The sequence below is a fragment of the Denticeps clupeoides genome, chromosome 2, assembly GCF_900700375.1.
Source record: "Denticeps clupeoides chromosome 2, fDenClu1.1, whole genome shotgun sequence".
Classification (NCBI taxonomy): Eukaryota; Metazoa; Chordata; class Actinopteri; order Clupeiformes; family Denticipitidae; genus Denticeps; species Denticeps clupeoides.
In genome coordinates, this window is record NC_041708.1 from 37,900,967 (window position 1) to 37,972,426 (window position 71,460).

The 71,460-nt window shown below is 45.0% G+C and overlaps 3 protein-coding genes across 3 annotated transcripts; 1 reads left to right on the forward strand and 2 right to left on the reverse strand.

The window, feature by feature from the left end:
* Positions 1-1,787: 1,787 nt before the first annotated feature.
* On the reverse strand, positions 1,788-29,202 carry LOC114774860 (dynein heavy chain 9, axonemal-like). Its single transcript, XM_028966429.1, is given in 69 exon segments — positions 1,788-2,015; positions 2,172-2,561; positions 2,709-2,891; positions 3,145-3,315; positions 3,525-3,716; positions 3,869-4,060; positions 4,175-4,387; positions 4,632-4,759; positions 5,071-5,219; positions 5,592-5,785; positions 5,912-6,034; positions 6,123-6,293; positions 6,518-6,658; positions 6,880-7,044; positions 7,333-7,537; positions 7,742-7,864; positions 7,955-8,190; positions 8,653-8,841; positions 9,032-9,151; positions 9,257-9,682; positions 9,974-10,234; positions 10,326-10,559; positions 10,836-10,997; positions 11,133-11,275; positions 11,448-11,571; positions 11,938-12,100; positions 12,188-12,384; positions 12,473-12,634; positions 13,005-13,244; positions 13,605-13,707; positions 14,135-14,300; positions 14,397-14,604; positions 14,917-15,090; positions 15,206-15,380; positions 15,822-15,969; positions 16,439-16,547; positions 16,705-16,832; positions 16,978-17,188; positions 17,756-18,043; positions 18,326-18,464; positions 18,538-18,695; positions 18,951-19,055; positions 19,191-19,347; positions 19,470-19,630; positions 19,820-20,059; positions 20,189-20,314; positions 20,449-20,601; positions 20,737-20,863; positions 21,059-21,189; positions 21,287-22,157; positions 22,504-22,670; positions 22,789-23,011; positions 23,180-23,595; positions 23,721-23,917; positions 23,997-24,132; positions 24,237-24,478; positions 24,691-24,943; positions 25,087-25,213; positions 25,685-25,753; positions 25,846-25,960; positions 26,255-26,405; positions 26,557-26,673; positions 26,756-26,923; positions 27,014-27,247; positions 27,578-27,789; positions 27,873-28,003; positions 28,155-28,313; positions 28,394-28,569; positions 28,831-29,202. Coding segments are annotated over 69 exon segments (13,368 nt in total).
* A 20,719-nt stretch (positions 29,203-49,921) lies between these two features.
* On the reverse strand, positions 49,922-60,103 carry kbtbd2 (kelch repeat and BTB (POZ) domain containing 2). The gene is made up of 4 exons (XM_028970807.1): positions 59,996-60,103; positions 57,415-57,953; positions 51,777-51,942; positions 49,922-51,676 (listed from the first exon to the last, which is right to left on the reverse strand). The coding sequence occupies exons 2-4, from the start codon at positions 57,585-57,587 to the stop codon at positions 50,120-50,122; spliced, it is 1,896 nt and encodes a 631-aa protein (XP_028826640.1). The 5' UTR covers positions 57,588-57,953; positions 59,996-60,103; the 3' UTR covers positions 49,922-50,119.
* On the forward strand, positions 58,690-64,367 carry LOC114774876 (uncharacterized). Its single transcript, XM_028966430.1, has 4 exons — positions 58,690-58,841; positions 62,285-62,416; positions 62,490-64,004; positions 64,087-64,367. The coding sequence occupies exons 2-4, from the start codon at positions 62,365-62,367 to the stop codon at positions 64,266-64,268; spliced, it is 1,749 nt and encodes a 582-aa protein (XP_028822263.1). The 5' UTR covers positions 58,690-58,841; positions 62,285-62,364; the 3' UTR covers positions 64,269-64,367.
* The last annotated feature ends 7,093 nt before the right edge of the window (positions 64,368-71,460 follow it).

Sequence of the window (71,460 nt, forward strand, 5' to 3'; positions counted from 1 at the left end):
GAAAAGATTCTGTCCTTTTGCTGCGACCTTCTGTGAAAAGGTTAAATGTTTTGGTCGTTCCCTACTTTGCCACAATCACCACACAATGTTGTCTGCTGCAGGTGATTTTAGAGCCTTTTTGATATGAGATTTTAACTTTGAATGCTCTGCATGCTGTTGTATTTGTATTATCAATTTAAACCCGTTAATGGAAATGGAAACCCGTTTCCAGTCGCCACTCATTTTGTTGCACACGTCTTCTTCTTCTTCTGCTTCCAATGCGCTCATATTGTTCATGTAGTGTGAGCTACACAGAGTGCGCGCATAAATCCTGAGATTTTTTTTATCTTGCAATTTATTTGTGCAGTTTAAGCTGACCGGAAACAACCAGGAAAAATTGCACAGTGTATTCCCAGCTGAAACAAGGAAGAGTGGAAATGTTGAGGAAGCAACAAATCTTCAAAAAATCATAGCAACTGGTGAGATAAGTAACTAAAAAACACATCTATATTTGTACTGTCTGTGTGGGACAAGTCCATTGTCTCGTAGAGAAGTGCTTGTTTCTTGATCCCACAAGCACCACTGTCAGCCTGTCTGCTGGACCGGAGGACCCAGACCCAAAGTAAAGCTTATTAACTTTCCACCCCAGCAGCTCACAAAGTGAAAGTTAATGCTGTGAGATACATCCCTTTTTCCAACGAGACATCAGACATAAAACATTAGACATGAGACATAAAACATCAGACATAAAACATTAGACATGAGACATAAAACATCAGACATAAATCAAATCAGATCTGCAGAAGAAGGGCTTTTTTCCAACCATGCCATCCTTATGCCAGTGTTGTTAATATTGGCACCTCACCCATTTCCCACCTTCGATGCCACCATGTGCCCCCTTCACATTTCTGTCTGCTCCCTTATATTTGCCTGTCTAGAACCAGCCCTGACCAACAAAGATGGTCCAAATATATACTTTAATCCCCAGAGTAGATGGAAATGGAGGAGTGCAGATACCGACTAAGCACCAAATTAACCTGATTTTAACCTGTCTTTGTAAAAGGTCTAAGCTCGGGCTCATCAACATTCAGAACAAACCATAATGCAGACTCAGTTGCTGATTCTTGTAATTATTATATGTTTTTTATGAAATATTCTGTTAAAATAAGCGGAAAATTATAATAATACTAATTATGCTTTTAATAAAGCCCCTTGCAGACTCGTTAATAGAATGGAGACTGTGCAGCTTCTCAATCCGGGGGTTTGGGACCAAGACTAAAATATCTACATCTCTTGTCCTTTCCTAATGATAAATAAAATAATTAAGGTCTGGAACCTTGATAGACCCTTACCTGTGAAGACCAGCAAAATAGCCAGGTTATTTGCAATGTCAAATATTTGACACATTATAGACTAAATCATAATAAAAAAAACAAAAACACCAATTTTTGTGAATGCAATAAAACTTTAATAAACATAAGGCATTCAAAACATCATAACTTAAACATAAGATAAGAGACATCAGTCATAAAATAGGAGACATCAGTCATAAAATAGGAGACATCAGTCAAAAAACATGAGACATCAGTCATAAAACATGAGACATCAGACATAAAACGAGACATGAGACATACAACATGAGACATAAAACATGAGACATACAACATGAGACATATGACATGAGACATCAGACATAAAACATGAGACATCAGACATAAAACATGAGACATCAGACGTAAAACATGAGACATGAGACATCAGACATAAAACATGAGACATCAGATATAAAACATGAGACATAAAACAAATCAGGTCTGCAGAAGAAGGGCTACTCCTGACAGTGTCCACTTGGATGGGCTTTCTTTGGTCTTCAGGTTGAAAGTCCAGACGTAGGTGGGCCCACGCTGTCTGGTCTTGTAGACAGGACACGGGTAGACATTGCGGCTGTCTTGCTTATCTGCAGGGACGGCCTTTAAGAGGATGACCGGAACTGCTGGGGTCAGCTCCTTCAGACGGGAGTCCATAATTACCCCTGCCTACGCAGAGCAGAAGCAAGAACATATTATTATTAAAGGATTCTGCTGCTCTACTAATACAAGTTCACCAAAAGTTAACAAAGAAAATGATTCATTAAGGAAAATATTCAAGACATGAAGTGACTCTGATTGGTCAATAAAAGACTGTGTGTGTACCTGAGTGTCCCAGCGAGCTCCCTCCATGAAAAGGCCGTGTATGTAGGCGCCATCTCTGGGTGGGATGCCGACGTCCTCCTTGCTCATTTTGGTGACATCACAGTACAGGGCCATGTTGTCCAGCGCCCACTCATTGCGGCGCGCCGTGGACTGCATGATGGCTGTGAGAAAGCTCTGTGGGTTGAAAAGTCCACCCAGCCAGACAGATGAAGGCAGCTGGAAGTCCGAGGACCAGGCTTTCAGTTGTTCAATGCGGTTCAAGAGGTCGGCCATCCAGAGGCCCAGGCTGAGTGTGGACGGGTACGCCCAGCGAGTCCAGGAGTCAGGTACCTGGTCCAGGTATAGAGCGTTCTGCAGGGTCTCCATGTCGCTGGTCATAGTCAGCTCTCCCTGAAACATCAGCACAGTTTTAGTGGGCACAGTTTAACTAGGTATCTACCACAAGTATCTGACATGGGAGTTCCGGGTGTCTATGGATACGTTTACTCAGGTAGACATTTCAATCGTACTGTACAATTTTGAAGATAAGATACTGACCTTCAGTCCCAGGTTCAAGTCTCGGAGGGACTGTTTCATCTCCTGTGTGAGGATATTCATGCGCTCACACTCCTGCAGAGCGACCACAACAAACGGGCCTCGCTCTTCCACCTTCCCGTACAGCTCAGTCAAGTTGAACGCTTCGGGAAGCTTTTGCAGAATCTCCTCCAGCAATGTACGCACCTGGACGGAAACACAGCTCGTTTAATCTCATTATATCTTCATGCAATTCACACATATGTTCATGTCTGTTGTGAGGGCTCTATGCTCATCATGTTTATATTGTCTTGAAAGCTCGATCCTCATTCTCATTGTTGTGCATGACGTAGATGTGTATATTAATATTTCTACGTATTCTATTTTATTCATATTTATATGTATTCTATCTGCACCATGGCCCAGGAAGTTTCATACCACTTGACTTAAGTAGGCTTACCTTTTCTTCACGAGTGGTACCAGCGCCCTCGCCAGAGCCCCCATCTCGTGGCTGCATCTCCAGCAATGTGCGAAATAAGATGTCAGAGGTCTGCATCAGGAAGCCAATCTCTGCGTTGGGGTGGAGTCCGCACAGGTAGGGTGACTCGGCAGGAAGATTATCGTCAATGTACTAAAGGAGGACACACAAAACATCTACATTTTACATAGTGTTACAAGTGAAATCATGATTACTGTTGGTTGGTGGTTAACAAAATGAGAATATGCTGGTTGATAGCCGAATGTGGTGTATGGTAACCACACCCAACCAGATGACCCTTAGAGTTATAAGTTACAAAACCCATGTCCCATGATTCACTATTTGAGTCACGTGTGAGATACCTGATGGTAGGCAATGAAATCCAAGCTTTGGGGCAGGAGGAATTCAGGGGCAATGAACAGTTCCCCATCCATCATCTCAGGTCTGATATATTCCTCCAGGTAGGTGCAGCAGAGCCTGCGGTCCCAGTCGTCGTTGATGTGTCCACCGTACATAATCTCTCCAAAAAGATAGCGCAGTTCATTAAAAGGTACCTGCATTCAGACATAAGGACAGAATAGACATGATTTTACTATTTAAATTAAGCTGACCAGACATGGAATTTCAAGTGTTCATGCAGTCTGGAATGAAAGGAGAGTTAAAAGGGAAATAATAGGTCCACAGGTCAAACTCAAGCATCCTTTACCTTAGCGTTTGCCTCCAGGTAGTTGCGCAGAACATTGATGGAGATGGTAAGGTCACCCACGTTGAATGGGTAGCTCCGGTTCCAGCCCTGCGGTCCAAACTTCCGCCGTTCAGCCACCACAGCGTGGAAGTAGCAGAGAGAAAAGAGGATCTGGCTGAACTCGTTCTTCCGGGAGCACGATTCCAGGGTTTCCTAAATGTGAGACAGGGGGCGAAATGTTGAAAATGTGGCCATTTTACTCATCTTAAAGGGTTTATAGTGTTAATAAGCACAGCATGCTTAGCACAGCTGATTATGTTTGCTGACCTGACTGAAGTTGTCCAGAGCTTTATGCAGGTTGGCGTAAATGCCTGTGGGGGGTTCGTTGGTAATCTTAATGGAGTTTTCTAAGATGCCCTGTGGGATGAAGGAGGAAGGCTCTGCGCTGATGAAAACACGTAGGTTGGGGTGGCTAGACGCGGCCTGTTGGTCCAACTTCTTCTCCAGAGTGCTCAACCAGCGTGACACCAGATGGATGTTCTGAGGTTGGAGGAAAAACACAATTAACTCAAAAGCCAAGTGAAAGGAACAGTGATTGTTTTTGTCATTGTGATGCACAACAAGCACAGCACACAGTGCACACAACGAAATGTGAATTTAACCCATAACCTTGCGAGCACTGGGCAGCCATGAAAGGTGCCGGGGAGCACCGTGTGAGGACGGTACTTTGATTAAGGTGGCCTCAGTGACACCTTGGCAGTTGAGGATCTGAGGAGTTCCTTACCTGTATAATGACCCAGTGACCCTCCTTAGCAGCCAGGTCCAGTGCTTGCTCTGCAACCACCTCCTGACCCTGACCCAGAGACACGTTGTGGAAGTTTCTATTGTCAAACGTGAAGCCCAGCTGACGGCCTAAAGAAACAGAAATAAACATTCAGCAAAACACGCAGACACAAACACAGACAAGCAAGGACAGGGGCTTATGTAGGCTCTATGGAAATAGTTAATTATTATTAATGTTATTACTATTGTTAATATTTTATTATATATTTATGTGCTACACTAAAATGCCAAACTCATCTATAATCGACTGGAATTATGCAACATCACTATAACAGCCAGATCCCAATAACCAGTAACTATCAGAGGTTCAAAGCCTCTAATTTTGTTGTCCAGGCAACTGTACAATGACAACACCAACATTGCTGTCGGGGGAGACTTACCATGCTTCTCCACATCTTTAAGGGGGTCCACACCCGGAGACAGGATGAAGAACATAGGAGTGGCTGGCCCTGATTCCTCATACGACACCGCAAAATCCAGGGCACGACCACTCACATACTGACTGCCCAGAGACTCCTCAACAAAATCCCTGCAGAGACAGAGAAACAGCCATGAATGAGCACGGACATTTCCAGAAAGGAACAGAGAACATTTCACAGTTAAGGATTTCTGCTAAGGGCCCTAATTTCAAGTAACACCGTCATAAGCACAATGTCATACATTGAAAGAGGGAAGACGGCAGCGCTACACGGTAGGAGCAAAACCTCAATACGGTTTCACATGTAAACCTTTTTTTTTTTTTTTTTTATCCCACAAGAAAATTTTGCGCTCAACATACTACTCACATAACACTGCATACAGAATATGTATCTCAAAGCATAATTTTTCTAATTAGGAGTCACAAAGGTCCTACAGAGTACAGGAGATTAATGTTACTGCATAGAATAAAAGCATAAAGTACCTCACGGCGTAGGTCATCCTGTCAGGCCGCAGGGCCCGCATCATACAGAGCTTCTGCAGGCCGGACTTGCTTTTCCACTCCGGGGGGAAACCCTCTCTCTCCGGACATTCCGAATCAACAATCTCTTTCCAGCGCTTCGGGGAGCTCTCAATGTCAGTGTCCAGGTTCTTGAACACATCCATAGAAGACAGAGCCTGAGGTGGGGAGAGGATAAATAACGTTACCATTAATATTTTGAAGAACTAATTTCAGGATTATACAGAAAGTATTGAATGTATCTAACTAACATAAGCTTGACTAAAACAGCTTAATTTTCATACCTTGATTCCACCCCAACAATAATCAGACAGGAAGTCCACAGGGGAGGACACACCAGCTTGCACAGGGAAGCGCAGCAGAAAGTCCAGCTCAGAGGGGCTAATCACTTTATTCAACAGCAGAATCTGCATGGAAGAAGAGAGCAGAATTTAGCAGATGCTTCACTGTGTGGGACACATTGTGTGCTAGATGTAACCGAGAATGCAGGCTCACCTGGAAGGCCAGCTGGGCGGTGTAGGTGAGCTTGTCACACTCAAACAGGCCACGGGTTGTGTACTGGAATGCCGACAAGGTGATGGTGTCAATGAGGTTGGTTACTCGCCGTTGCAGGACTGCATCTGGAGTTGACTTCTCCACTGCCTTCTGAAACACTACACTGAAAGCCTGAAATATACAAGCACACAAGAGACACAGACAGGAAGTGCCATCAGATGCTGTTAATTTGGAGGAAAGCAGTAAGGTGACAACGTAACCCTAGATTATAATATGAATTAGGAGAATATTTTAGTTGCAGTGCCTCTTTTACAGATTAATTCTGTAACAAAGCATAATATCATGCAATCTGCATTATTTGTTCAAATGGAGCAAACAAATCATGAGCACGTTACCTTCAGAGAGAATTGGTACATTGGGTGGATTTTGCTGAGGTCATTCATGATGAAATACAACACGGAGGCTCTGGCAGCCACCGGCCGGTAGAGTTCTCGTGCGTTGTTGATCTCGGCCTCCATCACCTTAGCCTCTTTAACCTGGAACAACCAACATCCACATAAAATCAGCACTACATTCACTACATACACAGATGTGGGCAAGATGCCTCTCGGTTAAACAGTATTATTCCTGCACATAGATGATGCAGAGTTCACATAGATGAGTTCAAGTAGGAACAAAAACTTAGCAATGGGCAATAAAGATGAAATATTCATTCCTATGCACTTATTCCAAATGAAAAAATTTAAAACATGCTTACTTTCTCCTCCGTTTCTGCTGCCGTCCGTTTAGTTGTTTCAAGGTTCTCGACTAGCTCTGTGTCGCCCAGGAAGTTTCCAGAAGCAGAGGAGAGGCGGGAGAGCAGGCTGTCCTCCAGAGACTTCAGCTCGATTTTAAACCCATTCTGTTGCTTTGTCAGGTTTGACTAATAACACAGAAAATGGAAAATTGACAAATGAAGACAAAAGTCTTTTCATAATACAAGCAGACCAACAAAAAAAAACAGTCAACAATAGTGTGTGCTCATAATTGTCATAATTTCTGCCATTTGTCCCTTGTGGTGCTTATTAAGAGTATATTTCCTAGTTCCTTATAATAGGACTTTCTTAGAAAGTGTTCTATGGATATACTGCCCCCTATGTGGAGAGTGTTTCATGTTATTGAGCTGAGGGATCTTCAGTGATTTTTGCAGTGTGGGTGGTGGCTCTCTCACCTTTTGCTCTTCCAGGTCAGGCCGTTCCATGCTGACCACAGCAGCTAGGAGCTGGTCCTCCAGGCCATCTCGTGTCACTGTGAAGTTAACAAGTGTGCACTGGGCCTGCAGCTCAGGCTGATAATGAGGGTTGGCCAGCTTGGTGTGAAGAATTAGTCGGAACTTGGGGTTGTACTCACACTCCTTATCTCCAATTTTGATGCACCTTGAAATAAATGGGAAAACAGATCAGCAACCATGTTTTTAGTGTCTCATATGGTTTGATATACCCTGATCTATGTTCATAGGCATGTAATGTTATACGTAAAGACTGTACTGACCGTACAAAGTGTCAATACAATGGTCAACAAAAATTAAATGTATTATCTTATTAAATGATCACAAAAAGGATGTTTTTAAGGCTTCATACCTGCCCTTCTTGATCGTTTCTCGACCCAGTAATGGGCCAAGGACGGGATCGACTGTTTCTTCCAAATTTTCAATGAGAACAACTTCCCCTGCAGCCACTGCTTTCTCAATAGACTCCAAATATCTACAAATCCAACAGAAAATAATACAAATGAATAAATATACCATAAAAAACAGAAATAACTTTATATTAAATACATAACAGGATGCCTACCCGCGCTGTCCAATCTGAACAATGCGAAGCTGGTCCCCATATTTGGTTTTAATCCATTTGATTCCCTGCAGCTGGGGGTCCACCATCAGTGGCCAACGCTCGCAGCTGCTCAGGATGGTGGCATTTTCTGTGGACATGCGATCTGCAGGCAAGCCCTCGTTTTGCCATGCTGCCATGACTGCATCGTCTGTTAGCATGGTGAGGGGGTCCAGCTCTTCAGTCACTGGAATTGGCACCTAACAAATGTTGGATGGTCAGAGGTTATTCCACAATACTTTATCATGCACATAGCAAACATCTCAGAATTTATAAGATGGATCAATAAAACATCTTTTTACATGTACAGACAGGGAATGAGTTGAACATCTATGAAACCCAATGAACAATTTACAGATCTCTTATAACTGTGAATAGTATTCTCTAACTATTTACTCAAACTAAAATCAAACTGGAGTCTGGAACATTTGAGAAAATGTGGCAGCCATACTCCATGTACCATGCCATACAATGCATGTCAACCAAGCGCTACTTTAAGACATGCCAACTCTGAAAAGGTTGTATTTAATCCAAAAGGAATTTGTATGATTTGTGATGCTAATGTGTGCATGTGTTCCACATTCCATATTCATATTCAGAATGCTGAGGTGGTACATGAACCCCAGGCATTTCCCCATGTGAACGGTGTGAGGCTGACGAACCTGCAGCTGGTTCAGGTAGGGTCTCCAGCTCTGCTCCATCAGCTGCTGTCGGTAGTGCTTGGTGAAATAGCCAAGGTAGGACACAAAAGCAGTGATGAGCAGGACGTCACCACACAACATCTTCTCCTGCTGCTGCAGACTATCCACTGAGTCCGTCCAACGCACATTCTCAGAGGCCAGGCCGTCCACCTGTAAAAAAGGCAAATTGTGGTTATAGATCTCATTCTAACTGACATACATGATGTTGTATTTATATAACTCATACACAGTGTGTGAAATTGCGAATAGAAGTTTAGCTATTTATGTTTTTGTTTAAAGCTAGGCATTGGAAATTCTATATCTTTCTAATGTGAACATGCATTGTATACGTGGCACACACCAGGCGGTTGGCGAGGGAAATGGTATTCTGGGTATCTTCAGCCTCTTTCTGGCACTGCTGCTTGTCTGCTGTAGCTTTTTCAAACTTCTCTTGCAATTTGGCCAGGTTCTCATTAAGGAGCTGTCGGTAGAGAAAGGATTCAACAGTTATTAGTGTCAAAGTAAATGAATTACAGGCATGTCTACATTGCTCAGCTGAAGGAAGATGGGGTTGGAATTCACTTACGTTGACCTTAGCCTTGATATGGGCAAGTTTCTCCTGGGCAGATGCCAGATCTGAATTGGCCTGTTTCAAGGCCTTCCTCTTGGGCTCCACCTCACAGTAGACCTCATAATACTTGACAATGTTGATCACCCAAGAGCAGAGGCCAGCAGCAGCGTTGGACTTTGATGCCACCAGTTCAGGCTTGAACTCTGCATCATCCAGGTATGGCTAGATGCTCTTCAGGCAGTTCTCATGGATGTTCTCTTTGTTGAAGTTCACCAGAGAGTCGAGGAATGAGTCCACCTTTGCCATCATGGCCTTGGCGGACTTCCAGCTGCGGTCCTTGGGTACTTTGCCACCAGGTGCCATCAGGACCATAACAGCAGCAGTGACATTGGTCACAGCTGCCACGGGCGATCCGAACGATTTCAGCTCTGTCAGATTGTTCTGTAGAGAGAGTTTTAAAATGTTAGCATCAGATTCTTGTACTTATTCTTCTATTTTTTAATTCACAGCAATGTATCTCACAGCAATAACCAGCAATGTTGGTTTCACATATTTACTCTTAATCAACTAGAGCAAGGTGCACACACCTATGGGCAATTCAGAGCATGCAACTCCACTATAGTCCTACTAACTGCACCATGTTGCCACCACGTTAATTTTATCTACATATGCATGCAAGCCAAATACGTTTTTTTGTGTGGTTCATTAGTCTGTGAGTTCAGCACTCGGTACCTTATTCAGAGTGTTAAGGGCCTCCTGTGCTGCAATCAGCGCTGGCTCCGCTTTGGCCAGGTCCTCCTCACAGTCCTTCGCCTTCCTCTGTACTACCAAGTTGATGTTGGCTACTTTCTGCTCCTCTTCATTTGCAACTGCTTTCTCATGGTCCACTTTATCTTTTTCCACACCAACCTCCAGGATCAGCCTATCAGCATCCTCATTCTTGATCTTCAGTACTTCCTCCTGTGCTGCCAGCTTGTCCTTAAGGGCATCCACCTAGAAACAAGGACACAAATCAGAGCTTGAAAGAAGTTACGTTACATTTTGTGTAAAGGACTTGAGTTGAACCTGAATTGAGAGGACTCACCTGGGCGGAGGTACTTTTAAGCTTCTCAAGTCCATTGCCCAGCCTCTCCATATTGCTGGTCAACATTTTCCTCTTCATAGCCAGCAGGTTCTGGTACAGTTTGATTTGCTCCAGGAAGGACTTGGGTGTTGTGTAGTTGTAGCGCCGTTCATCTGACAGGAAATTCTTGGAGGCTTGGTTCACGCTGACGTGAACATGGGCCATGAACTTGCTGACCGAGACCCTCACTTATGGCTACACCAAGAGAAATGTGTGTTAGAAGCAACCAATTATTGAACATTTTTGAACATTCTAGCATATATTAAGACATTTTATGACCCAGTAGCTGCTAAGTACTTAAAATGGTTTTGTAGCTGTTCAACCCACCTTACTTGCATTAGAAATGGGCAGCTAAGCTAGGAAGCAGCTAGTGTAGAAGCTTTTCTACAACTGCTGCTGTATTTAGAGTCTGGTATATTTACTATAAAACACATTTATAAAGAAATCATGTCTCAGATAAGATGGCCTCACCTCAATGTTCTCCACTTCCTGCAGGAAGCGAAGGCTGACAGACTCCAGCGCCTCCTGCGGCCACTCATGAAACCAGTCAATGGCTGTGCAATTGACCAAAGCGGGGAACTTCCTGCCGCGCACCCTGAGGGTGGAGCCCACGGGAGAGAAGCAAAGCACCACCTGCAAACAGATTAGTGGCATTGGTATTCTTTTCCAAAATCAAATGGGGCAGTTTAGGCAAAAATATGAAGAGCAAGAAATGTTGTTTAAATCTAATTCAGATTCTAAGATCGCAAATGTTCAACAAAAGATTACCTTGATATTTTGTCTGACTCGATCAATGAAGAAATTCCAGCAGTTCTCACGGGTGTCGGCCAACCCCACGCCTCGAATTTCCTTCCTCATGCTGCTAATTATGTTCTCCACTTCATCATCGGGGAACAGGTCAGGGATCTCTCCTGTGTTTGGGAAGAGGAACATTGTCACAACAGGAGAACAGTGGTTGTGGGGACATTCTACCAGTCAACTTAACATGTACAGCTGTAGAATAGAGCATGAAAGGAGATGATAGCATCTCTGGTATATCTCCTGGTATAGATGTTAATAACCAGGTCTATATTAAAAGCTTACCTGATGCTAAAAGATCATTTATCAGGACAAGGAATTTCTCATCCGCAACCTGTGCATCCGTCATCACGAACACCGTGCCAATATTCTTTACTCCGGCCTTGAAGCATATCAAGTTCAAATCAGCCTGAAGAAAAAAAAAAAAAAAAAACGCGAATGTCAGACCCTGACATCTGCAACCCTTCCCCACGTTCACCTGGGACTTCAGTAGAAGTGTATGAACAAACTGAACTGCACGAGATTCAATAAACTGAAATCACTGTTAAATGAAATGTACTTTCAGGCTGTGCTGCAGTCAGTGATGAAAAATTGAAAAAACATGAAAAATTTAGTGTTTCTTTTCTTATGGCAGCCATTCCCATTCACAATATGACAAATATGAATGTGGAACAAATATCAATAGTTTGTAGCAGAATGCACTCACATTGAATGAAAACCACCATGCGAGCTCACAGTGGCGTTAAAAGTTAGATGGATTAAGGAAATGACTAACCTTGAGGTCTGGGATGCCGTAGCCCTTTTTTAGTGTGAGCTGGAATACTTCCAGGTTGCTGATGAATGCAGCGAGCCTGGTCAAACTCTGCTTCCCGCTCCCTCCCACTCCCACCAGCAGTGCGTTTCCACGGGGAGATTCAAGGATCCGGCTGATCCGGCAGCTACAGAGGAGAGACATTGAGAACATTAGGCTACCAGCATTTAAATACCATCATTCACCAGTCGTCAACATTGCAATGTCTCCTTACATGTGGCACATGGCGTCCTCAAACAGCACCAGGTTCAGGGCAGCATTAATCTCGTTGTAGCGGCTCAGGGCCTCAAGCATCGTTTTGTTCAGGACCTCCAACGATTGCACGGGCATGTACTTGGGGTTGTCAAGGCCCATAGCAAAGTGGCAGTACATATTAAAGCGCTGTGCCTCCTCCACTACCTCGTCCATGCCCTGCAGCAAAAGAGATTAAAAATGCAGTAATCGTCAGTGAGTCTGTGATTCCTTGGACTAATGATGCAAGCTAATGGTTTGCACTCACCTCAAAAAACTGTTTCACCATTTCTGCCTGTAGCTTGTCAAAGGTGGAGAAGTCCTTCTCTTCAACCATCTTATCTTGGTATACCCTGTTCGACTCATGCAGGTAAATTTTCAGCAGATCCTGCGGGGCCTTCAGACACTCGTGGGTGCAAAAAAGGATGCCCTGAAGCCAAAGAAATCAGACAATGGTCATGATCAAAGGTAAGGTAAGCCTAAGCCAAAAGGTTCTAGAGAACAATCACATGAATACCTACAAAACTACGTATCCAATGTCAAATCATGCAAACATTCACATCTGTCAACAAACTTCTGCTTTCAAGTACACTAATACTGGGACACATGTTATTATGTTCCATTCAAACCCATTTGTATAAAACTAAGCACTAGCTATAAAGTATGTATAAAGAGCTATGAAGCGCTTAGTGAATTCAGGCATGGTGCTGACATAGGATCGGACCTTTTGCACTACGCCAGATTATGAAATTTCTTTCATATCGGTCATTTCACTGTGTAATTATTGCAGAGTCCAGTACCTGGAATATGTTGGAGAGGTCTCTGACGTTGAAGATGTAGTGGAACTTGATGGCAGTGGGCAGGAAGGTGGTGGCCACGCGCTCATGGAGGCCCAAGGCCAACTTAATCAGCCGAGGGACGCTGCGCTGCAGAATCGGGTCAAAGCCCTTAGCCCCAACGTGCTGAGACAGGATGTTGCTGTAGATGGTGGTCAGAGCATCCGCACCAGGGAACGAAAGAGCGAACGCTGCGAAATGTCGCTGAAAGAGAGATGGGAGTGGAGGAGGAAGGAAAGGATATTAGTACTGGAAAGAAATCATTAACGAAACACATTGCATCTTTCTCTGGAAGAAAGTAATTTAAATGTGAATTTGCCAATTTTTCTTATAGTTATTTTTTTCTGTCCCTCTTGAAGTCCTTTCTTTTGGTTTCTAATGTAAATCTTTTGACCAATAAAAATATATATCTAAAGAAAGTTTATAGAAAACTATAAACATTTATTTTATAATGAAATTATAATTCTAATCCCTGAAAATGACTGGATGCAGATGTCATGGCAGCTTTACTTCCTACACTGGCTTCAGTTGTCAGTGTGTGTGTCTACGTGAGTGTGTATGTACCTGCAGGCGTGGGTTGATGGTGAAGCTGCCAGCTGTAGGATTCATGCAGGAAATGTACTGAATGTTGTGGATCTCCTTCAGCTGGAGTTTATTCCGGTCATACCTGAAAAAAACGTACAAGTCTCTTTTTACACATGTGCATGCATTCAAATGCATAACCAAACACACAGAATTTTTTATCATGACATTTGCATAAATAAAAACTAACCCTAACCTGAGACAAAGGTTAATATCCAGAGTGACTTACACTCAGTAGTTAAAGGGACAGTCCCCCTGGAGAGGGTTAAGTGTCCCGCTCAGAGACACAATGGTACTAAATTGCAATTCAACCTGTAACTGTGGTCTTTTGGTTCGGAGGCCAGTGTGTTACACACTCGGCTACTAATACACGTGTTACTATCTATCAAGACGTCTCTAAGCCTATACTTCCTTTTTTAATCTTTTTTTTAATTTAATGGACCAAAATTGTCTTTTCTTTCCTCTAAATAATTTCACTGAAATAATGACTAAAAGCAACCATTCTGTCTTACCAGTGTTTGTAGTCCATATGCTGCCGTATGAGGGTGTGAGGCTGCACGGTCCCGTATGTGTCCACCTCCGGCATATTCATGTCATCAATGAAGTAGATCAGCTTTTTGTTGCCTTGGGGGCCGTAGTTCCTCCCAGCCTTTTTCTCCAGTGGCTTCTCCAGTACAGCTGAAGTCAAAGGGTCAAACATGACAAACACTCAATCATGTCCTCACACACACGTCAATAGAATGAAAGGGAATGGAATTAGAGGGGAGGACATACCTTGCAGCATAGCTGAGGTGGTGTAGTAGTTGAAGGGTACATTTTTGATGGCATATTTTTCAGGGTCCAGAGAGCTCAGCTGGTGCCCCACTATGACAGACTTGCCTGTGCCAGCGGTGCCCACAAGCATGACTGGCCGCCCCCAGTCCAGCAGTCGGTCCATCAGGTAGCTCAAGCGCACTGTTTCTGTGGTGGGCACTAAACAGGCCTGGACAACAATTAGCAGAAAAACCCATTACCATCAGATATTCACACATTTTGTCAAGGTAATTTCTTGTGCGTAAACTAAAATGCTCGAACAAACAGTGGATGCATACAGTACTGACAGTGTTTGTGGGTCTAGGCTCCAGTTCCATGTGTTAATTATATGTAATTACATTACAGTAGTCCATGGTGCTGATGTATGTTGTGTTTAGGGATTATACTATGGTCTGACTAAATACCAGGTTTTGATTGCTTGATACCTGGGAAAAAATGCGCAGTGAAATGAAATGAAGAAAGTGAAAATGCAAATACCAACCTGCATCGGAACATTTGGGTCCAGCTTAAATTTAGGGACCATTTTTGACCAGGGTTCAAACGTCTTGGTAGCAGGGTCAATGTAGTAATCAAAAACTATGCCCTCTGATGGGAACTTGATGGTGTCGAACTCAGTCACCCACCACTTACTGAACTCAACTCTGTAGTCAACCAACTGCAAAGAAAAACAGCAGAAGATATATAATGTTATAATGAGTATAATGGTAACGAATTATATAAATGTAAACCTATATCCATCCATCCCACGTGGTCCTAGAAACATTTCTCACCTGGTCCTGGAACATGGTTCCACCGAATGCCCAGATAGCGGCAAAGACAAAATAGAGCTCGTACAGCTCCTTGGGGGAACCAGGCGGCGCCTGCTCTGGGGTGAGCAGACTCTCCAGCAGATAGCAGAGCGTCTGCACCATGCTCTGCTCTGGGACTGGAATGATCTTCTTAAACCTGCACATCACATAAGCAGTGATTAAAGCAATAATTGTAGATGTTTTTATCTGAAATTGAACATCCTCATGTGGCTACTCATGTGCTTATAGAAATCCAACATTGTGAAAGAAGAACAGAAAAGAATAAAAAGAATCATTGGTCTGTTTTGTCTTAACATGATAATCTGCTAATTTGTAATTGTATGGATGATTGTAACCTTCACATGTACGATCTTATCTGGTTCTAGTCATAGTATAGTGTGTTTGAGCAAGAAACACACAGGAATGTCAGAATGTGTGGAGTTTGCTTTGCAAAGGAAGTGTTAGTGACAGAGGAAACATGGTTGAAGATAATGTGAAAATACAATAAGATTGCATAGTACTAATATTAATTCATATTATTTATAGTTACTTCTACATTTATGGCATTTATCAAACGCATTACCCTACAGGTCGTTACCTTAATCTAAGTGTCTCCAGGCATGGAGGTAGGTATTTGTCAAACAGAACGGTCAGGTTATCCTTCTCTGACTGGACTTCTCTGCTGTTAATCCAGCTGGAGACTGGGGGATTCCACCCCAAATCTGCTGGATTGATGTACAGAATTCCTGTGGAACACCAATAAAAGCAGTGATTCTTAGTCTTGTCGAAAATAGAATTCACAATATATCCACATTGAGTCGCGCCCAACTCAACCTTTTCCATGCAAATTTTCAGTCATTCTGTGAGATTATGATGTTATTAGGTATTATTGTGCATACATGTATTATGTTTTGGATACTGAGTGTATGTATGTTTGTGGGTTGCCTGTGCAATTTGTCAAAAAGTCAGTGGTTGTTGAAAAACGAGTCAGTTAGAAATGAGAATTAAAATTTTGTGTGAGACAGACAGGCCAATAGTAATTTGTTTAATGGAAAGTAACTTATTAAATGAAAGTCTTTACTATACCCTTAAATTAAAACAGCAAATTAGGAGCACTGATCTACTATGTTTGGATCTATAGGTGTGTATGTGGTGTGTGTGTGTGTGTGTGTGTGTGTGTGTGTGTGTGTGTGTGTGTGCGCGTTCAATACTGACCTGCGCGGGACACTGTGGCAGGTGTGGCGGTTCGTAGGTGGCTGATCTCAAAAACCAGCCGCATTGTGGGGTTCAGTGGAATTCGCTCATTACTGGCTAAGGTGAGAATCTAAATGTGTACACACACACACACACACACACACACAGCATTAACAGACCAAATAGATACATGCACATGCTGAATACAACAGTCCTACATTAAACAGACACACAAACACAATCTTAAAATACCAAAGTAAAAAAAAACTGTACACATGTATCTGTACCTTGTTATCATCCATGACTGTGTTCAGAGACTCAATCCACATGGGATCAATATCACCATCCAGCACAATCCACTTTGGCCCAGCATGTCTGACGTTAGACAGTTCACGCATGATGCACGAGAAGAGACCTGCCACAACAGACACAGGGTAGAAGTCAGACAACATTTTCCTTACCTGTTTATGCCATGTTTTAGAGAACTTAAGTTAAAAGCAAAGTTATCATACACATTACATCATACACATTTTCAAAGAGTTATCAGAAGAAATGCACACCATCTTTCCACTCGCGCGTGGCCGGGTTTATGATGCCGAACAGCTCGTCGTTGGTGACAGCTTTGGGGTTCAGGTCAGCCCACACTGGTCGGCGCTTCATGTTGTGGTAGGTCTTATTCAGAGACTTTAGCACTTGTGACTTCCCAGTGCCAGCGTTGCCAATAATAAACACTGAGTGGCGGACGGCCAGCAACTCCTCCAGTTGAACTACCTGAAAGAAAGATCGAAACAAAGAGAAAAGATGAAGGAATTTCCTAAACGTTCACAGGTACAGTTTTCACTGACAGACTCATTGATTGCAGGGTCAGTATAATTTGAATAAGCTTTTAAACACTTTTGAGATGATGACCACTACATAGAGACAAATTACAGGACCGCAGGAATTTAGGGGACCCACAGTCCTGCAGTTTCTGGAATTGACTGCCCCTTTACCCCTTTATCAATCTTTACTGAAAAAAGGTGACTGGCTGACAACAAGACTGGCTGATCTGCTTCTAGCTTTATGGTGGCAGAAACCACAGGATACCTTCATATATCTTATGGAATTAACTGATCATTGGACATAAAAAATACTGTGCAGGTGGTTTCTATTGCGGACTATTGGTGTAGATGTCAGAAAAAGACAAAAACCACCAACACTGTAAACTATCAAAATCTCTAATGTCAATTCAAAATAATTTATATTTACGGCATTTATCAGACGTCCTTATCCAGAGCAACTTACTATCAGTCCACCTGAATATTTACATATTGAAACTACCATCGGTTCAAGACTTACCTTCAGAATAAATTTATCGTCAGCCTGCAGTTTGAGTTCCAGCACAGACTGCTTAACAACCGCCTCAAAATCCAGGTCCTGCTTGCGAGGGATCTCCAGGGCAGGGAATAGATCTCCAATAAGGCCCATGAAGACCGGCATGTCATCTGTCACAATCTTTGGAATGTTGAAGTCTCGAAGTGCTCGCATCAGGACCTGGTTCTCACTTCGGCCGGGGTCCCCACGTTTCAGAGCACCCGCCACCACCAGCACAGACTTGATGGCTCTCAGTCCCCAGTCATAGTGCTCCTGCAACAAAGGATTGGGGTGAATACAGTAATCCTGGCTAATCAACTTTATTTAAACACTTGAACTGTCTTTGACATCTTGATATTGAGGATGTTTTGGAATTGGCCTTGAGGATTCATTGACCCCCCTTTCCAACTGGTGACTAAATATGTTTAAGCAGAAGTGATATAAGACTCTATATCTAAAACAGTGCAATTTAACATTTTTTTTTTTACTGTGGCTATTTCTGGTTCAAATATGTCATGCAACTGTATCAAACCAAAATGGCATGGTTCAGCGTACCTGCTTCGAGAGCAGCTCCTTGCAGAGTTTGTACAGGGTGATAAACTTTCTGGCCAACGGTCTGGTCTCGAGGAAGCCTTCTGCCACCAGCATGATCTCACAAATGAGCTCGAAGTCTGGGACCACCATTGCACATGGTCTAGGAGAGAAAAAGAGAAAGTCAATACGGCACAATCTATTGGTCAAGGCAGAGAGGACGGGCCTTCACTCACCGAAAAAGAGCCTTAAGATTCTCAGGCAGCTCGGTGCGGCCAGCGTAGCCAGGGTTCATGGTGATGAAGATGCCAACCGAAGGTACCAGGCTCACCTCTTCCCCCATTAAGTCGAAGCGTTGTTTCTTTTCTCTGATTGCATCCTGGATGCTCTTTACCTGCAGAAAACACTCCTGTTTTAACACTGACCTCAGGATCATGTTGCTCAGTAAATCTACACATTTTATTGGCGCCAGTTTGGGTGATGAAATGACCCACCACAAAACTAGTTCCACTGGCTTCAGTAATAGCAACAGTGGGCATTCAAGATGAGCAACATTTGACTGGTAACTCATAAAAGCAATCCATGGATTGGATTGTATAAAATGGATTGTATAAAATGGAATAGAATATAAACCGGGATTAACACTTACTTGCACTGCTACCACTGACAGCACCTCTACAGAGATCCTGTTAAACTCGTCAAAGCAGCCCCATGCCCCTGTCTGGGCCAGACCTTTGAAGATGTTTCCGCAGGACTGAAGGGAAAAAAGGGGAAATGAATGAATAGGAAATGAGAAATCAAGTGAAATAAACCAGTCTTTACTATGCAGCAAACTGTTTCGTTTACTTAGTGGTGAACAAATGCAGTTGTGCAAGTGCAGCAGTGTTACCTTGTAGTCCATCTGCTCAGAGCAGTTAAACACGTAGACCATGACGCCCAGGGCCCGACCCAGGTCTTTGGTGGTCTCTGTTTTGCCTGTGCCCGCAGGTCCAGCTGGGGCTCCGCTCATGGTAAGATGAAGTGACTGAGTTAGAGTTATATAGCACCTGTTACACACACACACACACAGACACACAAAAAAGGTCAAACCCAATGGCATCTTAACCTCATTATTAATTTACTCAACAAGGAGTGAAACAGGAACATCATAACCTGCTCAGTGACTAACCTGTCAGTAAGGGGGGTGATCACCAGTCGTGGGGTGTTGCCAAGGTACTCATAGGAGTAAAGGAACTGGGCATCGCAAATGTTAACAAAGCAGTGCATTTCATCCTAACTCCAGCGGTGTCTGAGCTGAGATAGCCACAGAAAGTCTTGAGAGTTCTCAACCTGCAGACAAAAGACACGTTGAGCCATTTATTCTACAAATAATCACGCAAAATGCACAAGACGCAGCACAAATATAACCAATGACCAACCACTGGAATGAGCTCATAAATGGGGGTTATATACATAAACTGGAAGAGTGCAGTGACTTTCTTCCATATTTTTATTTGTGCGCAAGGAAAACAGAATTACCTCCTGTAAAATGATCTTGGCCACCACATCTCTGGCGTGGACATCAATGGTGCAGACAGTCATGATCTTCTGTCTGTCTCCTGGTGAGAGCTGGCCAATCAGCATGTTGATGAGGGTGTTGAGCTGTTCGATCTGCTTCGCGCTGTATTCCTTCATGGCATTCTAATCGCCATTCTCCAGTCGGGTAAACGCCGACCCTACATCTTCTGACCAGAATATCTGTGAACAATTGAGGGCCACCTGGAATACAAACATCAACACACATGCTCCTTCAGCAACATACATACAAACGCGGATGCAAATATATACATATACATATACTGTATATATATATAACCAGTATATAGTGTACAAAATGCATAAACTAACCTGGGCTGGGTAGTCCATTAGCCACTGCTGCCGGGGTTTGTCCTTATAGGTACTGACCGCCTTAGACATCTCATGTCTCACTGTGGCCCTCATAGCGTCCAGCACGCGGTTTAGCCACAATTCAACCTACACACACACATAGAGAACAAGTTGGAACATATGAACGGATGTAACAAGTGATTCTAAGGCGCTCTGGATACGGGTGTCTTGCTAAATGTCATAAATGCAAATGTAAATACAGACAAGGTGGGGTGGATTACCTGGCCAGTGCAGTCACAGGCTTGGCTGAAGGTGACAAGCTCGTCCTCTTTACTGAACATACCCACAGAGGTCTTGGTAGGGTTCTCATCAGTGTCACGGTCGAACTCGAGTTTTCCTATATTATCAAAAAGTTTGGACAAATGTTTCTGAACCTGAAAAGAACAAAAAAATTGAAATCAATAAAGTGTTTGATTTGAGAAGAAGAAAAGCTTCTTGATCACAGATTAAGCAGACACAGTTGTGTCTCAACAATTTAATGCAGGTGTTATGCTGCAGTTTAAAACTACCTGTTGTGGCTCAGTGCCGTTGGACAGTATGTCCAGCAAGTCAGCAGATGAGATGAAGTAGAACCGAGGGAAGGCCAGCCTCTTGGTGTCCAGGTACTCTACCAGTGCTTTCTCACACAGAGCTAGCCTGCAGCAACACATAGATCAGGTGTGCGTGTTATACAGGGAAGAGCAATGCTCACACCGGAAAAAATTCACATTCTTAATCACCATATGTTGCTTATAGGGCTAATCAAAAAACCCAATCAATGACATCAAGAATCAATATGATAATAACAATTGAATTGAACAATGAAAAAAATTGAATAAACTAGGTCCACACCTCTCCTGGATGTCCTCTAGTTTGTGAAATAGTCCAGGTTTGCCGGTGCCCTCAATAATACTGGGTGTTTTGGGAAGGTCCTCAGCCAGTTCTTTATAATCTGTGTCAATGCCATCAAAGCGTTTGGAGTCCTGTGAAAAAACGACACAGTTAATATGGGAAGAAAAACGTAGAAACACAAAAGAGTGAAGAAATTAATATCAAACATACACTCTGCCTTTTTCTTACCTCAGCTAACTGGGAACGAATGTCTTCAGAGCCAATGAATATGCTCTCCAGGTGGGACCAGGTCCTCTGAACCTCCAACCAAATGGAGATGACTGAATCAGCTGTGGAGAGCCGCTGCTGCCAGCCTGAAATCTCCTCTAGAAAGTGAGCAATGTATTTAGAGGTCATGAGGTTCTGAATCTGTACTTGGTTGTCCTCCAAGGTCTCCATCATCTCCTCATCTGCCTTCAAAAGAGGCACACTGGTGCGTGGGTGGGGCTCAAAGGTGAGAGCCATGCCTGACCAGGTTGAATCCAACTTCGCCAGCACTTTCTCCATGGCCATCTCCTGCACGGCTCGTTCCACAATGGTCCGTACTTCATCGTCGTAGTTATGCAACTCCAGGCGCATGATATCCGCCAGCGTGGTGTTGTCATCTGTAGTCAGATGAACTCCAGTAGCAGTCATTAGCTGGTCCCAGTGCCGCTGACGGACGGCAGGTTTCTGCATCTCTGCCACAGCCGAGAGGGAGGTGAGCGTGTTCCGCACTGTTCCTTCCAGTCCAGCGTACGTGTCCCAAGTACGAACCTCTTTGACCAGTGCAAGCAATTCTTTGAGCATCTTCTTGAACTCCGTCTCTATCTGTTCCAAGTCCACTTCCTTATAGCGACTGCTAGTCCAATCCTTCAAGCTAGTCTGTACCACAGTAACCAGGTCCCACAGGCCCTTGAGCAGTGCCAACTCTTTCCGGCACTGCCGCAGTTGCTGAAAGTCTTGGATGTTCACATCAAACAAGCCGGCCGCCTCATCCAGCTTCGCCATGGTGGACTCTTTATTTAGTACCTGTTTGTGAGCCTGCTGTAGCTTTCCATAGGGATCGTCACAGTCATACCTGCATAGAGGAAATAATTAACCCAGAGGCAACAACTCAGTTAATATAACATTTCACGTGAAGATTAATATTTGTAATCTATTTAATAAGTACTTGACAAGAGGGTGAAATGGTGCTGTCTTGTGTGTTTCTGTGTGGATCGTTCCCTTTACCTGCGTCTTGTTTACTCTCAGCACTCCTCGCTCTGTGCTTCATGATGTATTATGTATGTGTTTTTGTGTAAATCTAATAATATAAATGTTCTTACTTTCTGGAATAAAATGTTTGGAATAAAACTCATTTGCACCTGCGCTCTAATTTCACCCTATGCAGTTATTTTACTCGTACATTTTAGCCTGTTTAATACCTGAAGGGTCCAATTGTGCGGAACGTCTCCCTAAACTTGTGCTGCTCCACATCAAAGAAGGCACACCTCTTCTTGAGACTTTCCACTTGAATGGCTTGCAGTGGTGCCAGCTCCTGTTTGACTAGCTCTGCCTGATTCTTAAGCTCCACCCATTGGTCTGGAAGTTCCTGGAATGACAGAACAATGACAGAATTCATGTAAATGTGCACCGTGACTCCATGCTTTTTGTTGCTGAGCTATACAATGTCACAAAAGCTGCACTGGGATGCTGGTCGCTATGATTACCTGCAATTGTTTGAATGCAATCTCTGGAAGCTCCTGCTGATAAGACCTGAGAAGATTGACGATATCCTGCAGGGGTATGAACATTGTGTCTGCTTTGCCATCCATTTATTTCACTTCCATCAGATTACCCATGACTGCCTTCAGGCCGTTGTAGTCATTCTCTCCAACCGCCCTGCCAATCCCAGCCTGATTAGAAGTGATGAACTCCGCCAGCACTGAGAGACTATTCCACACAGACAGACAAATATAATGAACAGCAATTAAGATCAATTAATATGTACCCATGATGCACCTGGATGTAGAAACATTTCACTGTACGTATGACGGTAAAAATTTTGAAACACGTATCTCACAAAACTAAACAGATTTTGAATCAGAACAATGAAAATACCTCTTGGTGACGTCGTCTGTGAGATGTTTCTTGAACATCAAGCTCCATTGTTCGACAATGTCCAGCAGGCTGCTCTTGAAGGTCTGACCATCGACTCTTAGCCATTCCTGGAACACGTGGACAGGTTCAAGCTGTTGCAGCTCCTCGTAGAGCTGCTTGTAGTGGTCCAATTGCTCACGGAACTGTTCTAATGAGGCTGGACTTTCCTCGACACCCTCAATATCAATTTCCTCATCTGTGATCATGCGCCCATACATGAGGAACTTCTCCAGGAACATTGCGCGATCTTGTTCATAGACGTAGGCATAGCACTTCAGCGAGTCTCGATGCTCACAGCAGTGAGCAATGGCTGACTTCACACGATCATTCATCAGATGACGCATCTCTACAAGCTTTGCCATGTTCTCCATGTCCGCCTATGTCCACAAAGAAAGAGACAAATGAGACAAAGATAACACCAGAAAATAAGTAACATCAGAAACAATTTTAGGATTTAGATTCATATTTAAATTTTAGTGCTGACGTGCAGATAAATAATTACCTGGTAATGAGGGAAGCCGCTATGTTCGGACAGGCGGGGCACCAGAGAGGAAATCCTGAAGATGTCATTGATGAGGCCCTCAATCAGCTCAGCAAAGCCATCTGCAACTCCAGTCTCCAAAGATGGCTGAAACACCACCTCAGGAGGCTGCAATTCTAACTGCACCTGGAACAGGGGACCTAGACCTGGCTCATTGTCTGGGTTGAGGAAACAGATAAAGGAGATGTTAGGAGTTCTCATCACCAAAAAGAACATAAAGAAAAAAAATAATCATACCTGTGTTTTTGATGAAGAACATCATTGAACACTCAATGCTGCAGGAGAATCCATAGACAAGCATTTCATCTATATAATCCACGTACGACTTCCACTCCGGGGATGTGCTGTCAGCTTTGAATAGCTCCAAATTACTCTGAAATACCACGTTGAAACATGTCCATTACAAACAGAAAGCAATTTCGAAAAAAATGTAGGAGAACAGCATGTTTTTATGATACTAAAAGTTTGGGTCCTGACCTCAAGCAGACTCTGGATCTGGGCACCATCGTTCCGAATGCCATCATAGAGCTTCTCCAGTCTTTCCCTCCTGTCCTCCAGACACAACAAAGTACCTGCCCAGCTCTCCATTCTCTCAAACACAGGGCTGACCCACTTCTTCATGATCTCCTGGATCTGCTCTACATTGTCCTTGGCGCTTTGCAGGTTCTCCTCCAGCTACTGAACATGGTCACGGATATTCTCGATATACTCCCCAATTCCTGTCAAATTCAAAGGCAGGTCTCAATAGGACTATAGGACTTTATGTGTTTCACTAAACTGATAATAATTTCAGAAGGCTTAACAGCATTTCTTTTAGATTTTTCAAGAGTATATCTGTGATTTAAAGTAAAATGCAAACACGTTGCAGCTAGTAGGCAAAGAAACATTTTTCTGAAATGGCAGAAGATAAGGACACAAAACAAAGGCTCACCATCACTGGTCCAGACGATTGACTTCTCAGCTTTGCAGAGCTCATTATTGATGTAGCTGAACTGAACCCGGATCAATGGGCGTTCTACCTCCAGTACGGAGCGAACAATCTTGTTGTACCATTTGGTCACCTGCTCCAGGTCGGTCACATAGTTCCAGAACACTTCCTTTTTGGAGAAGACCTCTGCTGCAAAATCTGGGATGTCCATTTGCTGCTCCTTTAGGAACTTGATCTCCACCAGAACTGAAACCAACTACAGCAAAAGCACCAATATTAGTGTACGTTACAGCTATTTTAAGTATGTGTCCAGATTTGTCGGGAAAATGAACAGACAAATGACTTATTTGTACATCTGACCCACACCTCTGCTGACAGAATCTTAACACTGTTGCTCACCTGTGGACTGAAGTTGACTGAGATGAGCTGCGTTCTCTGGTCTCTCTGTATGAGCGGTTGACTGAGGTTGTACTCCGATATCTCCCTGACGGACGTGGTCCACGTCTCGTACAGTTTACCTGAGTAACTGTGAGAAACAAATCAGCAGCACCAAATTAAAAACCATAATGTCAACTCCACAAACGAGTGATTAATACATATGCATTTAAAGTTGATCCAGGGTATTGAAAGGAAAATTTGTATCATGGAAATATTGATTTAACATCAGTATGTTAACTGCAGCAGCTAATGTTGTACATTTACAATTGCTCTGTGAAATATAACATTTCATTTCCAATTACTCTCTGTCTTTATGGAATAATTCATTTTAAACATGTGGCTGTTGTTGGTGATTGTTGTCTTGTGTTTGGCTCGCTCTTATGCTGGTAACTGGAAGTTCAACATGTCAAAAACTGGGGTAGGTCAATGAGGGAACCATGAATACCATCAACCATCAATACACGTACTGTGTCACGTCTTCGGTGTTGCCTTCCCAGGGAGGTACTGCATATATGTGACTATTATTTTCGACTGTATTATACACGCGTATACTACTCACCTTTTAAGAAGATTCTCAATTTCCTCATACTTCTGGAATGTTTCCTTTGCTTCACCTGCCTCCATACACCTAATCATATTAGAGCAAAAGAGAGTCAGTCAGTACTACTGTTAACAGTCAGCACAGAAACTCTAGTGAATCCTACTGCATCATCAACTTACGGGTCCGAGACGAATCGGAAGTTGTTGAAGGAAATGTGAATACGCTCCTGCAACTGCTGGGCCCATTTTAAACCTCCAGAGACAGCTGGCATGTTCTTACTCACAGCTGCATAACCTACGTGAACAAAAATTGAGGAAAAAAATTAAATTTGATGACATTTCCGCTCTCCAATGGATAATTCTTTAACACTGTAGGTTGTCCCAAATTCCATTATTCTGACATTATCTTAGGCTTGTGATTAATTTATAGAATTGATGGCAGTGTGATGGTGGTTTGGTGTGTTTGTGGTTCGATCTATAATTTGGTTCTGGTTTTAGAGGATGAATTTAAACAAAAAGCTTATAAAGTTTTCAACACAATTCATATGTGAAATGACTACTTGATCATTTAGAATTGAAGTCTCCTCACCAGGTTGCTCCTCCAGCTGCATGCGTTCTCTGAAAAGCTGTAGGCAGGTGTCCATCTCAGCACTGAACATGCGTATCAGAATGGGGTATTTCTCCCGAGCTTTGCAAGCCACCATAGGCCGGGCGAGCAAGGTGCCAAACATTTCCAACACCTGGAAAATGCAAATTCAACTTTAAAACGTTACCAACATATCCACGATGTTTTAAATGTTCTGTTTCTTCCATTCAAAAATCTTATAAATACATTTACAGTGCGTGTAACAAGACCGACCAAACACCACAGACATGGCAGCCTGCACTTACCTTGAAGGCCTGCTCAAGGCCTGAAGCAAGATTAAAGGCCTGTTCAAACACTGCGCCAAGAGACCGCTCTGCATTCTCCACTTTTTGGAGGAAACAACAAGCATCCACTTCAAAATCCTGCAAAACAGTGAAAGAGTTACATTTCGTTAGAGAAGAGTTCACTCGGCACCACGTACAACTCCTACAAACATTCAAGTACCTTGTTTGAAACGTCCAGGCAGTCAGATGTCTTCTCACAGAAAACACTGAACGTCTCTGTGAAGTCCTGGTGTAGCAACTGCGCTATTTGTGTGTGGGTCCTCCCCTTGACGCCCGAAAACTCCATCTTCTTCAGTCTCTTCAGTTCCACCACAGTCTGCAGTATTCTCTGCAACAGGACAGGATTTAACGCGTGAACAATTAGTAACAAAAATCAAAAATGAACCAAGATACAGACCATGCGATCATAAAGCCTCACCTCAACAGTCTGCAGTCTTTGAACGAAGCGGTCCAGTTCAGCAAATACCATTTTGGTGGGAAAGGCCCAGGGCTTGACCTGCCTGTCGCCAGTCTGGTACTGACTGAGGCAGCCCCTGTGCTCCTCAAACACCATCTTGATGTGCTCCAGGTAGTCCAGGGCTGTCCTGACCTGAGTTAGATTTTCTAGAGTATCGCCTCTGAGGATATCCTGAGAGTTCAGCTGTTTTATAGCCTATCAAGAGGGCAACATTAGAGTAAATGTAAGCAATCATATTTTTTAAAAAATCATTCACAAAATGTTCATTTATCAGTGCTTTTTTAGGTATTAATGTCTGATTATTTAAATAACATAACACTTGGTTCAAATTTACTGGTCAAAATTTTACACGAATTCAATTCAAATTCAACAAACGCTATTTATCCAAGAGGGACCCTTAAAGGCACACAGGGCAGTTGAACAAGGACACAAAAGACAAAGTGCAGCAGTGTTTACAGTGTGTAAAATTGGGCCAGTAAATTTTACTCCCGCTAGTTACACTCTAGAAATCTCCTCCGGCCGTACCTGCTGGATGAGGAGGTTGCAGGTCGCTCGCAGAAGAACGATGAATCTGGGAGCCGTGCTGTAATATTGAGAGCTGGCCCACAACAAGCACACTTCGTGCATCAAGGGTGCAATAAGATCTTTGACCTCAGTTATCTCTGCGTTTGAGAGCTCGTCAAATGTTGGCTTCAGCGGCTTCAGGTGGATGCTGATGTCATTTGCCTCTTCCAGAGCTGAAACAACAGAAAAAGTCAGCACTTTGCAATATTGCAATATTTAACGTGCAATATTTTAAATGTTGGTCATTTTCTCCTACCTGCCGTGATATCGAGATACATTTTCTGGAAGCGAGGAAAGTACATGCTCTCTATTTTTTCCAGCAGTTCTGCAATTTTGACAACTTCAGAGGATTTAAACTGGTTGCTGATGGACTCCAGTTCAGAGCATCTTAACAGGGTAAAAACAGTTACAGTTAAAACTCATTAACATGTTAACCAACAGAACATCAGGTTATATGTAAAGTAAAAAATGGTCTGGCTAAATAAATCTAAGCTTCCATCTATATTGAATGTGCTGGTTATAAACTACAAAAACCAACCTGTTCTCCCAAAAGCTCAGCTCTTCTTGAGGCATTGGGCACATTCCCTCTAAGAAAACCTCACATGAGTCCTTTTTCAGAAGATCGTGGATATGATAACTCCACTCAACCACCATGGACTCAATGGAGTTTATCAGCCCTACGTCCACCACGGCCCCACTACAAAAAGAAATATCTACATTTAGAAAAATGTGCAGTATTTTACTGATCGGTTTTGAGAGTGAAATCAGTACATGTACCTCTTGTCCAGTCTCTCTAAACCCGAAGGCAGAGGGAGCAGAGTCCTGCCTTCGACCTTCCTAAGCATCACAGACACGCTGGCCCTCAGAGACTGGATGTGCTGCATCATGTCCAGGGAGATCAGTGAAGGCCAGTAACGGCGGCTCTCTGGGTTGGACAGCGCAGGAACCATGACCTGAGGAAGAAAGTGGATTATTTCACTGTACATCAGCGTGACGTTCAAGTCAAGATTACAGCACACAGTAGATACTAAATAACATCCTCTTGTGCTACAAAACAATACAATGCAAACAGAGGATGAATAGTTGGGAAATAAGTACGGAGTTATTAAATCTAAAGAGACAAGTGAAAGTGAACACAGTTGAAGTAACATTATTAGACAAAGCGTGAAGGGGGGAGGGGGGTTCATTTAAATCTGGAAAGTGTGCAGCCTTACCTTCTCCAAGAACCCATGCAGGTGCTCCAGTGGCGAGCAGGTCATGGATCCGAGCAGGATTTCATTGTTCAAGTTCTCCGCCGTCAGCACGACTGGTCTGCGCTTCCTGAAATGAACCATTCGTGCTCTCCCAGACTTGGATGGGAAGCGGTCGACGACGGACAGCTGACCACCAGGGTGCATTAAAATCACCAGGGTGCAGGATTCAGGCGTGTCCAGAAATTCTCGGACCACATGCTGGTTTTCCTCCATCGCCAGGCACGTCTGCCACTGATGGTCCTTCAGATTAAGTGTGTGAATTGTATAATTTTTAATAAATTCCATTCTCTTTTCTTGAGAAAAAAACTCCATACATATTTCTTTGTCATTCATTCTATTGTGTGTTGTCATAAAGACTTAACATTTAAGAATATAATTTTATTTATATATACTCTCTTGTCAACTCTGATTGGTTGAAAATATTTCTTCTTGAATCTGGGTTTCTGCAGTTTTAAAAAAGCAACATTGAAGACTTCTTTTTTTTTTTTTTAAAAAATACCTTTTTAAAGACCATGTAAATGTGTTATTTAGTTTAGTTTATGCATTTAGCTTCATTTGTGTGATTGTGTGGTTTGTACAATTTATAATAGTAGACACTGGGTTTAAAGGCGTTTCGGTTGTACGTTTTACGGAAGTCACTGACTGCACATGGACAAACGAAGAACAGAAAAGATGGCGTAGCGCCGACGGCACGGATGAAGAAGATTCTTTGAGAACGGAATCAAGCAATTTTTTGACCGTATCGTTGTACCATACAGATTAAAGATTTATTTATTTTATATAATAAGAGAAGCTCTTGTCACGTATTACTTTACAGACAGAGGAGAATAAACCATCGTATAAGACAACTGGATTGTGCTCTTTTGAATTCATGGCAACAAACGCGTCAAAAAAGGGTCTGTATACCTTCGAATACACGGATAAGAAAGCCAAGGTTGTTAAGCCATTACAGGCCACTTTCATCTGATTTAAGACCCTTCATTACTGAGATCAATAATGCGATATGCGATATGATAAATGCCACTTGCTTTAGTCAATAAGAACTCACATCAGGACCAAGGTGGTGGTGCGGAGCTAGCTCGCGGCGGTCTCTCCGAATTTTAAATGGTGCTATTCTGTACGGTTTTATCTCAGAACGGCAAAAACACTAAGTCCATGTCTACAGTCGGAAAAATTCCTCCAGCTTTGCCATCCTACTGACTTCCACGATGATCTGCGAAACAAACTATGAGCGGACTCGTGCGGTCCATGCTATGCTAAGTGCTAATCCTAGCTGGTCGTCTGTCCCGTACTATGAATTGAAATAATGTTTCACACAGACCCCCCCAAAGTGAAAAATATATACGTATATACACACTAAACTAAACTATACTAACAAATAAAACTTAATAAAAAACTAAAACTTAAATACTGTACAGTATCTCTATAGGAGAAAAGTAAAACTTTTCTGTACAAAACAGGTACAACAGGACATAACTGGACAACATCATGTAAGAGTGCTTGTGAGTGGAAATGTTGGTTATTTCAAACAGGACACACAAGACAAACATATGCATAATGTGCAGGAATTTGCAGCACAGCACACGGTGCACACTACGAAATGTGTCCTCTGCATTTAACCATCACCCTTATTGAGCAATGGGCAGCCATGACGGGGTTTTTCTCAGTGGCACCTCGGCTCAGGATTCGAACCGGCAACCTTCTGATTACGGGGAGGTTGACTTTCTTCAGGTTTCTGAAGAAGTGCAGACATTGCTGGGATTTTTTGGTGGTGGAGGTGGTGTTGAGGCTCCAGGAGAGGTCATCTGTCATGTGTACACCAAGGAACTTCACGCTGTTGATGATCTCAACAGCAGATCCATCAATGTGCAGCGGGGTGGGGACAGTCGGTTTCTTCCTGAAGTTGACAACCATCTCTTTGGTCTTGGTGACATTGAGAGTCAGGTTGTTGCTCCGGCACCAGTCCACCAGTCCACCCCACTACTGTCGTGTCATCTGTGAACTTGATGGTGTGGTTTGAACTGTACTGTGCAGCACAGTCGTGTGTCAGCAGAGTGAACAGCAGTGGACCTTGGACACAGACTGGGAACTGTCTGTTAGGAAGTCCAAGATCCAGCTGCAGAGTGGAGAGCTTATTCCCAGAAGGTCCAACTTTATTACAAGTATCTGTGGGAGGACAGTATTGAATTCTGAGCTGAAGTCAATAAACAGCATTCTGGTATAACGGATGCACACCAGCATCTAATCACCCATGCACATCAGTTGGTGTCAAAAGAGAGATTTTATTTCTGTGGGAACACAGCAGGGTACAGTCAGTGGCTAACGTTCACGCAGCACACTGAGACAACTGCCTGTCAATACAACTAAATACAACAATAAAATAGAACTAGAAGCCAAAATTCCAGGGGAAATTTTGATGGGTCTGTCCGGGCATTGGTCACAGCTGCGGGCATGGAATTTGTAAAATGGGGCTTCTTTACTGTGGTAAGTTTTATTTTACAAATCCGTTGTTTCTTTACGTTTGACGGTCTTCGCGTGGCGGTCTTTAACGTTCTTTAATGTTCTTTTTTGCCATTCTCAGCACAATAATAAATGGTCTGTCATCCTGACAGACCCAACTAGAAGCCAAAATTCCAGGGGAAATTTTGATGGGTCTGTCCGGGCATTGGTCACAGCTGCGGGCATGGAATTTGTAAAATGGGGCTTCTTTACTGTGGTAAGTTTTATTTTACAAATCCGTTGTTTCTTTACGTTTGACGGTCTTCGCGTGGCGGTCTTTAACGTTCTTTAATGTTCTTTTTTGCCATTCTCAGCACAATAATAAATGGTCTGTCATCCTGACAGACCCAACTAGAAGCCAAAATTCCAGGGGAAATTTTGATGGGTCTGTCCGGGCATTGGTCACAGCTGCGGGCATGGGATTTGTAAAATGGGGCTTCTTTACTGTGGTACTGCAGTATCACTTCAAAGAAGTTTTATTTTACAAATCCGTTGTTTCTTTACGTTTGACGGTCTTCGCGTGGCGGTCTTTAACGTAAGACATGTTCTTTTTTGCCATTCATAGCACAATAATAAATGGTCTGTCTTCCTGACAGACCCAATTAAATAAAATACATAAAAGAATAAAGCCACCACATGAATTCAGCCAGTAACTCAGTCATTAAATGTACAACTATTTACAGGTGAGCCCAACAGTGACATTAAACGACAGTAAAACAAGAGAAAAACACTAAAATACAATTTTAAAAAGAAAAATGACGATCGTATAGTGGCTACGTTACATACATTTCACATTTAACATACCTGTGGGAGCACAGCGGGGTACAGTCAGTGGCTAACGATCACGCACGTCGCGGCCCTCCTCTCATCCTACGAGACACATGCTTCCGCTAATAAATATATATATATTTTTTTAGAACCGCGTGTGCGGCACAATACAGAGCATAATACCAACAACATGACATAACATTAATAACTTTAATACACCTATTTACAACAGATAATATGGAGGACACTGCACGCGTCTCACCCCTCTCTGCTCCCGCAGCACACTGAGGTAACTGCGCCTGAACGTGAGCTATACAGTGCGCCATTAATATAACCCACCCACAAATACACAGAAAAAAACACAAGAACCCCGTAGCTTACAATTACAATAGGTTTTGTTGGAGTTCACGACATACATACAATTATCTTACATAACATCCCGGCCACATACTCCCCCCTGAACTTCACAAAACGTATTCAGTAAGGTAAGTAGCTCAATGACACAATGCTATGAACCCGGTCATCCATACAACCATTGTTTACTATGCGACATATATGTCTCCCACTTACAGGGAAAATAACAGGATAACTGGCCAGGTTCTCCACCATCACTTGCTAAAGAGGTGCCCCATACACCACTCACTACTACGAACAGGATAACTTCATTAACTCTGTCTTAATGGATCTACAATTAATGCCAATCACATGGGACATTGATTACGATGACAGTAGATTCACAATCCCACTAACTGATCTTTCCATAGGTACACTTTTCTGGGTCATGTTATGAATCAATCGGCTTACCGGCTTCACTATTCTCCCTACTCTCGTCCTAATCTGGGATATAGTAGTTGCTTGGGACGTAACCTCATCAGACAAAGGGGTTGTAGAGGGTACAACCATAACTGAGCCAGCAGGAACACTGGGGCTTTCAGTCTCAATATCATGGTTGCTATTTGAGGCACTGTCATCACAAGGTGAATTGTTCACAGGAAGGGAAACAGGTTCTGACACTTCCAATCCTGAAGGCACTTGTGGGTCTTCTGCACAACCAACTGTGTCGGTAACTTCAGCCACCCAATTAACGGTACGCACAGCACTGTCTATGACCGAATCTAGAACAGATTAAGTTCCTCCAGAGTTCTCGCTGACTTTGGGCTCACTGGTGAAAGAACACTCATCTCCAACTTCGAGCGGGAGGAAATTTGCTTGCAGGAGTAAGTTGCGGTGAACTACTTTCACATGTCCCGAGCCGGTGTTCCTGACATGGTAGACATGGCACCTGGGGTCCTTAGATTCCACAATGTAAGGGGTAGATTCCCACTTGTCTGCCAGTTTTCTGCATCCACGTTCTCCCTTGTTTGCCAAAAGGACTTGGTCTCCTACCTCAATGTCGCAGCCTTTGATTCTTCGATTGTACAATTCAGCTTGATGACTCTGATTATCCGTTGCATTCGCTTGTGCAACCAACAAAGCTTCCGTAAAGTTATCTCTCATCCTCTTGACAAAGCTGTCATAATCCACATGATTATTGTCCCTTTCCCTGTAAATACTGATTGTAAGTCGCTCTGGATAAGGGCGTCTGATAAATGCTGTAAATTTAAAATGTAATGTAAATGTTCACATGCATCCAACTTGGGCTTTGTCTGGATTGTTATTTGTCCAAACAGTGAACGGGTGACCCTTCAGCCAGTGTCCGAATTTGTCACAAACAGCCCACTTCAACGCCAGGAATTCCAGTCAGTGAGCGAGATAATTGAGCTGGGCTATTGGTCGAGCCTTGCTCCCGTCTTCTGGGACCTGTGACAGTACGGCGCCCAGTCCATCCAAGGAAGCATACGTGGAGAGAACGAACGGCCGACTGAAGTCTGGATGTGCAAGTACAACCGAATTCAGGAGTGCTGACTTCAGCTGCAGGAACGCTTCTCTGTGCTCCTGCCCCCAATCACTTGGTTTTAACTTTTAACTAACTGAAGCAGCTCCTCTTGGATTCCCTTTCCTTCCTCCAGGGGCTGCAGTCAACATGAAGAGTGGTTTGGCAGTTCTAGAACAGTTCTGTATAAATCTTTGATAATACATCACCATGCCAAGAAATGATTTTATCTTCCGCTGACATGGGGTGACGGCATCATCCATCACGAGATTCTCCCATATCACAGATGCCGCTGATTTTGTCGGGATCTGCAGCAACACCGGTCCCATCTACCACATGACCAAGAACCCTCACACTGCGCCGGAGGAAATAGCACTTTTTTGGAGCTATCACTCAGCACTCAGTCGATTGAAGACCATCTCCAGTCATTCCAAAGCTTCCTCCTCATTTGGAGCATACACCAACAAATCATCCAGGTAGCAGAGCAAGGTCAAAAAGTTTTGATCCCTGAACACGCCCATCATCAGATGCATAAAGCTTGCTGGGCTGTTACACAGACCCTGTGGAAGCCAGTTGAACTCGTAGAGGCCCATTGGTGTCGTGAAAGCAGTTAGCTTCTTGTCCTCTTCTGCCATTGCAACATTATAGAAGCCGGACGTCAGGTCCATGGTACTGAATATGGCATTGCCGCCAAGGGCCGGCAGACAATCCGCTTGGTGGGGTAAAGGGTGTGCGTCTTTGATCGTTTGAGCATTCAGCTATCGGTAATCGACACAGACGCGGAGATCACCACTCTTCTTCCACACTAGTACCAGGGGAGAAGCCCATTCACTCTTGGACTTCCTGATGATCTCCCTTTCCTCCATATCAGTCAACACATGTCAGAGTTTCTGGTAGTGTGCAGGGGGTACACGCCTGTAGGGTAGCCGGAATGGTCTGTCGTCGGACAGGTGGATACGATGGACTATGTCCCTAGCCTTCCCACAATCAAGCTTATCCTTGGAGAACACACTCTCGTACTTCTTGATCAATTGCAGCAATTTGATTTTCCAATCCAGCGACACTTCACAGGAATTGATGTCCAAATCTTTTAATCCCATTCGCTGCAGATATATAAAAAGGAATAAAGTGTTCCTTAAAATGTGTTTCATGCCTTTACAACTCCAGTTTGGAAAGTTTATCAAATGATTGTTTTGTAAGCTGTTCCAGATGGTATAAGTGACATTTTTATAAACTGCCACCATGCTGTCAGAGACGAGCTGATATTGGTGCTTTTAAACCATCCGTGTTGTTTGATAAATGAGATCATGGACAGTATGTCTGAAATCATAGTGTGAAGCAGGGATGCGACCGTCCAGTCTTCGCTTCTCCAAAATAAGCCACACAAATACCAATAGTTTAATGTTTACATTGACATTTTACATTTACAGCATTTATCAGACGCCCTTATCCAGAGCCCTTATCCACAGGCAGTAGTTACAGGGACAGTCCCCCTGGAGCAACTTAGGGTTAAGTGCTCAGGGACACAATGGTAGTAAGTGGGATTTGAACCTGGGTCTTCTGGTTCATAGGCGAGGTGTGTTACCCGCTAGGCTACTAGCACCCATATAGTTATTATGAAAATACCCATATAGTTGTGATGAAAAAGGTGCAGGTTTATGTACAGTGTCGGGAACAAAAAAACATTACAATTTTATAGGCATCAATAAATATTCATACTTTCAAGAGATAATATACACAGCAAGCTGTTGCAACGATGCTTTACACCGAATCATCCGAACACCAATCTGACCAGAGCCACGAAGCCCCTCTGCTCACTACTCCAGCCCTCTAAATACACCCAGCATTTTCCTGTAATTGGGTGCGCTCATTATTAAAGGGGGAAATTGCAAGTGGGCATCCATCAGGGTGAATTAACAATACAATAATAAATATATACACATACAGATATATAATTCACGCCTGCATAACACACAAAACATACCTGTACATATTGTCACTCACAGTCCATAACCCAGACCAAACAGAGAACACTTACACAACAACATTTATTTCTTATATAGCCCATAATCACATACAGTACGTCTCAATGGGCTTTGACAGATCCTACAGTTGACACCCCCAAACTTGACCCTTCTGCACACAAGGAAAAACTCCACACAAAAAAAACTCTAGGAAACCTTGGGAAGGAGTGATAGAGAGAGGGACCCCCTTCCAGGGTAGAGTGAGCCTGCAAGTGGTGTCAGTGCAGGGCTGGTGAGGATTTGTCCAATAAGAAGAAAAATTCCTACAGTTGTAGAGGTGGAGAAGTCCAAAATGTAGTCCAGTGTCATGGTCTAGATTACGTGTCCATAATGATGTTACTGGTCCATTTGAAGATCCCTGAAGCTGTAGTTGTAACGGTGGTGGTGGCTGTGGTGACCCTCTGGTTCGTTTCATGGTATGTCCTCGTTTAGCAGTTGTCAGGAACCAGGATTTATCTGCTGGTCTCTTCACTGGGGTCTGCCAGTAGTCTGGGTGCTTGATTCCGTGTCTCGAAGAGAACAAACAGAAGCAGCGGCAGACGGTTGCACTGTATGACCGATACTGAAAAATGTGGTTATAGTGGTATATTGGTGCTAGAGTGGCCCGGTACCCTAACTAGGACAGCCTAACTAGGGCGAATTTAACACTGTCTGTGTCTAACAGGGGGACTGTGTGATAAAGTGGACTTAATAATTGACTCTGTGTCTGGGACTTTAACAGAAGACCAGAGAAAACAGATGTGTTTTCAGTTTAGATTTAAAAACTGAGACTGTGTCTGAGTCCCGGACACTGACTGGCAAGCTGTTCCACAACTGCGGAGCTCTATAGGAGAAGGATCTGCTCCCAGCCGTGACCTTCTGGACTTTGGGTACCAGTAGTGACCCCGCACCCGTTGATCACAGGGGACTGTGAGAAGCACAGGAGGAGCTGCCAGGGCGGGGCTGTCACATCCATCCACCCCCTCCCCCTGCCTTTGTTTCACTTAATGAGCCTATTCAAGGTCATAATAATAATAATGTTAATATAATAATGTCAAATATAATAATGTCAAAATATACAAATACAATTTTCTGTAAAGATTCATATCACCTATAGCATCCTAATACCAGCATGAAGCACCTTAATAAATTGTTAAAAGTGAAATAAATTTCAGGTAAATAAAGAGTAATAATGACTGTAATAATCTGATGTATCATCATGTTTCTCCCAGGCTGTGGTGCGGTTCCCTCGCAGCTGGTTGCTGTTCAGCTCTGTCCTCAACTCTCAAATGTCTGCTGCCCTCTGGTGGATAATTAATGTTACTGCTACATTAGTGTTGTCTGCTGCCCTCTGGTGGATTATTAATGTTACTGTTACATTAGTGTTTTCTGCTGCCCTCTGGTGGATTATTAATGTTACTGTTACATTAGTGTTTTCTGCTGCCCTCTGGTGGATAATTAATGTTACTGCTACATTAGTGTTTTATGCTGCCCTCTGGTGGATAATTAATGTTACTGCTACATTAGTGTTTTATGCTGCCCTCTGGTGGATTATTAATGTTACTGCTACATTAGTGTTGTCTGCTGCCCTCTGGTGGATCATTAATGTTACTGCTACATTAGTGTTGTCTGCTGCCCTCTGGTGGATTATTAATGTTACTGCTACATTAGTGTTGTCTGCTGCCCTCTGGTGGATTATTAATGTTACTGCTACATTAGTGTTGTCTGCTGCCCTCTGTTGGATTGTTAGTCATGGAAAACAGTTCAAACAATTACTCACAAATGTTTTTATTTGATGGTAGTTATATAAAAATCCAAAACAACAACAATAATAATAAAGCAAATAATAGTAAAGCAATAATAGTAAAGAAAGAGAAAAAATAATCCTGTCTGTGGTTGTTGATCTTCATTACCAGAACCTGATGTTGTCCTGGAGACTCAGAAATCCAGTATGAAGAGGAAGGTGGAGCACATATGTGGAGCACACGCAGAAGGTCAGGGTGGAGGTGGACAGGGAGAACCTGGGAGAAGACATCCAGAGGCTCAGAGAAAAGCAGAGGTGTCAAGTAACGAGGTAAAAATAACTCGTTAACTTACTTAGTAGAAATTTTATAAATCTATACTTTACTGGAGTAATTATTTTTCAGATGACTTTTTACTTCTACTCCTTACATTCTACTCCTTATTTAATGCCTCGTTACTCCTATTTAAAAACCCGGGTAAATCGTGGCATCAGAATTGAGTGAGGTTCATGGTGGTTGGATGAGAAGTATGAACATACACCATTCCAACACCTTATTGGTCTTTCTATCACACCTGCACATGACGCAAATTACGTCACTCCATCAAGGACGTAACAAACGTGGCGTGACTCCCAACTCCCGTCTCCCGAAATGTCTCAGCCAGGCACCAGCGAGCAGTTTGGTGTCCAGGAAGACCAGACAACTCTTTTACATCCCTGTTCGTACCTTGAACAAGTTTTTTAAATAGTCGGACGCAAAAACACCTCCTTCTGAATTACCACCGAAGTACCACGAGATAATGGCTTTAAAACTCTCCATCTAATTTTAAAAAGCATATTGAGGTAAGATGAAAGTTTCTTATTATCAGTCTCTCATTGGCATAATATTGTAGTGATGTAGTGATGTTTGCTGTGCCTGGGTACATGCAGACATGACATGGTTTACTTGCTAGCAGTAGGCTATGATTTAACGTTGAAATTCTTAGCCAAATGTTATCTGAGCTTTTTTTATTTTTCTTTTTTTTCCACTTTTTTTCTTGATTCATTTTACAGTTTTAATTTGTGTGAATATATAAAGCTGTAGTCTACAAAGTTTTGAGCTCTACAGCTGGTTGATTTAAACACGTTCTAAGTCTACACAACATAATAGCATACTAGACGGAGAAGAGAATGATGGTGGGTAGATCTCAGTGGTTTTACTGCAAATAATCTTAGAAAATGTTCGATAAATGGACAGGGCGGGATAAAGACATTTCTTTTTAAGTGTATTTTTTGTTTGTAATGCAGCATAACGAGGATAATTGTTTTTTAAAAAAACATTAAATCTTATTAACTACAGATTATATGCAAATATTAACACTTAAAGTGAAGTGATTGTCACATGTGATACACAGCAGCACAGCACACGATGCACACAGTGAAATTTGTCCTCTGCATTTAACCATCACCCTGAGTGAGCAGTGGGCAGCCATGACAGGCGCCTGGGGAGCAGTGTGTGGGGACGGTGCTTTGCTCAGTGGCACCTTGGCGGATCGGGATTCGAACCGGCAACCTTCTGATTACAGGGCCGCTTCCTTAACTGCTAGGCCACCACTGCCCCCAATTACAAACTGGCAGAATAATATCAGTATTAGAATATAAACCAGCACAACGATACCAGTACTAGATAGATCCAACTTCACCAGATCACAACATTTACCAGAATAGTGAAAGGTAGCAGCAATTTCCATAAAACGACCAGTCTCTCTCTCTCTCTCTCCCCTCCCTCCCTCCACAGGTTTAGTGAACTCTGTTTCTAAAATGAGTCTCTGTGGGGACGGTGAGGAGGGGGACACTGGTCCCCATCAGACACACAGACCAGAGCCTCCAGTGTCCAGCTGTGTGTCTATGAAGAGTCCATGGATCGTCCTATTAACTTCAGTGGAGCTTCAACCCCCTGTGATCAGAGGTGAGGAACAGATTGTGGAGTTTGGTGATGAACTGAATGAGGAAGTAAATCAGTTTGGTTTTTCCTGCTCTGGAGTTCATTACAGTGACCTGTAAGCAGAACCCGTCTCAGTGGGACACATCTGACTCCGTCTCATCATTCATCTGACGCTCTTGACCAGAGTGATTTAAATTTGTCTCTATGCATAAATACAATTTAAGTATTTATATTACAAATACAAGTAATGAAAGTAAATTAATTGTAAAACAGTGGCCAGAGTTTCTTAACCAAATCTTTTCCAATAATTCTTTGTCTGACCACACACCTTACTAATAAGCACAGGAACCATTTAACTCTTTATTCCTCAGAGGCCAAGACTGCAAGGCCAACATTGTACAATTAAACAAACTTAAACACAAAATGGCTCCTTCAATTAATACCTACAAATTAGACCAAGTAGTATTGTGTAGTAATAATGTCGGAGAACAAGTGTTGCTCTGGTGCTGCACTTCAGCTGGTAATGAGGACATGAGGGTAGGAAACGTCTTTCTGTCCTGTCGGCTGGTTCTGGTCTGATCACTGGTCTGCCAGAGGGAAGGAGTTTAAGAAGATGGTTTTTACTGTTCTAGGGGTCTGAAATGAATTTTCCTGCCCGTTTCTTCTCCAGTCATGTCTAGAGTCTGGATTATTCTGACTTCACCAGAACGCCATTCACTCAACCTCATACAAATATGCATCAATATTATCATTCAAATCAGCCTTTACACACTAGATTTCTACACACAATAACTACTTGGAATTTGCAAATTTTTTTTTTGGTAAATAATTTGACATTTGAAAATTGCTGTATGACAATTTATATATAAAGACGTGTCCATAGTGTGAATCTGAGGTGTTCTGTCTTCCTGTGTGTCTGCACTGTGTGGACAACTGGAACACACACAGCTCCATCAGGACACCAGAACCTGATAACCAACGACCCGACCATCAACAGGAGCAGAGACACAAGTACGACTTTTATTATTTTTCACCTGAATATGTGGACTGGTGCTGCTGTAATTCCAGTTATAACACGTGTCCAGTAATCAATGTGATGTGAAGCCAGTCCATCATTTATTTCCTTGGAAAATGGAACTAATTAAAGTCCGGTGACTGTTGAGATTAATTTTAATCTCCAATTCTCATGTATACAAAACAAAACATGAAACTGTGTAAAAAAAATAATGGACAAGAATACATTAGAATACATTGGAGACACATACAGCAGGGCTCTAGACTGTGACCATTTCGGTGACACGTCACCTTATTTCTTAATGACCAGACATTCGGTCGGACAAAGTCTCCAAACTGCCTGTGGTTCAAGCAACAGACGCATATTAGGAACATATCGTATTCTAAACCAATCAGAGATGATGTAGGGCGGGGCCCTGCCTCTGATTGGCCGTGGTCCCTATATTTCTGTATGTTTGAAAGTCAGACAGAGAGGTGAGTGTCCTGGACCCGTCAGACAGACAGAGTGGATGTAGCCACGGATTAGATCTTTAATTAGAACTTCATCAGCTTCTGCTGGACTTCCACCCTGAGCTTCAGGAGCTGGAGGACACAGAAATATGAGGGCTGTAAGATGATCTTCATCTTTGATGGTCTGGATGAAAGCAGAATTCAGCTGAATTTCCACATTCAGGAACAGAAGCTGTGTGACGTCACACAGACATCATCAGTGGGCGTGGTCATAACAAACCTCATTCAAGGGAACCTCCTCCCCTCGGCTCTCATATGGATTACATCACGACCAGCAGCAGCCAATCAGATTCCTGCTCAACACATCAGCCAGGTAACAGAAGTGCGAGAGTTTAATGACCCTCAGAAGGAGGAGTTCTTCAGGAAGAGGATCAGAGATGAGACTCAAGCCAACAAAATCATCTCCCACATGAAGACATCAAGGAGCCTCTACATCATGTGTCACATCCCCGTCTTCTGCTGGATCTCAGCCACTGTTCTTCAGGAAGTGCTGCTCCAGGACAACAGTAAAGAAATTCCCAGAACTCTGACTGAGATGTTCACCCACTTCCTGATCATCCAAACCAACATGAAGAACCAGAAGTACAATGAGAGGAGTGAGATGGACAGACAGAAGCTCCTGCAGTCAAGTAAAGACTAAAGGCCCAGCTTCTGTTCTGACGTCTGTATATAATGTCTAGTTACTTCATTGTCTACAGTTCTTGACAAATCTGTGCAAAATGCCTGTTTATGGACGTTCTCTGTCTAGTTATTTTTCCTTATAAGCAGGTAAAAGGACGTTCATCTTTTATATTAATACTTCATAGTATTTTCGGTCATCTCTTAAGCCAGAAAATGTTGAAAATGTGTTTTACCTAAAATAAGGAATATTATTTAAAAATATAGTTATAATTTTGGCCATAATCGTGCAGCAATTTCAGACTCAATACCGATACTGAGGATGGTCCTCGATACTACAGGGGGAGAAAAGAACACAGGAACCCAGGATTTTTTTTATATCATTAAAAAAACAACTAAATAAATAAATTAAAAAAAATAATAATAATATCAAGCACGTGTATCAGCGCCAGTGCTAATTTGCGGGACTGGAGGAGGACCAGTATTCAGAGGTACGGTTCGTGGTGTCATGTTGCCACATTTTCCTATCGTCAATTTCTTCCGGAATCCCAACGAGCGACGAAGCGCAGTAACTGGCAACCTTCTGGTTACGGGACCACGTCCTTAACCCACCACTCATCACACAGTGGGGTCATAATCCTACATTTACAGCATTTACCAGACTAGTTGCGGTCTGTCCCCCTGGTTGTGTGGGTTGTCCTGCTCGGGGACACAATGGTAGCAAGTGGGTTTTTAACCTGGGTCTTCTGGTTCGCAGGCGAGTGTGTTGCTACTATGCTACCAATGGTGGACCGTCTCTGCAGGTGTCCCGCTTGTGCGGTGCTGTCGCGGGGGGTCGAGTGTCCCACGTTACGTGGGAGCCTTACGTCTCTTATTAGCGACACGGTATTTATATGGCACCAGCGGCCACCCGTTTCCACACACGGGAGTGTAAAAATGACACCTGGACACGACTCGACTCTGCCCGCGGGGATTACCGAGGACGCCGCCCCACACCGACTCGCCGCGTCCCCGTGTCCTCCCGACCCGGTACCCTCGATAATTCCGTTCCGACCAACGGCGCCCGACGCGGATCGTCCAATCAGGTTTCAGGTCACAAAACGGGCTGTTTGTCGAGACCTCCCCACTCCAGAACTCGAATAACCCCGAGCGGCTCCTTCAGGGGTCCCAGGTCCAGTTTAAAGCCAGACGTGAACTTCTGTAGAAGGTCGAAATACTTGTTTTTTTATTTAATGACACGTTGCGTTCGTTCAGGCTCATGAAGTTCGCAGCCCTGCACAGTTTTTTTTTGTTCTACTTTTTGTTGTACTGCAGCAGGGTCGGGACCCGTCCGTCGCCGTGTCCACAGTGTCCACAGTGTCCAGGCGGCCGCGGCGACGCCGCTAACCGCTGTTACTGTGTGCAGATAACGAGAAGCTGCTGCTGGAATACGGAGCCCCGTTCGTCTCGGCCTGGAGGAACACCCACAATTTCAGGGTCATGGCCGAGATCACTGCAGGGTGGGTGTGGCCGGCCAGAATCACAATCTGATCAAAGCTTGAAATGTACAAAAGGAAACACATCTATTGGTTAAATGTGTATATATCATGCAGTTATTATTATTATTATCACCATTTCCGTTTTTTAAAGACAATAAACTTCAATAAATCCGACTTACGTAAATGAGAAATGTTGATTTGAGTAAGATATGTTGGTTTTAATGAAGTTGAACCCCGAGGTGCCGCCTGTCATGGCCGCCCACTGCTCACCGAGGCTGATCCGTCTCTCTCTCTCTCTCCCTCTCCCTCTCCCTCTCTCCCTCTCCCTCTCCCTCTCCCTGCAGCCATCCGTTCCAGGGTCAGGAGTAATGGTTTATTTATTTTTTTTTCCTGGTATTTTTTGCTGCCACCAGGTGTCCACGTGGTGAACTGCTTCACTGCTGTTTATTCTGCAGCATTATAAGAATAAATTACTGTTTGTTCTCATTTGCAAAGTCACTGCTTGTACATGTGTAAAGTATAGGAGGTGTAAGCAATTTAATGAATCAATGAGGAATTTATTAATCTTAATTTTATGACCAGGCAGCACTCCTGATTACGGTTAAGGAAGCGGCCCCGTAATCAGAAGGTTGCCGGTTCGAATCCAGATCCGCCAAGGTGCCACTGAGGTGCCACTGACTGCACCGTCCCCACACGCTGCTCCCCGGGCGCCTGTCATGGCTGCCCACTGCTCACTCAGTGTGATGGGTTAAATGCAGAGAACAAATTTCACTGTGTGCACCAAGTGCTGTGCTGCTGTGTATAACAAGTGACAATCACTTCACATTTAAATCTTTAAATCAAGAAATAAAATGCATTAGGCTCATTATTAGTGAGCATCGTCATTGTAAAGGGAAAAGAGGTGGAACGAGATCTGGCCTCGGTCTCCAGTTTCCTCCTGAAGACCTCTAATGTTACCCGGGGCATGTTTTTACCCCACGCGGGTCCTCATTTATCTGGTGCGTATTGATAGCTTTATGGTGGCTTGTTGCTGATTGACGAGGATCTCGTTTCGTCTTCTGCCTCCCGTTCTTCTGTCCTGTGGAGGTACGTGACGGCCGTTTCTCTTCGTCATCGTTCAATACGGCCGCTTAACCTGCAATGAACCCGACTGACAGGACAGTGAGTTTTGGGAAATTTGCATAAATTGATTTGATTGGCTGGCAGTTTTGCCATTTATGAACACACCCGTAATTCAGTTGACCAGTAAACGGGATGTAATGACACCTTCGTCTCATATTGTGAACGTACCAGCTTCTTCCCCCTCGCCATCTCCCTCCTAAACAGCTGATACTGTAAATCACCTCCATCATTGCACACTGCACTTTATGTTCACTTGTATATAAGATTTATTTATTTATTGCCTATTCATTCATAAAAAGTAGATATAGTTATTTATAAATCACAAACAATCCACAACTTGGACAATAACACTTACCACATCCTTGCACATTGTTGTTGTTTGTTGTTGTTTTTTCCTACATTGTACTTGAGACCATCTACCGGAATCAAATTCCTTGTATGTGCTCGCACTTACTTGGCCAATAAATACAATTCTAATTCTGATTATGTCCTGGTCTCCACCAAGTTACTGGACTGGACTCATGCAGAATGGATTCTGTAACTCCTGAGTTTTCCAAGCGTTCCCGGTCTGGATTTGGCCGTGGGAGCGCCGGGGGAAAGGTTATAGGGGTGGTCGGCATGGTAGCAGAGCGTATAGGGTGACAGGTACAGGCCCTATAATAAAGAGCAGCGTACGCACCCACTGTCACCTCCACCGACAACTGGTCCGGCTCCATCGCCAGGACCACCGTTCACAATATCCTTAAGAAACGGGATAGTGGATCAAATGTTGACCAAAATAATAATATTAATATTTTTTAATAACAACTTTTTTTCTGAGCATCAGCTCTTCCAGACAGAAGTGGATGTTAAGGGAGATTTTCTAACACAGTTCCGATTGGTTGGTGGGTCTGCTTTCCTGGTCCAGGAACTGGGCAGCTGTAGTGTTGTGTGGGTTTGTATTTCGGGGTTCCTGCGGTCATTTAAAAACCTAGAAAAGTCATGGAATTTGGAAAGAGAATTTTCCAGGTCCTGAAAAGTTCTGAAATCTGACTGAGGCATGAATGTAAAATCTCCTAAGTCTCCTCCTGAACCTGATTTGGACCTCATGTCTGCACAAACGTTGAGGAAGAAACACTGTCCTTGTTAATCTATTCAGTCTTGTCATGAATTTTAATTGAAATAAACGGACTTGTGGTGAAAATTTGCCTTTTTAGTAAATGTAAAGTCATGAAAATTTATTTTATAAAAAAGAACCCTGGTGATTTTTCCTATTTTGGATATCCCAGCTCTGTTCAGAATAGCGAGCGTGGGAAGAAGATTGGGAACCCGATGGTGACCACCAGCCGGAGCGTCGTCCAGACCGGGAAGATTGTGGGTGAGTTTTTAGACTTTTGGATGTGAAAAAGAACAGATGCAAGTGACCAACGCTGTTTTTGTATTTAATATTTGGTGTTGAACGCCAGTGGTGTAGTCGTATGTATAGGTGTTCGTGTAGCGCCATAGCCTGGTTTTCCTCCTGAAATCAGGCCCAAGATGTCAGCATCCCAGCAATCCCTTAGTCCATGACCTACTCTGCACTGTCCAGCACCTCCAAACCTCTACAACTGTAGGACTTTTTCTCTTATTGGACGATCACCAACCCTGCACTGACACCACTTACAGGCTCACTCTACCCTGGAAGGGCGTCCATCTCTCTATCACTCCTTCCCAACGTTTCATCCTTTTTCTCTCTCCTATAGTTTTTTGTGTGGAGTTTTTCCTTGTGTGCAGAAGGGTCAAGTGTTTTGGGTGTCAACTGTAGGACTTGTCAAAGCCCATTGACACGTACTGTATGTGATTTTGGGCTTCAAATTCAAATTCAAATTTTATTTGTCACATACACAGTCATACACGGTATGATGTGCAGTGAAATGCTTTCTGCAACTGCTACAGACCACAGTATTGCAAATGTTGCAAGTAAACCGTGAACCAATATGCAAATATTGCAAACATAACCAAGTATTACACTTTTACGTCTTTAACATAAAATATGTGTAACTGGTAGGGTGAAGGTGTGCAAATGAGTTACAGTTTTTTACAATGTTTAAGAAAGAAGAAAGAGCCATAAAAGAAAGAGCAGTAAGGGCAAAGTGATTATGTGCAAAGTGGTTTTGTGCAAAAGAGTCCGGAGTGATTGGAGGTGAAAGTGCATGAGTTCTATGTACTCTTGATGTTGAGAGCTTGGACAGCCTGCTGAAAGAAGCTCCTCCTCATTCTCTCTGTGTTGGACTTCAGGGAGCGAAAGCGCTTCCCTGATCGCAGCAGAGAGAAGAGTCCATTGTTGGGGTGGGTGAGGTCCTTCACTATCTTCCTGGCCCTGGTGCAGCACCGTTTGCTGTAGATAGATTGAAGGTCAGGGAGCTTGGTACGGATGATTCGTTCGGCTGATCGAACCACCCTCTGTAGGGCTCGCCTGTCCTTCATGGTGCTGTTCCCGAACCAGGTTGAGATATTTCCCGCCAGGATGCTCTCTATGGTGCAGGAGTAGAAGTTCCTGAGCACCTTGGAGGGCAGTCTGAAGTCTCTCAGGCGTCTGAGGTGGTAGAGACGCTGCCGGGCCTTTTTCACCACGGTGTTGATGTGACAGGACCATGACAGGTCCTGCGTGATGTTAACACCGAGGTAACGGAAGCTGTCCACTCTCTCCACTGGGCTCCTGTTGATGACAGGGGTCTGGTAGGTCCTCTCCTGCATTTATTTCTTTATAAGAAATAAATGTTGTTGTTGTTGAATTTGACATTGGAGACTATGGTACATTTGGTAAAAAAATGTAATAAGTGACAGCACTTTTGATAGCCAACTTTGAGGTAAAAGACATTTCTACCTCTACAGGTCAGTCAGTGGGCGGAGCTCTGACCAGCGCTAAATCCGCCATGTCGTCCTGGTTCTCCACGTTGGCCCAGCCCGCTGTCTTGCCCTCACCATCAACCCCAGAGGTGCCGCTGGACAAAGAGTGACCCGCCCATCTCCTTCAACAGCAACTCGGACCAGGAGGCAGGGTCTGCAGCAGAGGTCTGTGGTCGTCCCACCACTGCGTTCGGGACCTTCTGACCATCCCAGCACACATGCCCGCTGTGGACTGTGCCTTAAAACTGATCCAACCAGATCCCTCAACAGGAGGGGATCAGAGTTCCCTGCTCATTTCCCAGTACCCTCGCCGTCAAGGATCCAGATGTATTTTGGTTCTTTCATTTACCAGCGGCACAGCCCAACAAGCGTCATGTGATCATATTCCGGCTAATCGCTGCACTTGTAACAGAATTCCCCTCGGCGTTCCGTGGCTGTACGCTCCACCAACCCAGTCAAGGGGCTGAAGAGGAGCTCCGCTTGTCTGCTGTTAAAACGAGTAAATTCCCCTGTTATAAATGTATGTAGTACACCGGATCTGAAGGTGTGTGTGTGTGTGTGTGTGTGTGTGTGTGTTAATAGCACCGGCTTGTGTTTGTGTCGAGCCACTGGAATTCTTCAACGGGCAGCATGCTGTTGCAAGAGAACGTCCCGACGTTGCTGTGGACACTGAACTTTCTCCCTGCGTTACTTTCACTGATTATAATTTTACCCAAACATGCTTATGTATGTTTTGATCAGAACTGTGTTTTGCTGTATTAAATACGAGTGACCAGTCGTGTGTATGATGTTATATTTCCTCCGAACATAAAAAAATCCACTGGTGACACCGTGCCATGGTGTGAACTCAGTGACCGTGAGGGTGACTTGCAGATTTACGGCCCTGGAGGGGACGACGGGGACGGGGTCCGACTTTATTGAACTTAAGTGAAAATAAAAAAATACACTAATACAAACAACTGACCTAGTTACCTTCCCTAAACTGTTTTTCAAAATATGAGAAATATATATTTAACATTTATATTTAATCAGCTTGGTAATAAACTCATGAGCCCAGATTTACTGTAGAACCGAGGTGGAGGTGAACTCTGTGACTTGCAGATTCAGGCCCTGGAGGGGACCACAGGGGCGGTGTCGACATAGCCCACTGCACGCCGCCTTCTTAAAGGACCAGCAACGCCAAACTCAAAGATCAAAACCATTCATTTAAAATACCGATTTTTTTTTTTTTTTTTTAACAGTGTATTCACCACGCATCTGTAAAATGCATCCAGGTTGTATTTTATGGAATATTGATCATCATTGTCACATTACAGAGAAAAAAAACAAACAAGTTTCAGTTTCATCATGTTTTTTTAATAAATTAATGTTCATTCAAAATACAGTGCCAAAGGAACATGACGCAGCCGAACATGCTAGTAAGGTTTGACATGAAGCACCTGTGCTCCTGTTTATAAGGTAAGAGGAAGCTCCTCCCCCTCTCTGACCTGTCCTGCTACTGGTAGTGGTTGCTGGGACAATCTCCGTAGCAACAGCTTTGGGCCTGCCCTCTTCTTCATGACCCAATCAGCAGCAAGATTCCTCAATTTCACGCATGGAAAAAAAAAAAAAAAAATCCAATAGGAAAAATGGATACCTATACACAGTCACACTACAGTAATGTCCGATATTAAATAATAATTAAAAACACTAATACAAAATAGACCTGGTTATCTTCCCCAAACTGTTTTTTCCTGTTTTCAAAATATGAAAAATATATATTTAACATTTATATTTCAGCAGCTTGGAAATAATAATAAAAAAAAAAATACATGCATGAGCCCAGATTTACTGTAGAACCGAGGTGGAGGTGAGTGTGTGTGGCAGCAACCCTTCTTTCCCCTGGGAAGAGAGGAAAAAGACGCAATCTGAAAAGAAAGAAGCCAGCAAGACGTCCTACCATTCCAGCAAAAGGTACGAAAACGAGCGCCGGGGCCGGAGAGACGTGGGGGGTGAAGCAGGTCAACTAACCGCGGGGTACAGCATGTCAGCGGAGGCCAGGGCTGGCATGAGGGGCGGCGACGAGGAGGCAAAGGCTGTGGGAGGAGTCTGGAGAGACAGCAAGTGACTGGACCAGCAGCCACCTTTAAGCACCCTCTCCCTACCTGACCACACCCACATCCACACCCACCCACCAGAAGCACTTACAGCCCCGCCCCCGGTTCCTATGCACAGTTGCGTCCGAGAGACCGTAATGGCAAAAAAAGCAGGTAGAGAGGAGGGAGCCATTTTGGTACAGTTTCCAGAAAGCGTCTTTTGGAGGTTCTGCCATGAAGTGCATCATTGTCATCATCAACCCAGTCAGTGTCAGGTTCTAATAAGATCACATTGTAAAAAAAAAAAAAAAAAGTACACCAGACCAGAAAATGTTCTGCCAGAATGTTGAGGGATTTCTACTCTGTTAGCATTGAGGCTAATGGCTTGGTAAGAGTACAGGTTAAAGTGGTGTGATTATGGTGGAGGAGGTTTGAAAGCTTCTAGGGGTCAGTAGGGGGGAGCGGTCTGGAATACATGGGACCGTATTGAAGGGAAAGCCTTCGTAACCGAGAACAATCACTCACAAATCAAACAGGTTGTCAACGAAACCAGAAGATCTTTTTTTTTTTTTTTTTTTCGGTCCACCACTTGTCCATCAATCCTTCATCATCCATCCTTCAGTCAACCCAAGTCTCTTGTCCACTGAGCAGGACAGCAGAGTTTGCTTTTTTTCAGGGGCGAGCGAGGTGCGTAAAAGTGGGGCTGGAGGGCTCCGTGACGTCGAAGCGAGATGGAAGTGTAGGAGGTAGGCAAGAGCTATACGTGCGGAAGTGACACAATCTCCCCGTCAATCTCAATCTCCTCCGCTCCGTCGGGAGAGAAGAGGTAGGTGGGCGGCTTCCACGGAGACTCCTCCAGACAGGAGGGGTACAGCTTCCCTACAGCACAGCGGAAGTCCTTGCCAAGGTCCCAGAGCACCCGCTCGGAGACGGGCTGCCGCCGGCACCAAAGGTCCAGCTCCAGGTCATACTGGTAGAGCGCATACTTGGCCCGCTCGTTCAGGTGAGTCTCGCGCATGAAGATGCAAAGCGAGTTGAGCAGCACCACCGCGCGCACACACGGGTCCGAGTAGCGCTTAGCGGGGATGTTGGCGGCCATGCGCCACTCGTTCTTGTTGACGTCGTAGATCTCCACGGTCACCGAGGAGCCATCGATGGTGCTGGTAGGCAGACGCACGCCCGAGTTGCTGACCACGTGCAGGCCGCCGATGTAGAAGACCAGGTCGCCCAGGGCAGCCGCCGAGGCAAAGCAGCGGCTGGTCTTGCGCATGGCCATTTCCACCCAGGCGTCGGCACGTGGGAAGTAACAGTACATGAGGTCGTGGCTCATCACGTAGATGCAGTCGTGGACAGCCACCGAGGCGCTCCAGTTCCAGGTGCACGGGAGTGGGCTCATCATGTTCCACTCGTCCTTTTCACGGTCGTAGCGCTCCATTGTACGCTTGTTGAGTTCACCACCCACGTTGTCACCACCTATTGCGTAGATGTAGCCTTCGCAGTAAACCAGAGACGGCTTGGTGCGAGTGCACAACATGGGGGTCTTGGCCACCCAGGAGTTCTGCTGGGCGTCGAACCAGAAGAAGCTGTCTGTAGCGCGGTAGGCAGACTGCAGCTTGCCGCTCTTGCCATGGTTTGTCAGTGAGTTCTTGAGGGGGACCTGTCCGCCCGCGATGAACACATCATTGTCTGGAGTAACCAGCGTGCCCACCTTCTGTAAGTCACCAGGAGGATTGCAGAGCTTGTAGACCTTCTCAGCCTGTGGACTGTAACAGACCACTGTGTGCGGAGAGCCCCCAACAACTTGGGGATGTCCGTCGTTAGGGGACTCGGCCTCCATGAAGATCAACATCTCCTCCTTGGTCATACCCAACCGTGGCTTAAAGAACTTGGGCATCGACTTATAGAGGCCCTGGACTACAACTGACTTGTCATTAGGCGGCAGACCCTGGAACCACGCCCGTTGCGAGACCTCTGACAGCGCATCGATACGGATCTGGCTGAGCACCGATGACAGGTACTGTGAGCGCGACTCCATGTTGTACTCCAGCCACAACATGGCTGCCTCTCGCACAGTCTCCTCCTTCTCCACATTGAGGTTGTCGCTGCTCAGAACGTCCAGAAGCAGCTCGTGCGAGAGCTGAAGGAAGGAGTCCTGCCGGTATACGACTGGAAACTTGTGTTCTACCATGCGCTTAGCACTCTGTTTAAGCTCGCTACAGCTGAACAGGTCGCCAATGCTCAGCATGCGCACACAGTTGTCAGCGTTGATCTTCTTCACCAGGTAGTCCCGGCACTGGAGCAGAACATCTTCCACCTAGGGCAGAGAAATACAACACATTTGGCAAGTCTTGCTAAGGTCCAGAACTAGAATCAATGCAAGCTCCAAAATAACAGATGAAAGTAACAACACAGACCTGTAGGAAGCAAGCGGTTTCATACAGGGGCTCCACAGTGCTGTCGTTGATCGCCAGGTTGCCAGTGTAGGCATAGGTGATGATGGTCTGCAGGGTGCCTGGGTCGACATTCCTCAGGTGCACATGAGTCTGTTTGCTCTCGCTCAGGCCGCTCATAAACATGGCTCTGCATGTAGACAACACAGTCAACAGGTCAACGAGGCAGGAGAAAAGAGTGGCCGCGTCTTACCAAAGGCAGCAACAGGTCAACGAGGCAGGAGAAAAGAGCGACCGCGTCTTACCAAAGGCAGCAACAGGTCAACGAGGCAGGAGAAAAGAGCGACCGCATGTTACCAAAGGCAGCAACAGGTCAACGAGGCAGGAGAAAAGAGCGACCGCATGTTACCAAAGGCAGCAACAGGTCAACGAGGCAGGAGAAAAGAGCGACCGCATGTTACCAAAGGCAGCAACAGGTCAACGAGGCAGGAGAAAACAGCGACCGCGTCTTACCAAAGGCAGCAACAGGTCAACGAGGCAGGAGAAAACAGCGACCGCATCTTACCGAAGGCAGCAACAGGTCAACGAGGCAGGACAAAAGAGCGGCCGCGTCTTACCAAAGGCAGCAACAGGTCAACGAGGCAGGAGAAAAGAGCGACCGCATCTTACCAAAGGCAGCAACAGGTCAACGAGGCAGGACAAAAGAGCGGCCCGCGTCTTACCAAAGGCAGCAACAGGTCACGAGGCAGGAGAAAAGAGCGACCGCATCTTACCAAAGGCAGCAACAGGTCAACGAGGCAGGACAAAAGAGCGGCCGCATCTTACCGAAGGCAGCAACAGGTCAACGAGGCAGGAGAAAAGAGCGACCGCATCTTACCAAAGGCAGCAACAGGTCAACGAGGGCAGGAGAAAAGAGCGACCGCATCTTACAAAGGCAGCAACAGGTCAACGAGGCAGGAGAAATGAGCGACCGCATCTTACCAAAGGCAGCAACAGGTCAACGAGGCAGGAGAAAAGAGCGACCGCATCTTACCAAAGGCAGCAACAGGTCAACGAGGCAGGAGAAAAGAGCGACCGCATCTTACCAAAGGCAGCAACAGGTCAACGAGGCAGGACAAAAGAGCGGCCGCATCTTACCGAAGGCAGCAACAGGTCAACGAGGCAGGAGAAAAGAGCGACCGCATCTTACCAAGGCAGCAACAGGTCAACGAGGCAGGAGGAAAAGAGCGACCGCATCTTACCAAAGGCAGCAAACAGGTCAACGAGGCAGGAGAAATGAGCGACCGCATCTTACCAAAGCAGCAACAGGTTCAACGAGGCAGGAGAAAAGAGCGACCGCATCTTACCGAAGGGCCAGCAAGCAACAGGTCAACGAGGCAGGAGAAAAGAGCGACCGCATCTTACCAAAGGCAAGCAACAGGTCAACGACGGCAGGAGAAAAGAGCGACCGCATATTACCAAAGGCAGCAACAGGTCAACGAGGCAGGAGAAAAAGAGCGACCGCGTCTTACCAAAGGCAGCAACAGGTCAACGAGGCAGGAGAAAACAGCGACCGCATCTTACCGAAGGCAGCAACAGGTCAACGAGGCAGGACAAAAGAGCGGCCGCGTCTTACCAAAGGCAGCAACAGGTCAACGAGGCAGGAGAAATGAGCGACCGCATCTTACCGAAGGCAGCAACAGGTCAACGAGGCAGGAGAAAAGAGCGACCGCATGTTACCAAAGGCAGCAACAGGTCAACGAGGCAGGAGAAAAGAGCGACCGCATCTTACCAAAGGCAGCAACAGGTCAACGAGGCAGGAGAAAAGAGCGACCGCATCTTACCAAAGGCAGCAACAGGTCAACGAGGCAGGAGAAATGAGCGACCGCATCTTACCGAAGGCAGCAACAGGTCAACGAGGCAGGAGAAAAGAGCGACCGCATGTTACCAAAGGCAGCAACAGGTCAACGAGGCAGGAGAAAAGAGCGACCGCATGTTACCGAAGGCAGAAGCCTGGAGTAGTACTGTGCGGTATAAATGGTATGATAGAGAAATTTGATTATACCGGCCTATCGCAGAAATATCCACATCACCCACCACACCTATTTGCAGCATGATGTATTATTATTGGAAAACGGATAAGTGCACCTAGGAGCAACTTGTTAAAAAGAGTGGTGCAACATCGCTAATCTGACCAGAGCTAATAAAAATAAACACAACTAATAAAAATATGAATTTTTATTAGTTGTGGCCACAACACAAATATTGTTTTTCACAAACTTTGCTGCTTCAGTGTTTCTAGATCTTTTCAACTGTTGTTTCTATGGTGTATTGAAGCATAATTACAAGCAAGTTTCAAAGGTTTTTATTGAAAATTACATCAAATCTATGCAAAGAGTCAGTATTTGCAGTATTGTTTTTTTTTTTTTCAAGAACTCTGCAATTTGTCCCACATGCTGTCAATCAATTTCTGGGCCAAATCCTGACTGATGGAAACTCGTTCCTTCATAAATCAGTGCTTGGAGTTTGACAGAATTTGTGGGGTTTTGGTTGTGCACCTGCCTCTTTAGGATTGACAAAAAGTTTTCAAATGGATTAAGGTTCGAGGTGTTTCCTGGCCATTGAGCCTAAATATACATTTTTGGTTTCCTGAGTCACTTAGTTATCACCTTGGCCTTATGGTATGGTGCTCAATCATGGAAAAGGCATCATTCTTCACCAAACTGGCACAAGAGAGGATTGACGGTAGTTCACCTCGGAAAGGGTCTCAAATCAGAGAAAATGACTTTACCCCAATCCTCAGCAGTCCAATCCCTGTACTTTTTACAGAATATCAGTCTGTCCGTTCTCTTGGAGAAAAGTGGTTTCTTCTTGACACCAGGCCTTCCTATAAAAATCTTCACCTCACTGTGTGTGCAGATGCTCTCAAACCCGCCTGCTACCATTCCTGAGCAAGCTCTGCACAGGTGGCACCCCGATTTTTGATGATCTGATAAATGGTTGATTTAGGTACAATCTTAGCAGCAGCAATATTCTTGCCTGTGAAAAACAGAGGAAGAACAATGCATCACCCTCCTTTTAAAGCATCCAGTCTGCTATTCTACACTCACTCACCTGTGAGGGAAAAAAATAAATAATCGCTCAGGAGTACATGCAAGCTTCCGTAATAAAAACGCCAGCAGCAAACTTTGTATTAAAAAAAAAAAAAAAAAAAAAAAAAACAGTATGTGTGTCACTCAAAACTTTTGGCAATGACTGTGCATTGTAAATAAATACATAAAAATGTAAAAGCCCTGCAGGCTTCACTTTCTTTGGGTTTCCCCTCACCGGTAAAAGGGTAGAGCGCGTGGGACCAATGCAGCTGCACCACCGCACATGTTCAGTACGTACACACACACACACACATTCCTCTGGCCTGAGTCAGCTACATCCACAGCTGTGAAGCAGGAGGACCAAACGTGCAGGTGTGGCGCGGCCTGTTTACGTGACGCGCAGTTACAGACCATTACCGCCGTTTTCTCACACCACTTCTACAACCAGTTACCTGATGCTGTTATTATATTCAATAAAAGGAACCCACATCACATCTGCAAAACTCATTTCTATATATGAAAGAAAATCACATCAAATGGGGCAGTGGTGGCCTAGCGGTTAAGGAAGCGCCCCCGTAATCAGAAGGTTGCTGGTTCGAATCCCAATCTGCCAATGAGGTGCTACTGAGCAAAGCACCGTCCCCACACACTGCTCCCCGGGCGCCTGTCATGGCTGCCCACTGCTCAGTCAGGGTGATGGTTAAATGCAGCGGACAAATTTCACTGTGTGCACCGTGTGCTGTGCATCACAATGACAATCACTTCACTTATTATTGTCAACACGACTTCCTTTCTGTACCAAACAATGTGGTTTGTGAACGGTGTTGATGATGTCATTTCTACGAATGTCCCTCAACTTCTATAGGCCGCTTTCCTCCTCGTCCCGCCCCTCTCCTCCTCATTAGCATTTAAAGCTACAGACGGTGAAGCGGTGCATCCTGGGAAATCTCATTGTGGGACTGGATCAAAGCGGCTGTAATTCTGCACCAAGAGACTTCAGATACAGAATTAGGGGACCAACAAGACCGACATAAAAGCAAAACAAAAAAAATCATAAGGGACATTTTTGAGGTTCCTCACTGCATCTCTTTAATCTGAATAGAGCACAATGGAAATCTTGCCTCTGAAGAGACAGACTTTTTTTAACAGCTGGACCGTATTTGTGTGTTTGTGCGTATGAGTGTCTGAGAACAATAACAGCCACCCAACGGATGCGAAGCATCTCATGACATCCTACGCATCCCTGTCCACCACAGGCCGCCCACACGCCCAGACGTCCTTGTCCTCTCAGTCTGGTTTGTCCCCAGTCCCAGCACCCGCCCCCCCTTCCGATCGCATGGACGCAGGCGAACGTCCTCATAAGACCCGGGACTCTCCCTGGCATTCCCTGCCTGCTGCGCTCAGAAGAGAGGAGTTGAAAAGACAGGAGGAGGAGGAGGAAGCAGAGACAGCGTCCAGCTGAGCAGCACATGTGAGAAGGAGGACGGCCAACAGGAAGAGGGCGGATACCCGGTTCCGCGTGGGAATGGGGAGACGAGGCGGTCGGCATTCATAACGTTCGGGAGAACATAGAAGAGTCATCAGAGAGCTGCGCATGACGAAGGAACGTAAACTGAGATCAGAGGTGGCCGTGGCTACTATAACACACGCTGCACTGGACACACCACCAAAGCATCTTACGGACTGTTCTCTACATGATGCATGGGAAATTTTGATAAAACAAGTTACTTTATGTATGTGGTACTTGTGGTGCTTCACTACAGGATAGTTCTATATAAAATTATGACAAAAGCCATGCAAGTAGTTGCCATGTGATGGACGGGACACAGAAAACTAGTCTCACTCTAAATAAGCATTCAGACAAAACTATTGCACCAAATATTTCAATGTATAACGGGTGTCAAAATTGTGCAACACTTCAAAAATTCTTATGCAAAACCAATATATGCAACTGAACTGAAACGCATTGTAAGGGTATTGTAATTAAGCCTGATGTGACATATAAACTGAAATTGAAAGTCTGGGCTATGTTAATAATTTGCTTTGAATTTCAATTTTACATCGCTAGAGGTTAAGTCCATAACTCCACATGTGTTCATTCATAGTTTTGATGCCTTCAGTGAGAATCTACCAACGTAAATGGTCATGAAAATAAAGAACACACGTTGAATGAGAAGGTGTGTCCAGAACTTTGGCCTGTACTGTATATCTAAATCAATTATTAAACAATTAATTGAAAAAGAAAAAAAATACTTAACACATTACGCTCAATACTTTGAGAATTTTACAGCATTAAAATTACACTAATAAGAATGATAATGTCTGTTGTTCACAAGCAGGCAGCGCCATCTAGTGGCGCATTCTTACTAATCCTTATAAAGTTCTCTGATTCTGAATTGACCCTGGAAGTGGAAAATGCAGAATTCATTTCGACATTCGTCTACAAGAGATCCGTCTGTACAGATGTAGCAAAGCAACGCACGGTGAGCATTACAGAGTAAATGCAGTAAAAGACGGAAGCCATGGTCGCCGCGCCGCAGTTAACAGTAAACAGGGACAGTAAGGCCCCGGCATGCAGGTCCAGTCCTCACCTGAAGTAGGAGCTACACGTGGCCAGCACCATTTTGTGGCAGGGGAACTCATTGTCCTCCACCAGCAGGACGATGTCCGTCAGCAGCTTCTGCTCGTAGAAGAACTTGAGCTGCTCCAGCACGGAGACAGCGTAGTCCGTGTTCACCGGCCGGCGCTCGCCCAGATCAGTCATGCTCGTGTCCCATGAGTCGCGCCCCAGCTTTGAGAGTCAAAAAAGACGCCGGCTTCTAACCGGACCCCCCCCCCCCCAACCGTCAAGAAGTTATGTCAAAGCGAAAGAAATAAAGAAAGATAAGGGAAGGTAAAAACTACTCCTTCCGGCCCAAGACAGGCACAAGTAGACAAATTTCCAAAAAGGAAAAAAAAAAAAAATTTAATCCCAGAGTTACAGTGACACCGAGGAGAGAAATTCCTTATTGCAGAAGCGCGGGACGGGACGGGTCCTTTGTGGAAGAGCAGCCTCGGTCTGAGGTGGAGGTAAAAGCGGCGCCGCCGGAAGGCCAGAGAGAGATGCCGCTACATCCGGGTGTCTCCGTGGCTGCGAGGGAACAGAAGAAGGCGGTCAACACTTCGTTCACGTGCACAACAAGCTTCAAGACAACGCTCCACTTCCGGTCTGCGATAATATTAAACGACGTGCCGCGATGCTGACAGTCGTATCCGTTTATCACCTTTATAAAGACTGGAAAAGCACAGATGGAAATATGTGCGGGAACTGTGAACCGAAATGTGGAGCCGAGGTTTGTTTCCATACGTCGTAGTAGGGGTGTTGACATTAATCGAATAAATCGATGCATCGCGATGCAGACGTGGACGATGCTGCATTTACCAGACGCCCTTATCCAGAACGACTTACAGTCAGCAGTTACAGGGACAGTCCCCCCCTGGAGACACTCAGCGTTAAGTGTCCTGCTCAGGGACACGATGGTAGTAAGTGGGATTTGAACCTGGGTCTTCTGGTTCACAGGCGAGTGTGTTACCCATCAGGCCACTACGATGAACTGCTCCAATTCCACAAGTCTGTTCATGCATTTTCATCCCTGGTGTCATCCCATAGTTTTCCTACATTACTTCATACAACATTTTCAAATGCACGAGTGAGCGTCTCGTTCACCCGCGTGGCTTTGGTACAACGAGCAGGAGCGCTGTACAAATCGGGGCGTCGGGTGGGCGCGAACTCTACACACCGACCGCGTTTCTGCTCGTTGTATTTCATAATGCTGCTGCTGATCAGAGTACCGCGCCGCAACCCGTAGAACCGAAGCAGGCCCGCGTTCAGGAATGGAGGAAAAGCTGATCAATCTCTGAGTGTCCAGAGGTTAGAGTTCGCGCCCACCTGACGCCCCAATTTCAACAGCGTTCCTGCTCGTTGTACCAAATCAAGGTCACGCGGGTGAATGAGACTTTCACTCGTGAATTTGAGAAGGTAGGAAAATTGTAGGAAACCTATGGGACGAAAACGCGTGCAAAATGCGTGAACAGACTCGTAGACTCGAACAGTTCGTAGTCACTTCGGTTAGCAGGCTTGTCCACAGACCATTTAGGCGAAAGAATGAGACATAAACCAGACTAAGGAAACCGCCGAAGAAGCTTTCTAATCCTACGATTCATTAGCATCGATGGGAATTATTCTCCCTCTCCGACCAACCGTAGAAAACGCAGGCCCGAGCAGCGACTATTCCCTTTATTCGGCCGAGCGGGTCCCCTGGAACCTGGAACACGGCCGCGAATTTACACGCAATCCCTGTGTGTCTGCTATACTGGCGGGGCGATGCTGCGGGTGGAAACTAGCTGCTTAAAAAAAAAAAAAAAAGCACCAATGTACTGGTGACGTTCTATTAAAAACAGAGATCGTGATTACGCGGATCCAGACGCCCGACCTCACATGTGCGGGAACCGCGCGTCCGCTCCGCGGCGCCGGTCGGAGGGACATCCCGGCGGGAGGCGACGCCTCCGAACGTGCGTCTTGCGGGTTTAGAATTTACATCACATGCGAAATGGACAGAGCGAACATGCTAACGCTAGCCGGACTGACCAAAATACGCCCCCCATGCGCCCGATCGCTGCCCCGAAAACAGCCGGACCCCCACAAGGCACCGGCTGGCTGTCGACACCGGGGTTATTTTTTTTACCTATTTTTTTACCTTCGCGCTACGGCGCTTTTTTTTCCCCCTCAGCGATGTTTTTTTTTTTTTTTATCCAGCCGGCTAGCGAAGCAAGCGGCCGGCTAGCCTCCTACAGCAGCCGCGGCGCCCGCTCTTCCCTTCCGGTCCCCGCTTCCCCGAACACAGACGCGGCTTTTCACAAAGCACAAGGCGACTCGGCGGTTGTCTGGCGGCACCGAGCGCCGCCCGGAGCGGCGGGCAGCCACGCCGCGCTCCTTATTATTAGCATTAGCGACGGTTAGCCAACTAGCATTATTAGCATTAGCTACGGCTAGCGCTAGCATTACATTCACCATTAGAGAGCGACGGTACAAACCAGTCACGATAACGTTTAACAACCGGTTACAGGCGTCATACGACGTACAAGTAACACATCCTGAAGAACAACAAATCCACCAAGTTTTTACTTCCTTACTGTGGCATATATTGTCCTTTAAAATCGCCTGTGAGCAGACTCACTCCGGCCGTTGCACAAAGTACGGGCTCCGGAAGCCGAATTTACACAATTTACGGCGGAGACGCGCTTCGATTAACCGATTAACCGCGCAGGCGCAGTGTGGAGCAGGCGAGGCCAAACGAGGATAACGGGCATGCGCCCAACGATGCGTGGACTCTGACGTCACGCAACGTGGGCGTGGTCACGACGCCCGGACATGGCGGGAGTTGTTATCAAGTGAGGGCGTACTGAAAGAAAATCAACTCATTTAGTAGGAAATAAACATTGACGCCATTCCTAATAAACTTCAGTATTTATTTATAGAATTATACATAAAACGATGTCCTCAAATAAAAAAAATAAATTTCATGAAACAGTTATATAATGAAAGAGTTGTTCTATACTTCCTTTGGCTAACCAATAACATTATGAAAAGTAAAAGTGAAATGATTGTCATTGTGAAACAATGCAGCATCACCCTTGGTGAGCATTGGGCACCAGGACAGGTGCCCGGGGAGCACCGTGTGGGGACGGTACCTTCATCAAGGTGGCACCTTGGCAGCTCGGGATTAGGCCAATACTTTAATATAAAACTGTTGCAAATGTCACCAGCACTTGAAGCAGTGATTCTGTATTGATGTTGTCAGGGGTGTAACATATTTTATACATTTAAATGATTTAAAAAGAGTTTTGTAAACTAAAGACTAAGACGAGACACAAGTCAAAGCCTTGGCAACCCTAAACGAAACTGGTATGAATTCCCAACAGGAGCACACGTACTGTAACGGCGGCCTGAAGATCCCAAGCGGGGAGCGGTGATGGTGGCAGGATAAAATTACACAGGAGTGGGTGGCGTCCGGAAGCAGACTGCGTTTATTAAATAATAATTAAAAAACATCAATAAAACACAGCTTTTAAATATCTAAATAAAGAACAAGAATTCCAATCAACTATTTTCTACAATGAATCATCTTCACACACATTTTTAAAACTTTTCTAATACATAGTATCACATTAAATCAATTATTTTAATTCCCTACAGTTCAATACAAACAGTTGCTGTTCCCTAAACTATAAAATCAATAAAACACTTCCATTATATGGCTGTTCGGTGCCTCCGCTCTGTTGCACATTTTAACACCGTAAACTTTTATTCAGCCTGTAGAGCAACATTGTCTGGCTGCTCAGGGGAGAACAGGAGTAGTGTGTTGAACATTGTAGGTAAATCAACGTTTGATCAACGTTTGATCAACGTTGCCCGAATTGCTCGGATTGGTCACAGGTGAAAACAAAGTAGATACATGGCGCTAAATACTCAAACGTTGACTTCAGAGGGACAAGGAGGCTGCACCACGTGGTCGATTCCCGCGCCGTGACGTCACAGGCCAGGCGCCCCTCGAATGGCCGCCCCTGATTGGGGTCCCAGGTGTCCCCAATATAAGTCACCGAGCGGCCTGCGCGCCGGAGGTTTCCGCAGCTCCCCACGTTAGAAGCACTTGCTTTTCTGCGTTAGTTCGTCACCTCGAGACTTATTCACTTGCACGTTAAATGTGAGGCGAGCCGCGCTCCGTGCGTCCGTTTCGCGGTCTTTTAACTTTTTACTTCGCCCCCCCCCCCCGACCGCCAGTACAATCCAGCATGGAAGGTAACATCTGCAACGTTATTCTTATTAATACGCTCTTTTCTGGGGGGTTTATTCTCCGGCAGCTCTACTCGTTTTCTTTCTTATTTTCCTCTTTTTATTCTGCAACGTTTTAAAGTCTATTTAGTAAATTTCCCACTTGTAGGGCTAATAAAGGATCTTCTCTCCCATCTTATCTTTATTTGGCCCCTAGTTAAAAGAATACCTCGAACTGATGAGTTTTTCTGCCTGAAATTGCCCCCTCGTTTATGGACCTGTGTGAAAGTCCTGGATGGGAGTGACGTGCATCACTTTAATCCACATTTAATCCCTCAAATTAAAAACTCTTTCCACATCACTCCATACATTCAAATTCCAATTTTATTACAAATAAAATTTGAATTTGGAATTTGATTGTATGGGGTGATGTGGAAATTCTATATATAAAAAAAAGTGTAGTGTGTGTGTGCACATTTAAAATCTTTTTATATTTAGAATTTACACATCACCCATATATATATATATATATATATATATATAAAACACTATTTTACCTGCTTCTCATCCGGTTTTGAGTTTGAGGTTTTTTTTTTTTTTTGGAGGGGGGGGTGTCATTTCTCTGTAAATTCGTGGTTCTCGCCCGTTAGGAAGTGGTCAACCCCAGCAGCGGCCCGTCAACCACACAAGGCCTTTCTTCTACGTCCAGCCGCCCTCCCAGCCGTACTACATGTACCAGTGGCACGCCAACCCGTACCACCACTATGGCTTCCATGGATCAGGTTCGTTCGTCCTTCAGGTTTGTGTAAGTAGACATGCAGATGGGATTATTATTTTTTTTTCTTGTTTGTGCAGGTTTACCTTTGCCCCGCCCCTACGTGTCCCCCTACTCCTACATGCAGTACCCCGGGTACATAGTCCCTCATGCACCGGTGCATCCGCTGGACTACAGAAGAGTGTTCGATCCCCACTTGGGGCCCATGGCGGCGTACGACGTCACCCTGCGCCAGCAGCACCAGCACGGTACGGCGCGGAAGGAGACGGCGTGCTCCGGCGCGCAGACCGACCCCAGCGAGGCTCTGAACAAGCTGATCGAGTGTCTGGACAAGCTGCGCTCCAGCGACGTCCCCAGCGCGGAGAGGGAGCTGGACTCGGGAAACGCCTCTCAGAGCTCGGGGATCTTCTCGCCGGGAGAGGAGCGGAAGCGGGCGGAGCCGGAGGACGGTAGCCGGGGAGGGGAGGGTCAGGTCTGCCAGGGATCTCCTGAGGCCATTTTCTGCGACTCGGGCCTTGCAGCGTATGATGGGAGCCTTGAAAAGCTGGGCCAGACAACAGAGTGGCTGGTGGATTCTGATGGGGAGCCACCTCTGGACACCTCCTCGCTCCATGAGGACGAGGACGAGCTTGATCTTCACCAGGTTTGCTCTACAGAAGGTCAGATCTTTCGGTCCGAACCTCAGCCTGTAAGGAATCTTGAAGATGACCGGACCGACTCAAAGGCATTGCAGGACCGTGAGGAGCATCTCAAACAGGGTTCAGTTGCTCCATCTCATCCTCCTTCCAGCCAAGATGGAACAAGTGTGATGTCCCAGGAGGCCAGTGAGCAGTCAGGAGCAGCCAGCACATCTGGAGACGCGAGACACAACGAACAGTCCCGTGTCGCGAGGCTGCCTTGCGAGAAGGTGCTCTCTGCCGGTGTCCTTCAGAAAGGGAGTCCTCGCCGCTCTCCTTCGGTGCCTCCACTGCTTCCACTTGGACAGACCTACTACAGCTACTGTCCCCCTCAGTTGGCCCACGAGCGCATCAGCGTCCTCAGCCCCTCCCTGGACGAGCTGTCCTCGCGAGACGAGATGTTCTCCACTGACCTGGAGGACCTGGACCTGTTTCCTGGTCACGTGTACACAGAAGAGAGGCTCCCAGAAGCCTCCAGTGCTGACTCTCGTGAAGCGCTTGCTCTTCAGGAGGAGGTTTGTACAGTTTGTCACAAAAGGTTTACGTGTGCTGGATGTAGCCTGAGTGTCACCAAGAAGGCACAAAGGCCGAAGGTCCATGCCACCGGGCTCTACGGCTACGATGACGCCGGTGACTCTGACGAGGAGGTTGTGGAGGAGAAATCTAGAGAGGAGCACCAGTCAGCAAGAGGATCGATGTGTGATACGCCACACAGGCCGGGCGTCAAGAAGCCCCTGATGTCCAGAACGTCCACCGGCCCTCCTGTACGACAGCAGGTCCAACCAAAGCTGAAGAGGCTACGCGCCCGGGACGGGCTGGGTGACCTGGGACAGCCTGAGGAGCAGGAGGTGGAGTGTCCCAGACACTGCTGCTCTGAAGATCACGGGAAAAGCCACGCGCAGCACAGAGTGGGCAAGGGTACGTTTCTCGATTCATCCAGATTTTTCCTTTGGTCCTGGGTTAACGTCATGGCGCTGCATCTTCTCCTGGTCCACTCCAGACAGGGCATGGAGAGAGGGCATGGTCTGCTCACACCTGGAGGGCCGAGTTCGAGTCCAGAGAGGCCAACCATTACCCCAGAGGACAGGTACTCCAATGTCACGTTCTTCTTTTTATCTAATCCAGTTTAGTGAACAGTTTTGTTCACTTTATTTATTTTTCTTTTTGCTGCTCTTATCTTGAACTGTCCACTTTTATATACGTATCTATTACTTTTTATTTAAAATGGGCTTGATCGCCTGTAAATAGAATGCAGTCGACCTCATTAGGTCATTTTTAAAGCTGAACAAAACCTCAAATTGGTCTGGCCCAACCATATGTTCCCCACAAGGGGGCGTTGCACAGTAAAGAACGCACCACCCAGAGTTAGCACAGCTGTTTTGCACGTGAGAGCCGTATTGATATCAAATGAAAGCTGATCGATAGATAGATTGATTAGTTCTTCACGTGCAACATTGGTAACTGTAAAATGATGACCGGGATCACGTTTGTGGGAAACCGGTTAAAAACATTTTCTTATGGATTTGTGTGTGTGGAGAATTGTCTTGTATTCCCTCCCCAGAGAGGCCGACGCCAAGAAGGCCGCCTGCAAGGCCACAGATGTGCCAGACTTCGATAATGCTGGATCAAGACGCTGGGGAGGTGGAGGAGGATGTTGAAGTGGAGTTGCCTCGATTTCACAGGGGAAGCGGTAAAGGTTACAATTCTAAGAAAATTGTGACTAGAATCAATATAATATTACCAATTTTTAATAAGTTTTTTTTTTATTTTTTTATGAAGGGACCACAAAGAGGGGTGGAGCAAGATGCTAAAATCCACAATCTGCACAAGTTCACATCAACAAAGAGCAAAGGAAAATAAAAATTAAAAAAAAAAAAAGTTTGTAGAACTCACTGCACACTAAAACTAATTTCAATATTAAATTCATCCTGTAATTCATCTATGTAATGTTTTGAAGAGCTGCGGGTGCACCGTGCCACAGTACGACTTTGAATTACCTGTCTGTTCTGCTGTAATTGTTGACTCTTTGCAGTGTATTTCTGTAGGTAAGATTTGGCTGTGTTGCGATTAAAATATTTGCATTTGTCACAATCGTGGCCTTTTTCCTCCTTTGTCAGCATTTTCCAAAGACTTATTTATTTCCATTACTGCTCATGCTGCAAATGTCATTTTGGCTTTCCATTGTGTTTCTATTTGAGGGCGGTAGTAGCCTAGTGTGTATCACACTTGCTTATGAATCTATGGTGGTAGTAGCCTAGTGGTTAACACACTCGCCTATGAACCAGAAGACCCAGGTTCAAATCCCACTTACTACCATTGTGTCCCTGAGCAAGACCCTTAACCCTGAGTGTCTCCGGGGGGGACTGTCCCTGTAACTACTGATTGTAAGTCGCTCTGGAGAAGGGTGTCTGGTAAATGCTGTAAATGTAATGTAAATTTTGAGAGGAAATATTTTTTACTCTGAGCTGTAGATTTTTCAGAAATCTTGGTGCGGTGTCCCACCAATAGGCCCGCCAAATCTTTGCACTCAAACACAATACTCACAAAACATAGAACATAATTAATTATCATTATTGGGGCAGGGGTGGCCTAGCGGGTAAAGAAGCGGCCCCATAATCAGAAGGTTGCTGGGTCCCCTGAATTGAATTTGAATCAGAGGTGCCACTGAACAAAGCCTGGTCCCCGGGCACCTTTCATGGCTGTTAAAAGCAGAGTCACCGTGTGCTGTGTTTCACAATGACAAACATGTCACTTTCACTAGTGGCTTCCACTATGATAATGAACATGTATTTACATAGAATTTCACTTACATTAATATGTCCCCATTTCACTCAAATAAGTGTTTTTTTTTTTATTAATGAAAACCCGAATATTTTCAACTTTATTTTGTGCGCGTAAATACCACAAATATAAGTGAAATATTTGAACTGGTTATATGGTGTGTTGGAGCAGAGAAAAAAACAGAGAAAAGTGCTGCATTGCATCAGCAGATGCTAATTAACCGTGTCTCTATCTCTGATTACGCAGTTTTTTTACCCTCTTCTGTGGTTTTCAGTGCATTCATAAAGGAGAAATCATGCTTAAGTGTTTGAACCAAAAGCCTTGGGTTCTGGTTTCAGGAGCAGCGGCCTGATTTCCTAGAGAAAACCTGCTAATTTGCATAGTTGGAAACTGATTGCACCTGTTCGTCCAATCACAGCCATCATTCACACCGAAACTAAAAAGATTTCTTATGAAATAAGTCATCTTTGTTACTAACATGGTGTCTTCACTTTTGTAGTAAAAAAACATTTTAAATAATATAAACATTACTTAGCAGGGAGCCATTAAAAAAAAAAAGCTAATCCAATAAAGAGAAGGACAACCCCACCCTTTTGTTCATCCAGTTCAAGCCCCTCCCACTACACCTGGAACCTGGCCTTGCTGAAGTCTTTAAAGGCTGCATGGAGTGCATGGTTTGTTTGTTTGTTTCGATAAGCGTTTACAGATTTGTATTGTACAAGTAAGTAGATGTGCTGCTTGTGTGGTGGCTATAATGCATCCTTCTGGGAAGTAGGTAGTGTTAAAGATGCTCTGAAATGAATACCTTATCCTTGTGCAGGTATGGCAGCTACGTCTGCACAACACCCAAGTCCAGGGGTTCACGGTTCAGGCCTTCCCCATGGACCTCAACCCGCTCCGGGGCCTCGACACCCCGCTGTTGGCCCTTATGGTGGACCCCATGCAGAGGATCCACACCAGCGTAATCGGCCCTTCTTTTATGTCCAGCCTTCTCAGCCTTACTTACCTTACCAATGGTCAATGCCTTACAACCCCTACTATGGCTTCCCTGGAATGGGTATATATTTGCTCCTCTTTTATTCAGCTGTTTAGTGCTTTTTCACTTATTCTGTAGAGGTTTTTGTTTTATGACTACAGGCAGTTATTGGTGATCTGTTGTAATTTAGGTTATGGTATGGTGTTACCTCCTTTCCCACCTGCACCATATTTGGATACTCCTGGGTACATCCTACCCCATGCCCAGCTGCACCTAGTTGACTACAGGCGCATGGTGAACCCCCACATAGCACCGACTGTGGCCTACCAGGCTCGGCGCTTCCGCTACCAAAGCGGCCCTCCTCGAGTAATGATTAACTCGGAGGTGCAGACCGAGCCGGTCGTAGGCATCGTGGCATCAGGTACATCGAGCAACCAGCCCATCTCCGATTCGGCTCAGGGTTCCTCCTGTACCAGTGCGGTCTCCACATCGCCCATTTCATCGTTTGAAGAGAAAATGGCTGACCGTTTGCAGACTTCAGCCGTAGCCCCACAGCTAGCTAGCAGTGCTAACGTTAGCACTGTTACAACATCCAAAGGTGGCATCTTGTTCCAGGCCGAGGAGGTGCGGATTGAGTGCAGTGGCTCACCAGCTGGGCTGAAGATTGTTCACTCCCAAGAGATGGCCGAACTAGCAGCAGATGTTAATGCCGAACTTTTACAGTGCAGCATGGGTGATGTGTGCGCTCCAGAAGATGTAGTTATCCGCCACCTCCAATGTAGGCCTCAGGAGGAAGCAGTGGATGGGACCATCTGCAAAGATTCCCAAGAGGTTGATCATTGTGAAGAGCAATGCTTGCAGCCCTGCCCCGACATCCTCCTGACCAGAGCGTCACCATCCGATTCTTCCAGTGTTGCTCCTGCAGCACAAATCTCTACAGACATCACCAATGACAAAGTCGTGGACTCATGCGACCATCACAACCTCCAAGGTGAGCCCAAACTAGCGCAACTCTTCCGTGGCACTAACCCAAAGGATGGCCATGGCTATGACCCTTCCAGCCAAGGTGACAAGGGCATGCAGTTCAAAATCCTCCGCCTTCCTCTTGAAGTCCCGTATGAGGATGTACGGCAGTTGGAGTCCTCCGTGTGGTCTGTGGAGTCGCTCATGCCTTATGTCCCTTCCACTGAGTGGTTGATCCAGAATGGCATAATGACTCCCCAGAAGGAGGTCATGAGTCCAGTGCTGGAGGTTCCTATGGGTCCCTCTGAGGCTCCTGGTGTTCCAGACGCTGTGTCACAGGAAGCTCAGCCTGATATGGTAGGGATCTTTCCATTGGTGTTTTATATAAACGTCTCCTGCCTTGGTCCTGGGGGGCACCAGCCACGCATTGTTTCGGTCTCTGTGGTGAAGCAAGGATTTTGATTTCGATGGGTGCTCTCCAAAAATTAAGTTGATTGCGTGCCCTCAAGGGGTGAGGTTGGAGACCCCAGACATGAAGTGCATTAATGACTTTTTGCTGACTTGTACAGATGGTGACTCAACCAGACCACCGGGACTCCATGACCTCCCTTGAATCCTTGCCACCGTACCTCCCGGCGGCTAGCTGGCTTGCGGACTTCGGCAACGTCTACTATTATAGCAAGCTTCCCCAGAGTGTCCAGGAGCAGCTCAGAGACTTTGGGAGCGTCCCACCTGAGAAGCCCAGTCAGGAGTCTAAAACGCCACCGAAGGCTCCAGCTACTGTGGACATGACTTCTTCCAGGCCCCGAACGAAAAGCAGGTTGAGGAAGAAGGTGGGGCAAGTCCCGTGCTCCTCCGACCACGAGTGCTGCGTTCCTACTCACCGCTGCGAGAACTTGCTTTCTCCATCCGGCCGCAAGGTGGGCCGCATCTGTAACCACTGTCTGACCAAACGCAGCCCCGCAACGTCAATCAGCCCAAGTCCGGGTGGGAAGTGTCGGAAGGCCCACACGGACACCATCTGCTCCAGCTGCAAATGCAACAAAGCAAAGGGCTTCAGCAAAGGTTCAGGCTCCGACATTCCGGGGCGCCTAAATGCAGACGAGGACACGACTGAGGGTGAGACCTCTGAAAATAGCGTTTACCTCCCTGCCGGGCAAAGGAGAAGGACTGGCGATGGCGTTAAGAAGGGCTCTTCCGTGACACAGCCTCATTCGGAGAAGTGTCTGGTGACCCATCGCGCCCACCTCCGCGAACACAACTGTTCGTGTGACTTGCCCAAGTGCGGACGCCCTCCTGGAATCTGGGAGGGCAAAAGGCCGGGCCACCACAGCGATGGCGGCCGGCCGAGAAACGACGAGGTCCAGGCGAAGGTGGCCAGCGAGCTGAAACAAGCAAGTGGTGAGTTGAACTGCGCGTTTGAGTTTCTGTATCGGTGTTCTGCGTCCTAGCAGTTTGCTTCATGTTCACTAGAAAAGGCCTGGAGGCAGAACTTGGCCCTGTCTGACACCGAAACTTCTAAAAATGGAAGCAGAATAATGAATTTTCACAAACAGAAGCAGTTTGCACAATCACAAGGTACTACGCTGTTAATGATCCGTGGAAATTTGGCCATTTGTGAGGTTGTTCTTGTGTAATTTATCTTTCTCTTCCACAGGAATACACAGAAAAGACACACGATGTTAAACACCGTTGCACTTTACGTTGAGTGAAATCACTTTTTAATCACAGTGTTCATGATTTAAGCTCTTAAAATAATCTTAACTCACAATGATCACGTTTTATACAGTGATTTGATCAATAAAGCACTATGATATTACTGCTCATTTTTGGTCCTGGTTCAATTTTATTTATTTATTCCCCCCCCTTATTGTTCGGGGATTTTATAGGTAATTTTTTTTGCATTCCTTGCAGCCCGGAGTTCATAGAAGAGACAGCAGGTGGGGCTGTGGTTTAATTTATGGGTTTCAAACCTGGTCCAGTCTTGGGATGACTCCAGGTTCAAAATAAATATATAACTTATTTTCCCCACATTGCTCCCTCTTACAAATAAAGCTGTGTATAATATTCTCTCCCACCATTCTGTGTACAATAAGCTTTCAAAACTGCCTGATTTCATAAGGGTGAGTGAGGGTCATGCAATAGTCATGGCCGCAGTGGCTTGTGCCTCAGGCCATACAGTGCCTTTTAATGTCTCCATTCCAGATTGTGCATGTGTGTGGCAGTAAGAGTGTGTGGCCGGAATGTCAACTACTCTCCATGATACAGCTGCCATAGCAAGAAAAATATGCACTTGGAGGGCTGTTCCCTGAAATTGGTTACCAAAAATAACACATTGGAACAAATCAGTAATAATCAATAGGTGTGGACTAGACAGCAAGAAAAGATGCCATTTGTCCTCTGAAGCTGTGAGGAACAGTTTCCAGTCTTGCTGCAAATGACCACGCCTCCAGCCGCCTGGCCAATGAATCCAAGGAATCTTTCAAAGTCTAAACACCACCAAACGAGAGGGTGCAAGGGCGGTGTCATGAACGCTGGCAAAACTATTTCTAGCCCCAGTCTGGTGATTTCCCCTCAGATTTGCTTTTGATTTGAGAGGGCCGCTCTCCCCGATAACACTGATTCGGAGAAGTTCTCATTTGTCCGGGAGGACCTTGGAAGAAGACTTCAGATATTGTCCAGGGAAAGAGCGAGAGCGGTTGTGATTGATCTGGCTCTGGCATCCCAGCGTTCCATCCGAATGAAGATTTAGTTTGTTTGGGCTGCATGTGTTCATCACAAGAACGCTGTGTGTGAGTGGGAGGCCGAGAGGCTGCGTTCTCACACTTTTAAGCTTGTGCTGTGCTGCTGTCAGCTCTAAGAGCGGTTGGAATGTTCTAGATGCTCATCAGCCTGCTTCCACCACACTGCATGGGGGTCATGTTGCAAAGAAGAATCCCCTTTATCCCTTTAGCTTTTGTCCCTTCCCAGGTTCTGAGAAGAAGCTGTCGTCTCCCTTCCTCACGATGTCACTGCATATGGGGGAAAAATATGTGTTTGTAACAAAAAACGGATTTATAAATGTTTCATTTTGTGTAATGTGGTTTGTCTCGTCTATGACGCCGTAGAGGGCGCGATCGCTGTGCTCGTACGTGACTATCGTTTGTACGTCTGATCCAAGTTTCAGTGGGGAAATTGTCTTTGTCAGTAATCAGTTAAATGAATTCTCTTCTTTCCCTTCATCACTCATTGCTGCTAAGTGAATGTGATTGAGTCGGTGAGGCGGTGGTGGACCATCTCACCCCAACTCCGCTCCTCTCCGATTACCACCGCCGTCGCTATAAATTCCAACCAAACCCCGAGCTATCATAATTATATTAGGATTAGCCAACTCCCATGTGACGCCTCGGCTGTAAGTGCAACGTTGTGGCGGAAAAGGCAAACTGAATGAATAATTTAAAGTGCTGGAACTTTCCGGAGCTTTTCAGGAAACTGCTATTTCCAGGATGCTCATTCATTCATGCGTGTATTGGCGGTGAAGTTCAAGGTCACAGTTGGTGTTTCAGAACAATCACGACATTTTTTAACAAAACGGTCAAACAATGTGGGATTGTGGATGCATGACTGATGCTGCAAATGACATTTCCTTAATGAATAAAGAATTAGATGTATGAC

Bases quoted from the DNA above. Each gene is read 5' to 3' on its own strand.
- kbtbd2 (XM_028970807.1), bottom strand. From the start codon at position 57,587: ATGACTGATCTGGGCGAGCGCCGGCCGGTGAACACGGACTACGCTGTC. The intron at 51,943-57,414 runs GTGAGGACTGGA...GTCTACATGCAG, and splicing joins ACGTGTAGCTCCTACTTCAG to AGCCATGTTTATGAGCGGCC. The intron at 51,677-51,776 runs GTCTGTGTTGTT...TCTCTGCCCTAG, and splicing joins AAACCGCTTGCTTCCTACAG to GTGGAAGATGTTCTGCTCCA.
- LOC114774876 (XM_028966430.1), top strand. From the start codon at position 62,365: ATGTACCAGTGGCACGCCAACCCGTACCACCACTATGGCTTCCATGGA. The intron at 62,417-62,489 runs GTTCGTTCGTCC...TTGTTTGTGCAG, and splicing joins CTATGGCTTCCATGGATCAG to GTTTACCTTTGCCCCGCCCC. The intron at 64,005-64,086 runs GTACGTTTCTCG...GGTCCACTCCAG, and splicing joins GCAGCACAGAGTGGGCAAGG to ACAGGGCATGGAGAGAGGGC.